This window comes from Lactuca serriola, chromosome 8 (assembly GCF_051521515.1).
Source record: "Lactuca serriola cultivar US96UC23 chromosome 8, Lser_US96UC23_V15, whole genome shotgun sequence".
NCBI lineage: Eukaryota > Viridiplantae > Streptophyta > Magnoliopsida > Asterales > Asteraceae > Lactuca > Lactuca serriola.
In genome coordinates, this window is record NC_136415.1 from 152,095,324 (window position 1) to 152,167,412 (window position 72,089).

Genomic DNA, 72,089 nt, shown 5'->3' on the forward strand with positions numbered 1-72,089 from the left:
AATTTTCTTTTAATATATTAATAAATCACATTTATCCTCTTTCTCCATTATTCATCCAGTCAAGTTGCTTTGGTGAAGGCAACCCAAAAGGATCATGCTACAATCGGGTCAAGTACATACCAAATATAGTTATGGGCTTAGACACCTAATCCAACACTTGTAACATTCATAAAATTTCAAAAAACTTTAAACTTTTTCAAACCAACAAAAATCATAATTGTTTACATTGTAGTTTTAAAAACATGTTCATCATTAGAGTAATTCCCAAAATCACAAAACATAACATGAAGAGGTGCATGTAACATCCATAAAATTTAAACATTTCAAAACAAACCTTTTTTGTAAGAATTGTTTACAAAAACCCATTAATTCCAAAACATTATTTTAAAATATGAACCTTGCTCAACATAGTTTTCAAAACGTTCACATTATTAGATTTTTCCAGAAATCATTAGTAAAAACCATTAGGATGTATACGGTCACGCGTTCACCTTGCTACGATCCACTGAAGTATCTGAAACCATAAACAAAAACTGTAAGCACAAAGTTTAGTGAGTTCCCCCAAAGTACCAACACCCAACATATAACATAATACAAATAACAACATGTATACAGAGCCTTCAACATGTCTAGACTACCTCACCAGGCCTACAGCCTGTCTGGACCGCTCGTGAGCCTTCGGCATGACTGGACTGCCTCACAGGGCCTACAACCTATCTGGACCACTCCCGAGCCTCCGGCATGACTGGACTGCCTCGTAGGGCCTACTGTCTATCCGGACTGCTCGTCGTACCTTCGACCTGACTGGACCGCCTTACAGGCCTCCAGTTTATCCGGACCACCCTGGGTCTGTTGGCCTTCAGCACGAAGCAGGACAACCTCAACCCAAATACACACACACACATGCCGACATATATATATATATATATATATATATATATATATATATATAGCAATTAAACACAAAACCAGTCAACAAACAAACATGCAGATCTTACAGATCACTAAGCATGGCATCATCCTATCTATCAAGATACAAATCTAACATATCATAACAACATAGCAACATCCTACGTACCAGGATACCGATCTAACAGGTCATAACAACACCCAATCATAAGATAAACTAGGATAGCAATCCAATAGGGTCGGCACCCCATAAGTACAGTGAATAAAACTCAACTTGCATTGTCAGCATCAAGACGACACCCCGTCATCAACTGATTCCATGAACAATCTCTGACTGCAGATCCACTATCACATGCACACTAACAGTTACCAAAATCTCAATCTATCAAAATCTAGCCACTGACTCATACTATGAGTCCAATTCAGGGTAAAAGACCTTTTTACCCTTCCTCAAGCATGGCCTAAAGCCAAGGCCCAACTAATGACAAAAGGCCCAACATCAAAATAAACTTCTTATGTCCGATTATGGCCTAATTTTCCAAATTGGGCCTAATTCATTTCATGGCCTTCTTTCAAGAAGATCCAACAAGCCAAAAGCCCAAACCATAAAATCCTACATGGCCCAACACAAACCAATGCAAACCAGCCAAAATCTTGATCCAAAAAGGCTCAAATTACTTCAAGGCCCACACTTGGCCCAATTTTCCAAATTGGGCCCAACTCCTTATTGGGCCTCATCCAAGGTCTGATCCTCTAATTAGCCCAAAACACAATTATCCAAATAATCTATTAGGGCCTAAGTATCAAAGCCCAGAAGATGGCTTAATACCTAAAGCCTAAAACAAAGGAGCCTAAAATCGTCGCGTACGTAGGGGCGTATGCCGGAGGTACGCTCGGCTTACACAAGACCTTGCATTGACCAAGTTACGAGGATGTTGACCAAGTACACGGAGCGTACCCTCGCAGAACTAAAAGTCCAATATATGCTTAATGGCTTAAGCACTTAAGCCTAAATTACAGATCCATGGTCCAAATGCACAATAGAGTCATAAAGTCTCAAACTTTATGACTTTAGACGTCCAAAAGTTCTTAATACAAGTTCTTAATCCATTAAGACCTTTATACCAAATGAATGGGACACTTCTAGCCATTGGAACCTCATTTTTATAATTAAGGACCCCTCCAAGGGTCTGAAAGGACAGCTCAATTCATCCAGAACATGCCATGTTCAAAATGGAGCATTTGGGACAAAAAAGGAAGCATAAAAGAACCCAATAAGAGATCTAGAAAAACAATCATAAAGGTATGAATTTATACCTTTGGATGATAGAAAAGGAAGCCTAAACTCCAAATCCAATTCTTGCTTCACGTTCCCAAGCTTCTTGATGCAACATCTTCCTCTTCAAACATACAAGGATCACCTCTTAGCTCACAACACACACTTATGGAGGTTAGGGTTTTGCCAAAATGACCCAAGGACTTGGAGGCTGGAAAAAAGATGGGATAAATGGTCCATAAGATGTTTAAATACTCCAAAAACCCTAAGAATTAGGGTTTTCACCCAGACACACGTACGCACTACATACATATACGTATGCCCAGCATACTAGTCGCGCCTTAGTATGCTTAGCATACTCACATGTACGCCCAGCATACAACTCTTGCTCCATAAATTACCATTTTGTCACTAGGGCTTCCTAGGGCCACTTTATTCCAATTTAAGGACCAAAAGTGACATAATTAAAACTCAAGGGATGGATTTAAAATTACTTGAAAATTGGGGTGTTACAGTGTACAATCACGTCTTCGCCTTTCTGCGATCCTCTGAGGTACCTAAAACATAATCCAAAACTGTAAGCCTAAAGCTTAGTGAGTTTCCACCAAAGTACCAACACAACACAAGACCAGAATAACACAATAAACAACATGCATACAGAGCCTTCAGTCTGACTAGAAATCCCTACTGGCCTACAGTTTATCAAGTATGCTTACAGAACCTTTAATATGACAGGTACGCGACTTTAGGCCTTCAGCCTATCTAGAACGATCCCTAGGCCTTCGGCCTGACCGGTACAGGCCATTGGCCTTTAGTCTATCCGGGACGCCCTGTGTCTATTGGCCTTCAGTATAAAGCAGGTCTGTCTCAACCCAACCACTCATACACCGTTTCGACACACAAACATACACACACACACACACACACATATATATATATATATATATATATATATATGTATACACACACACACATACTGTCACACCCCAAAACCGGAACAACGGAAATGTTTGGGGGCAGAGGACGTCATGTTTAGTATCATAAGACATGCATTATAGTAATCAAAGTAAATAAACAACCATTTTATTAGAAAGAAGGTGTTTACAAAGTGTGTGTTCACAAAACATGGAATAAATAGGCAAATAACAAAACAAGACTTGAAGCTATACTGCTCCATCTTCTGAATTCCCAGCGCGAGTACATGTCTACTAGTTTCCTGAGAATACAAGTTATTTGAAAGTGTTTATCAGTAATTAAGCTGGTGAGTTCATAAGATTTTAGTGATGTAAGTGAGTTGTATAAAGCTTAATAAGTTGTAGTAAATTGTAAGTTTTATTTTAGAAAAGTTCGCATGTTCCTCCAGAAAATACTATATTTTCTACTTTGATGAAAGATAAGTAAAAATGTCTCTATAATCCTTTCTATGAGTACTAAATGGATACAAGTTATATAAAAATTAGAGTAAACAAACAATCGATTATGTGTATCTGCCCAAAGCCCACAACCAAACAAGGAACAAGAAATGAGGCGGATGACACACATCCCATTGGTTGTTAGATCCTTGTTGTATATAACCATGGTGTATTCCCTTGGTACTCACGGAGTTAATTGTAATAGTTCCTTTATAATTTATGAAAAGATTCTTTAAGAAAACCCTTATTTCTTATAATAAAATAGTAACCACAGTGGTTCCTTTTATAATCACTTAGTTTATAATAGCTATATATAATCTAATATCGAACAAATAGTTAATTGTGTGAATCTTCCCTAAGCCCACAACCAAACAAGGAACAGGGAATGAGGCGGAAGGAACATATCCAACTACCTATTGGATATTAATTATATATAACCTTTGATGTATAAACTAAGGTGTTGTAGAGTTAACTACCTAAGTTCCTTTAAAAATGATGGTTTAATAAAATGGATTAAACTCTTTACTGGTAAGTTTCTAGTTTTGTATATCAAAAGTTCTTCATTTGGAAAGTATGTTTTGCACTAGAAAACTGTGCATTGAGTTAGTATCCTATGACCTGACCCATACCTGGTACCCCCTTATGATGACTTAATGTATACGGAACTTATATATAACTAATATCGAATGGATAATAGGCTGGGTGAATCTGCTCTAAGCCCACAACCAAACAAGGAATAGGAAATGAAGCAAAAATCACACATCCTATTACCTATCATATATTATTAATATATATCTCTTGATGTATACATTAAGGAATTATAAGGTTAGCATTATGGTCCCTTTCTACTGAATGTACTAGACCCGACTGTTCTGTTTGTCATTTGAAATATGTAAGTTTTTCCTTAGTTTATAACTATCTTGACTAGAAAATAGTTTTCATTAACTTTCAAGTGGAACTGTAACTTTATGAAAGTAATGTGAAAATATAAGTAATCAATTGTCTTATGAATTGACATTCTGACGTACTCATTACCTTAAAACATATTTGTTTTATTAAGGTCATAATGTGAAGGCTAGTTCCATACTATACGCTCTCCCTGTCAAAAGATTATGGGAACCAAACGCGACATCAGCAAACCAGTTGCTAGGCCATGTAATCCACATTAAAGTTATATGATCGTGTATACCCAATATGTTATCACCTTTTGTTTAGAACAATGTGTTAGTGATTATTGATATAGTTAGATCCTGTAGTTGTTCCATGCTATAGCATCTTAGTAAGTTTATTCTGTTATAGTATCTTAGTATGTTCTTTCTGTTATCGTGTATTGTATCTTCATCCTTGTTTCTCTTTATTGTTTGTTCTCTTATGTTATCGTGTATTGTATCTACCTCCCTGTTTCTATTTATAGTATGTCCTAGTATTTAGTATGAACTGAACCCCTAAACTATACTCCTTATAGTTTACTAGAGATTTACTTGAATTGTTATTGAAAAGACTCATGTTACTACTAAGTTATGCTTGTACTTTAAAAATGGAGTTTTGTTAAACTAAAAAGTAACATAACTTTAAAAGAATTTTTGATATGTTTTGATCACTTATTAAAGACATAAGCAGCCTTTGAAAGATGTTTTAACAAACAATTACACAATTATCAATTGTGTTCAACTTGTGTCCCCCCCCCCCCCTTTAAAGCATTTAAAACAGTTTAAAAGATTGATTATGGGGTATGAACTCACCTGATGTGGGTGATTCAAGCGAATATGTATGTAAGGATGAGAAGCTCTACGAATGAAGTCACGATACTTAAAAAGTCCTAAATGACATATAATGACATATATTGGCATAAATATAGGGTTTAGAAGCAACCAAATGCAAGGAAACACCTCACGGGACTAGGAAACACTTGGAATGAAGTGTTGAATCACATATGGTTCAACTAAGGGGTGTTTAAGGCTAAGAAAAGGGTGTTTACGGCCAAGAAAAGGTGTTTACGGCCAGGGTGTAAACTCATGGCCGTAAACTCGAGAAAATGGGAATAAGACGGTGTTTGAATGCTAGGGAGACTTGAGGGACCATTGCTACTCTTCACAAGACTGAGCAAAACCTAAGTTTTGGAGGGTGTTGAGGTGTTTACGGCCAGGGTGTAAACCCTATGGTCGTAAACTCTCCAAATGATCTCATATTGGGTCTTAAAGGCAAGGAGTTTCAAAGGTTTAAATGTTCTAAGGTTTGACAAGTGTCTAGAAGTGTTTAAGGCTCAAAACACCACCTTTTTAAGGGTTTACGGCTGTGGTGTAAACCCATGGCCGTAAACTCTCTTTGATGTTGGGTTTTCTGATGATTCAAGGCCATAATATAGTGTTTAACATGCACAACTAGATGATAGATGGAATACTCACACTTTGGAGTGCCTTTGAGGAGTTTTCGGCCACCAAGAACAAGTACGTGTTCTTGGTGAAACTTGAAGATCTAGCAAATGGAATGATTTCATGGATGGAATCATGAAATGATACTAGATAATGAGATGTATCAACAAATCAAGGAAGAATATTTAAAACTTTTGAAGATCTAGAATGAAGATCAAGATGATAGTTGAGAGAGAAATGGAGTTTATATATATATATATATATATATATATATATATATATATATTGTAACGCCTGTGTTTCTGGGCTTGCCATTTTTAGCAATGTAATAGTCTAGGTTAACATTTGTAACCCGTTTTGAAATAATAAGAGTGTATTATTTGAGTATTATGTGTTTTGTGCTTAATTGCTTAATTATGTGGTTTGATTAATTAAGAATAAAAATAAGCATCAAAATTTAAGTGTAAAATAAACTTGATATCTTTGGATAATGTTGTAGTAGTTGAAACGAGGTTTCCGAATATATATAGAACGCCCAAATCTGACTTCATATGAGGAAGTTATGATTTTCTGAAGTTTCGACTTAGCGGTATGCAGCCTGAAATACTCGATTTGAGATCGAGCGGTTTTTAGTCGAAGCAATCTAAACGAGAATCGAAGATCTCGTTGTTGGTATCGAAGCAATAAAAAGTTAGGCGAGAACGGACGTCAAACGAAGAAGTTATGAATTTATAACGAAATTTTCTGTCCCGGCCTATTAAAAATAAATAATAAAAATAAAGTCAAAATTAGCCGACGGAGTCTACACGAAAGTTGTAGAGCGTAGTCTCACCTTCGCGTGGATATGCAGAACGTCAAAAACGGAGTTCGTATGAAGAAGATATGAATTTTCAAAGTTTATTAAATAAATTGTATTTAAATTTAATCTTTAATTCGGATGTTTATCCGAAGGAGTCACCGATTTGATCTGAGTTACACCCCGTGTACCCCGATGCATGCACCGCCTCGCACTTAAGTTCTTCAGATACATAAGCAATGATGTTTCGGAGCAGTACGCCCCGCGTACTCCGAGGCTCCAGCCTCCTATAAATAGGATGCGAGGGCAGCCGACTCATTTGCTATTTTTCTCTCTTCTTTCTCTCGTTTTGCATCGTTTTGCGTGCTAGAAATATCCCGAGTAGCCCCGAAGATCCCGAGAAGTGCGATTCCCGAGCCGAAGCTCTGCCCGCGAGAAGTTCGATTTTTGTAGAGATCTTCCAGATCTGCTGAGGATTACTACTTCTGCAAGCCGCAGTGCTGTCCGATCATCTTCTGATCAAGTGAGTGTGTAGTTACTTTCTTCTAACGCATAATTATGAAGTATTTTATACGAAATACGTGTTATGTGTATAATTTTGTTATTATGTGCGTGAATGTATATTCACTCTCTTTAATCTCATAGATCTGATTTGTTTTCTATGAAATACGTGTTATGTGGGTGTGCCTCATCTGTTATGTGGAATATATATTTTGAATGAAAATGCTATACAGGTTTTAAACTATGCATGAAAATATATATTTTTATCTATTAATATGTCGGGTAGAACATGGGTAGATAGTTGGTGTGTAATAAACAGATGAGAGGCCTCGATGTTGTTGTTGTTGATCTAGTTATTCAGCGGAGTATGGATAACGACCACAGACTCCTTCTAGACAGTCTTGTGGAATGCTAGCAGGTTCATAACCTGTAGGTGTTGTGAACGATGTGTTCACTGGTGTACTTTATCCCCTTCATGGTTGCCTTTAGGATATCTATTGTTGAGGAAACCCCTTAGCAGTGATGTCCGTCCCGATGAAAATCCTAGATTAGGTCCCTTGAGATAGATGTTGTTTTAGGGACGTAAAGTGAGGATAACGGGAACGGGTAATCGGGATAGTGTTGGTTGGTGAAATTAAATATAATTTATTTATTGTGGGTTGAAAACCCTATATGCTCACCAGGCTCCCAAGCCTGACCCACTCAGTTTTATTTGTATTACAGGAAGTGGCGCAAGGGCGTAAGATGGATGAATCATCGAGTTGTTTTGTTTACAAGTCTGTATATGTATATATTTGTTGAATGACTTGTAATGTTATCGTTTATGCTTTATGGTCTGTATCGGAACATGACATCCCGAGTTTTAATTATATAAATGAAAATGCATCTCTTGATGAAATGCTTTGATAAATATTATTTTATCATGTTTTGTTTTGGGAACAAATTTCGCAACTCTTTCAAATCAAAAGGATTTACTCTGAAAATATTATAAAAGCATAAATGAAAATCGGTCTTTTCTGGCCGAGATTTTGGGGATGTCACACACACACACACACGTATATATATATATATATATATATATATATATATATATATATATATATAACTACATTATCTCAATAGTTTAAATGACTTTTACCCGCGAATTACACGTAAATAAAATTAAGTATAATATATGGTTTAATGTTATTTGTAGTTGTTATTATTGTTAATTATTTTTTTTTAATTTATTTTCTTAATGTTTAAATTTCTGTCATTATAATTATTTAAAACATCAAATATTGTTTTTTGATTTTAAATGTAACAATATAATCATTTATATATAGTTATTTTAAACTATTGTTACTGTAAGTTATTTTAAGCTACTTATTTGAAAACTTTTAATGATTATAAAAATATCTTTAGGAAATATTTTAGTTAAATTGAGATTACAGTTTAGTTTTTGCATTTATCACTTTTAACTATTTACAAAATAATCTTTGGTTTTTTTAAGTGGAAATGAAATTTATATTTAAGTTGTCATTGTAATGTTATATTTAAATTAACAATTTAATTATTTTTGTCCAAAATGTTCAAAAGTTGTAGTTTTAAACTGATAATGGTTTACATACCACAACATTTTAAATCTAATAAATTAAGTATAATATATTAAAAGTTAAAGATATACTTTTTAAGTAAAAGTAAATATATTATTTTAAAATTGAAATTTAATTTATTTATGATTACACTTTACGTTTGATATTTATTTAACCTTATTAACCAACTTATAATCATTATTAGAAAGACACTACAATTTATCACTTTTAATTATTTACAAAATATTTTTGGGTTGTTTAAGGTAAACTAAAATTTATATTTAAGTTAACCCTGTAATGTTATATTTAAATTAATAATTTAAGTATTTTATACAAATTGTTCCAAGATTGTATGTTTAAAATGATAATGATTTACATCCAACAATATATTAAAACTAATAAATTAAGTATAATATGTTAGTTAAAAACATAACTTTATAAGTAGAAGTAAATATATTATTTTAATATTGAAATTTAGTTTATATATGATTACACTTTAGGTTTGATATTTATATAACTATATTAACCAATTATAATTATTATTAGATAGAGATTGAAAAATCATGGAAGTTTCAAATGAATGTGGTGAAAGGAAAAATGCATGGGAGTTTCAAATGCATGAGGTTCAAAGAAAAATGCTAGCTTTATAAGATATATAGATATAGACTAGACGAATTCCTATGTGTCACGTAGCATATGTTAAAAATATATTGTTAAAATGCTGAAAACTATATGTTTAAAATGATTATGTTATTAACATTAACTTTAACATAATATTTTGAATATTATTATTCATTGACATCAACCCACCTTCCTCATTAATAAAATTAAACAAAATTATCTATTTAATATTATTTTTAACAATTGTTATGATTGATTAATTTAAATTTTTACTTATGTGATTATTTTCCAAGTTCAATAATGATGTTCATTTAAAATACAATTTATTTGATGTTAACATTATGTAATTTATAAACTGATGTTATTATCATTTAAAATTATTGTTCTTTAGTTTTAATTCATTTAATAATATAAATAACTTAAAAAAGAATTTTAAGAAACACTTAATATTGCTATTAAAATGTGAAATATATACTAAATAATAAACTGATAAGATAGAAAATTTTCATTTCAAAAGAGATTTACATGGATAATATGGCATATCCATGTTTTTTATAATTTGATTTTATTATATATAATTATGGTTCATTAGTTTTAAAACCACTTATTATTGTTAATAAATGAAAGAAAACTTTTAAAAGACACTTATTATTATAATTAAAATGTTATACATATACTAAAATATAAAACGATAAGATAGACAATTTGCATTTTAAAAGAGACTTACATGAATAGAATGGATAATATTGCATATCCATGATTTTTAATTAATTTTTACTTTAAAGCAACACAAACATACAAGCATATATACATTAACTAGGCGAATGTCCACGCGTTGCGCAGAAACATCTATATTGTTGAAATATTTACAAATATATGTTTTCTTAAATATAACAATAATGTTTTTGTTAAATTTAATATAATAATTCGTATACTAAACTGATACAATATATTGATTATTTTGAATTATATGATAATATATACATCTATTATAACTGGATAATCTCAATCGTTTGAATGACTTCTACCCGCAAGTTACATATGAATAAAATTAAATATAATATATGGTTGAATGTTATATATAGTTGTTGTTATTGATAATTAATTTTTTAAAATTTATTTGCTTAATGTTTTAATTTCTATCATTATAATTATTTAAACATCAAACATTGTGTTTTGATTTTAAAGATAACAATATATTCATTTATATAGAATCATTTTTAACTATTATTATTGCAATTTATATTAAGCTACTTATTTGCCAACTTTTAACAATTATAAAATATCTTTGGGTAATATTTTAGTTAAATGGGTAAATGGCACAAAAAACACTCTTTTTACACAAAAATTCGATTTTGACACTGTGTTTTTTTTGTGTCAATTTTGACACTGTGTTATTAATTTTTTACTAAATGTAACCATATGACCTACTAGAGTCGGTTAACCGGTTACCTGCCCCTAATACGTCTTCGTGGCATCGTCCATGTCACCCCTTTTCCCCTAACTTAACATGTCATCCCCCTCATCCCCTCATTTATTATCCTACGCAAAAAAGGAGAAAAAGTTTCTACCCTCATTAACTAGGGTTTCTACCGTCTATAAGTTCGAAGAAAGGTGAAAGCTTACCATGAGGAACCCACGACGTAATATAAGGAAAGCACAACCGTTCGATGAAATGGAAAAGGGACCATATTACGACTCTAATTTTGAAGAAAGTGAATTAGAGTCGGAATCAGAGAGTGAATCAGAAAGGGCATTTGTTGTCGATGCAGAATTGGGTGACTATGATGCAAATGAACACACTGCTTTTCCACAGTTCAGGGTACCTTTTGATGCCTTTCTTTATGATTTCTGCAATGTTCCTGTTTATAATAAGAGGGAAAATGTTGATGATGAAGTCATTAGAGAAGAAGGTCATTCTGATAATGAAATTGAAGATGACGAGGATGAGATTGATCAAAAACCAACCAAATATAGTGTTCATGACCCTTCTGTTCACTGGAAGAAAATGAAACCACATTTTGGTGAAAAGTATGCTAATCAGACTAAGTTAAGGTTCTGCCTGACTAACTATGTAGTTCACAATGGTTATCCAATTAAGGTCACCAAATCTTCTAGTACAAGGCTTCAAGCAAAATGTGGTTTAGACAATAAAGGCAAGAGATGTACCTTCAAGCTGTGGGCATCCTCGATGAACAAAGAGAAATCATTTCAAATTAAGGGACTTAATAATAACCATACTTGTGTTAGGGAGTACAAGCATGCCATATTGGTTAATCCTGACTGGATAGCCAAACAGTTCTTGAAAAAACTGTGTGTTAGACCAAAAATGAAAGCCAGGGAGATGAAAGAAGAAATTTTTATGCATTGTGTCTAAGGGGCAATGCTATAGGGTTAAGAGGAAAGCACAAGAGATTTTAACTGGAAAGTTATCAGAGCATTATGCTCGTATATGGGAATATGGAGGAGAGATCATCATATCAAATCCTGGTAGTACAGCAAAGGTTGGAGTTGATATCAAAGAAGATGGTAGCAGTGTTTTTAAAAGATTCTATGTATGTTTTAAGGCTATAAAGGATGGGTGGATTAGGGGTTGCAGAAGAGTCATTGGACTAGATGGTTGTTTTCTAAAAGGGCAATGTAAAGGGGAGTTACTCACTGCAATAGGTAGGGATGGGAACAACCAGGTATATCCAATAGCCTGGGCTGTGGTTGATGTTGAAAACAAGGACAACTGGGAGTGGTTTATTAAGTTGCTTGTGAAAGACCTTGGCTTAGAGTTAGGTGAAGGGTTGACAGTTATTTCTGATCAACATAAGGTATGCTTACTTATTTTTGTTTGTTTACTCTTTTATATATGGTTAGTCTTTTTTGTATCTTAATTTTTTTTGTATGAATGTAGGGCTTAGTAGAGGCTGTAAAGGAGAATTTACCATTAGTTGAGCATAGGCAGTGTGCCAAACATGTGTATGTCAACTTTAAAAAGGTGTACAATGGGTTTGACTACAAGAGACATTTTTGGGCAGCTTCAATGTCAACCACAAAGTCATCTTTTCTTGAGACAATGGAGGAACTCAAAGAAATGAATGGGGGTGCTTATGACCATCTCATGGTAAGGAACCCAGAGAGTTGGAGCAGAGCATTTTATAAGGAAGGTAGAGCATGTGAAGCAGTAGAAAATGGTATATCAAAGAGCTTCAATTCAGTAATTTTGGAGGCAAGGACTAAGCCACTACTTACTATGTTGGAGGAGCTCATAATGTATGTTATGAAGAGGTTTTATAGGATGTCTACAATACACTTAACATGGAGGGGAGATGTATGCCCTACAATATTGACAAAGTTGGATGACTGGTGTATAGATATGAGGTAACATTATTGACTAAAATTATTCAGTATTCATTAAGATTATTCACTAACATGTATTGCATGAATTACAGGTTGTGGAGTGTTGTAGCTAGTGACACAAATGTATTTGAAGTAAGACTAGGATTTGAGTCTTTTCAGGTGGACTTAGGAGAACAATTTTGCACTTTTAGATTATGGGAAATATCTGGGATTCCATGTATCCATGCATGTGCAGCTATGAACCACACACAACAACAACCTGAAACATTTATCAACTTATGGTTTTCTAAAGAAAAGTTTGCAGAGACTTACAAAGGAAATATCAGGCCTCTAAATGGTAGTAGAATGTGGGCTAGGACACCATATACCAAGCCACTGCCACCACCTGCAAGGAGGATGCCGAGAAGACCTAAAACCAGAAGAAGGAAACATGTCACAGAGAAGGATGGAGAGTACAGGAAGTTAAAGTCTGTTGGAGGTACAAAGATATGCCAGAACTGTTGGGAGGAAGGGCATAACAAAAGAACCTGCAAGAATCCAACTAAGCCCCAACCTCAACAGGAAAAGAAAAGAAAGGGTAGGCCAGTGACTAGGGATGTGGCAATGAAAAAAACAACAGCATTCACAAGTCAAAAGATTCAACACACTCAGGAAATGGATGGGCAAATGGATGGACTGGCAAGGTGTAACAGTCAAAAAAAGGTAAGCTTTATGATTTTCAAAGTCAAATCTTTAGTGTCTACTATTGTTAACACAATTACTGTTTTATTAACAGGGTAAAGCAAAGGCATCTCAATCTGTTAAAGGGATACATGAAGGTAGTAGCAAGTATTTTGAAGATGAAGGGCTGCAAGGTGTTATATTGGTACAGGATTTGAAGGTGGATGCACATGCTGCAGAGTTGCTTGCATCAGGATACTCAAAGGATGAGGTGTATCATCTACTATATGAACAAGATTTAGATGTTGAAGTTTTGGCTGAAGTTCCACCTGTTCTTGAAACTGTGCATGAAGAAGTTCCACATGTTGAAGTTGTGGCTGAAGTTGACATTGTACCAAAAACAGAGGATGAAGGCATTGTTGAGACACCACCATCCCAAAGGTTGATGAGAACAAGGAGGCCTTCAGAGAGAATTACTAAAATTCAGACTGGAATGAAGGTTGTTGGAAAGAAGGTTGTTGGACCAGGTCGAAGTAGGTTTGACCCTGTTTCTTTGGAGTAGATTAGGGTGCAGAAGGTTAGGGGTTGATGGGCTTGGTTTGTGTTATCCTTTTTTGTATTATGTAATGGACCCTTAAGTAATCCCGTTGACTGTAATTATCTTTTGTATATGGTATACCCAAACATTACTACCCCTTTTGTAAATGGGATGGGTAAATATTGCCAAAATGATCAATTATCTTTTGTAAATGTTATCCTTGTTATGGTGTTTTTTGTTACATAAGTAAAGGGTATTGTTGGTATAGTGTTTAAGGTCAAGCATTATTATCTTTTATAATCCCAACTGTTACATAAAGTAAGGGTATTTAGGTCCTTTCTTTTTTGCTTACTGGTTTGTTCAATAAGTAAAGGGTAGTTTGGTCCACTTCTAACATATACCATCATACTTCCATAAGTAAAGGGTATTTAGGTCCACTTCAAACATATACCATCCTTTCTTTTTTGCTTACTGGTTTGTTCAATAAGTAAAGGGTAGTTTGGTCCACTTCCAACATATACCATCCTTTCTTTTTTGCTTACTGGTTTGTTCAATAAGTGAAGGGTAGTTTGGTCCACTTCCAACATATACCACCATAATTCCATAAGTAAAGGGTAGTTTGGTTCACTAGCATCAGACTTCCAATTCACAATCACAAACATATACACTTCACCATATATATCAATATTGGTCAACATTGGAACATACAAACTTAAAGGTAGTACATCAATACATCCAGACACAAAAATGGCCAACATTGGAACTTAATTGGCATTAATTCATACCGAAAGACCTACCACAACCTCTTCCTACTTAACCCTTGTACACCATCCACATCAAAATCCCTACCATGACTACCAAAATAACAAGCAAACCAATCACAACCCTAACAAGATCCGTCAAACTTATTTCATCATGATGAGGGTTCCCTTTTCCCTGTGCAGTGCTTTTTTTCTTCTTTGCCATAACTTCAAACAGAAGTTCCTTATACCATGGACTTACTTCACCGTCATACCATTCAAAGTAGCCACGGTCTTCAACTTCATCGGGCCAGTACCTGCACCCAAAGTATCTTCTTCCAGGATTCTTCTCACTCGTTGATATCTTCAAGGGGGCAATTACTCCACAGTAGCACGTCCTAGAGGGACCATTGTTTGACTTGTTTACCCCACTTGTTGATCCAGCTGATCGAGACGAAGACACCATTGTACAATTCTCGTGAATAACTGAGATGAAAAAGTGAAGATCGATCTAGGGTTCTAAAGGGTTGAAGCCGTTAGGGATCATTTATAAAGGCTCAACTGCCATGTAGGATCTTACGTGTATGCCACATAAGCAAATGGCCCACTCAGCAATATTCAAACCGGGTTACCTGAAGGCAACCAGTGATATGGTTACATTTAGTAAAAAATTAATAACACAGTGTCAAAATTGACACAAAAAAAAACACAGTGTCAAAATCAAATTTCGGTGTAAAAATAGTGTTTTTTGTGACATTTACCCTAGTTAAATTGAGATTACATTTTAGTTTTTACATTTATCACTACAATTTATCACTTTTAACTATTTACAAAATATTCTTTGATTTTGTAAGTGGACCTGAAATTTATATTTAAGTTGACACTGTAATGTTATATTTAAATTAACATTTTAAATAGTTTGCCTAAACTGTTCAAAACTTGTAGCTTTAAACTGGTAATGGTTTACATACAACAACATTTTAAATCTAATAAATTGAGTATAATATGTTAAAAGTTAAAGACATCACTTTATAAGTAGAAGTAAATATATTATTTTAAAATTGAAATTTAGTTTATTTATGATTACACTTTAGGTTTGATATGTATTTAACCTTATTAACCAACTTATAATCATTATTAGAAAGACACTACAATTTATCACTTTTAACTATTTACAAAATATTTATTGAGTTGTTTAAGTTAAACTAAAATTTATATTTAATTTCACCGTACAATGTTATATTTAAATTAACAATTCAAGTATTTTATACAAGTTGTTCCAAAATTGTATCTTTAAAATGATAATAGTTTACATCCAACAATATATTAAAACTAATAAATTAAGTATAATATGTTAAAAGTTAAAAAAACATAACTTTATAAATAGAAGTAAAGATATTATTTTAATTTTGAAATTTAGTTTATATATAATTACACTTTATGTTTGATATTTATTTAACGTTATTAACCAACATATAAATATTATTAGAAAAAAATTGAAAAGTCATAGGAGTTTTAAATGAATGTGGTGAAAGAAAAAATGTTTCCTTTATAAGTATATATAGATATAGATATAGATAAATATAGATATAGACATAGATAGATATAGATAGATTAATTAAATATTATCTATATCACTTTCGATAACATATGATCGATAACATTAATATATCTAATTTACATTAAAGTTTCAACCACAACATACAATGATTGTCTTAAAAGAATACTTAAACCAAGAAAAATATATAAAAAAAATAGTATACAACAAATTTACAAATTAAAAACTTTAACATAATAATATGGCTCGAAAAATGATCCAAAGCCCTCAAACAAACACAAAACCTTTAAACTTATTTTCTTTATAAAATTTGTATGTGATTTGTATTTGTGTGTCTACTAAAAAATAATGTCATTTTTATAGTAGATTATCCATTAATTGTTTATTAAACATATTACATAAGTTATAAAACCTTTATGATATGTGATTAATTACTTTGAAAGTGAAAATGTGTGGGGGTTTCAAATGCATGAGGTGCTTAGAAAGGGAATGCCGATTTGAACACGAAGAACAACAATGATAATCTCAACAACAAAAGAAAGGGGAGGCCGATCCGAGAAGATGGACACAAAAAGAAGAAGTTGAGTTAGCAAAGGCATAGGTCGATATATCCAAAGATGGTGGCACGGGAATGGGTCAAAATCGTAATCAATTTTGGTTACATATCATAGAGCGGATTTTTAAGGAAATGGGTCGAGATCCAAATTATTTTAAAACCCTCGACCAATGTAAGTCAAAATGAATTCTTATGAACAAACTCACATTGGAATGGAAACACAAACATTGAAAAGCAATAGGCTAGCGGAGAAAATGAAGTGAGTTTGTTGAAAAAAACACATGTTACATTCTAAGATAATATGCTAAAGCCTTTCAAGTTTATTCATGTGCGAGAAGTTATCAAAAGAAGCATTAGGTAGAGGGAACGTACAACACATGGAGAAATTGCTAATCTGCCAAAAAGAAGTCGAACATCTTCATATTCAAGCTCACAACAAGTCTCATCGGATGGTCACGTAGGCATTAATCTTAATGATGATAATGACAACATCGAAGAAAAACGCCCACCTCCTCCTCCAATGGGAAGGGACAAAACAAAAGCTTGGGCAAAAGGAAAATGGAAAGCGACATCTTCAAATTCGTCGGTCGGAACCAAGCGGTCAACTAAATTTGAGGAAATTATGACACAAATACCACAATTGAATTCAACTTCGGAGAGACATGGCTGAAACCGTGTGACTCATAGAATATTCGTTGTTAATACAATATGTGAGACACCTCAAACCCGAAGATCAAGAGACAGCTAAAGCGGCGAAACAGTCGATTCGAGAAAAATATAAGCCAAACCGCAAATGAAATTTCAATGTTTGTTTTTTATTTTTAAATGTAATTTTTAATTTCATATTATTCTTTATTTTGTAGGATTTCTAAAATGTAATTTTTAGTTTTGTGCTATTTTTAATTTTAGTATGTTTTTTATAAAAGTTCTTATTTTTTATGAAATAAAAAAAAACCTCAAATTATTTACCATACTTTAATCTGTAGGTGAAATTGTAAAAGTAAAAATTGATGTAGTGTCTACATAACATATTTTTATCATTGGTAAAAAAGTCACCACACTCCTTAACCAAACAAACAAAATGTAAAATGTTTTTTTCTTTGTTTAACCAAACACACAAAATGTAAAATGTTTTTTTTTTGTTTTTTTTTTTCATACTTAACAACAAAACAATATAAAATATATTCTTATTCGTAGTTTCTTTAATCCATATGAAACCGGGCCGTTGTAATGGGCTGCTTGAGGAGGGGACTTGACCGGTTAAATGAAAAGTACGTGCAAACCCTAAAATTTCCTTCAAATACCTGCAGTCGCCTCTTCGACATTTTCATCATCAACCTGCTCATTATCATAGGTAAACCTCTAATTGTATCTTACCAGGTCTGTAATTGAATACTGTAGATCAAAATTTTACGATTTGTTCGAAAGCAAGTCAGCTTCTTGGTTGGATTTTGGTTTTAACGATCCAGTCAGATAAATTTACTCAAACTTGCGATATTTAATCTCAACCAGTATCACTCGCCTGATTCTGATTACTGATTTTTCAGGCCCTTATATTACTGGTATATTCTTTATCATTCTTATTATGGCAAAATACATTGATTTATAAAAGCAAACGCACTCTGTCCCTAAACTCCTGTAGGAAATGTTTTGAGGCAATTTCTTCGTTTGCGATAGTTAAATGTTTTCCAGTTTATATTGTCTGTATGATCTCCATGGTCAATCTGGACCACAACTGGATTACAGAAATTAACCATGAGTTTTATAAACAGACTTGGTTTCTGATACTAGTTTCAAAATGCTGTTTTATTTGTTCTTCAATGCTTTTGTTTTCAATGGCTGTTTACCGAAATATGTTTTGTCGGAGGTGATAACCGGAGAGTTATGAATCTCACTGGCACTTTCAAACTCAAGAAAAACAACTAGTTTAGATTTTCTGTTATTTAAATTTAAATGTAATAAATCTATTTAATTTAGGGTAAAGTTCAAGTTTAACCGTTGAAAAATTATTTAACTTGTTGTGATAAGATTATGTATCGATGCAATGTTGTCATGTTGACTAGACGTCAGCCTTGTTATGTAGTCGTAAGACCCCAAACTAAAAACCATCCGTAAATTAGTTTATTTAAAATTGATATCTTTTTGGGTCTTTTTCTCATAAACTGGCTCTTTGAATTTTAAAATTCCAATTTGTAACTGATAATAGCTTTTTCCACCAGTTACTTTTATGTCAGGCTTTTTGTGAATTGTATTTAGAATTTTCTATCATCTATGAAGTATTGTCAATGGAGACATACACAATAGCTATAGCAGTTTAGAAGTCGTGAGTAGATAGATGATTATCATCTTGAACTTTTAGATGTTGGAACTGGTAGCAAGAATTTTAAACACTATTATATTGAAACCAAACACACTGGATCCGTTTTGAATCTAAAACAAGAATTTTCAACAAATACAACAAGGTTATATTTTGGCTTTTGTTCCAATCTATAAAAATGAAGGGTCATAACATCTACTCACCATGACAATAGCTTATAGTTTGTGACAAGTTGTAGGTATGATTCATGGTGAACGAAAGTGAGAGTGTAAAAAAATAAGAAAAGTCGGTTATTAATAGAAGGTCGATAACTGTACCAATGTTTCAGTGAAAAACTTGTATGCGGTTGGCCATTTTTTTATCCGGATCATATGACCTTGCAAAGGTTCCAAACGACTTTGCAATGTTTTGGGACAAGGATGCTCTACAAGGGGGTGATTAGTTGTCCAAATGACTTTTTAATGGGTAAACTTTGAGTATGCTCCAAAACTACTAAAAGAATGATACGGAAAAACACCTTAAAAATAAGTATATCAAAAGTTAAACTTATAGTTAATTATTTATAATCATCTTTTTTTTTTAAAATAAAAAGCAATGTAATTTCAATCAATAAAAATGCTTTAAAAACATAGTCATTTTTTTTAAAAAAAGCAATGTAATTTCAATCAATAAAAATATTTTAAAAACATGTAGGGTATTTAAATTATAAAATGAGATGTTTTTTTAATTTTTTTAAGTAATGAACAATTATTTGAAGTTGATTTCGAAGTATATTTGCTAAAGAACATCAACTACTAAGCATATTTTACATTGTTACGTCGTAGCATTTAACATTTTATCTCATAAATTTAATGTTTTAAAAAGCTCGTTATGGCTCCGTCATGGAGCATCATGTCTCTAAGACTTACACATGCCGCCAAGTTTTATCAAAACGCCGCTTTAACTTGTACCGGAAGCAGAACCAAACCAGCATCGGTAGAACCGATTGTTTTAATTTCTCGAGGACCGGTTCCAACATTGAAGACACGAAAAGAACCGATAGAACAGGCGGTCCGGTTCGGTTCCTATTTTCCACCAAGTTCGGTTCTCGGTCCGGTTTCGGTTCTGGTCGGGTCGGTTCTGATGCTCATCCCTAATTGAGATCATAAGTCAATATTTGAGGATAGCACAATACTTTACAGGAGACAATGTTGCCAAGTCCATCTATAGGGATAACTAGAAGAAAATCTTAAAACATGTTAGTGCACACGTAAACTGCTAAGGTCATTGTTTGAAAGCTTATTACGAAGAGAAACCAATGCATAAGCATAATCAGAATCCATACCATATATGTCTTTATCCCGTAAGATGTGGTTTTGCAATACTCAAGGTTGGGTCCTTGAGGCAATAATATATGTGGTAGCGTTTACTGCCGGGTATAACTCCAACCCACAAAACCTAATGGGTAGAAAAGCAATTCACCACAGTAAGTCGCCAAAATAAAGGCCACCACAAACCACAATGTCCCCAATGGCCCCGTGCAACCCATCGTTAAAGAGCACCACCGACTCCTCCATGTGAACGGGTTGATATGTCCTTAGCCCAAAGAAAAGTTTAGCAATACCCATATAAGACCGAAGCAGAAGGAGCTCACTATGGGGTCAGACAATTGTGGAAGAAGGCACATCAAATTCATAATATTTTCGACTCTCTTTATGACTAAGCTGTTAATTAAGCTAGCATCTCTACTAACATCTACCCTAATAAGTTTCACCCCCAATGACCGACTCACGATGTCAACTAGGAATAGCCCCTCACGCAGCTTCCTACCATCACCTGAGGGCCAAAAGAGCTCAATTTTCTTGATATTCAACCGAAGACCCAATTTTGGGCCAATCTCCTTGATGATGTCCAACTCTTTGGCCACCTCATCCGAATCTCCAATAAGTTTGCCATCATTAAGGCACCATGCATGGAGAAGGAGTTTACAATTGTCTCTAATATTTTGTAAGAGTGTGTGCAACACAAGGGCAAAGAGAAGTGATCCCAATGGGACTCCTTGCTGAACCCCTGTAGTGGACCAAATATGTGTGTCTCGTAGATATAACCTTGTTGGTTGACTATATAAGATTTCTACCCACAAGGATATAGAAAGGCACCTCAATCTGACCTCATGAAGTACTGTGCATATGTTGACAAGGTTAAAGGCATTGGAGAAGTCCATGGTAAGACTGGAAAGAGACCCGTCATTATGACGCTCTTCAACACCCTGTTGGAGCTATGTAATACAACCTTAGCGCCACCCGACACCCCGACCTGGAAATCATTGGGATAGTTGGTCATTTCTTTACCAACACCTTTCATAGCCAACTTTAAAACCATCGTATCCATATAGTGATGGGTTTTATGCAAAACAAACAAAACTTAAACTACCAAGTCTGCATGCAACCCTAATAAAGATCTATGTTTTCTCTGTTGAATCTATAACTATGAACATCAAAACAAGAACCCTAGGAACTCTAGTGTATTTTCGAAAATCACATATAAATTAGGGTTTACATACCTTTTAGTTATTGTAGTAAATAACTAATCAAAAACCTTTTTGAAAAACTCTTGGAAGCAAGAACCACAAATGTCGTGTCTCTGATGGTTCACACCCAAAATAGCAAGAGGAAAACTATAGAGATGAGAAGAGAGCTAATATTTCGTCCAAGGATCTTAGAGGGAAGGCATTGATGAAATATGGGGCTAGGGTGGCCTTTATATAGCTGAGGTAGCTTGGTGCTAAAGTTAAGGTTTAAGGAGGCAACCTTAATCCCTTTGCTTGGTGACCAAACAACCCATTCCCTTTATCCAAGGGGATTGGACAAAATTCCTTGGGCTTGCCCAAGTGATTTTCGTCCACCTCATCCAATGAGGTCCATGGGCTCCTTTTCTCAATTTTCAATAAATAAGCATACAGACCCTGCACTTTTAATTAATCCAATTAATCTTAAAATTAATTCCAATTAATTTATGATTAATGATTAATTAAATAATACTATTTCTAATTAATATATTATTCTCATAATATATTAACCAAGGTTGTAAAAATCGTTCGACGGTAGCTCGGCGGTCGACTGACGATAAACGATTAATCGGACTAGGCGGAGATTAATCGGGAACCCTTAATTATTAATAAAATTATTTAAAAAATTAATATTCCCTAAAAAACTAAGTATTTGACATTTTAAAATTTTAAAAATTCGAAAATTTTATTATAATATTTTAAAATTTGAAAGCTTAAAATTTTGAAAATTTAAAATTTTGGTGTAATATTTGAAAATTAAACTTTTTTGAATTTTTTTTTTAAAAATTTCCGCCTATGACCGCCGAGACCGTCAAGGGCCGCCAAGGCCGACTTTGACTGATTTTGACCGATTTCCGCCAAGCACTCTAATCGTAATCGGTTCAAGGCTGTCAAACGATTAATCGCCGATTAATCGGCCGCCAAGGCTGATTTCTGCAACAATGATATTAACAAACTAGTTATATTGATTTCCAATTAATTTATTAACGATGTAATAAATTAATGAATCAGTCTCTTTCTAAAAGTTATCATATTCAATTGCTAGGTTTGAGGGCGATCCAAAAGGACCATGCTACTATTAATTCAAGTATATACCAATTATAGTTATGAGCTTAGACACCAATCTAATAGTCTCCCATTTAGATAAGTCTATAACTACTATTGCTAGTAAAACTTGCAAACTGATTAACAAATTGTAGCTTCCAAAAGCTGTTGTTGAACTTTGACACAGTTAGTTATGTGTCCTAAAATAAGTGATCAAATATTCCTCCGTTCTATAAGCTATCGCACGAACATGAGACAATGATTATAGTCAATCTCATTGTCTAAGATTTTGTTTCCCGATTTTTGATTTGCGATAATGACATAAGATTTCTAATAGAACACATCAATTTAGTCTTGGCTAGGCCTAACACTTATAAGTCAACACCAAATCACCGAGGGGCCCAAATATATCGCTTTTCCCGTTAGGAAAAAATGAACGAATAAACTTTGACTTATATGCTTGCACTATTTACTCATCAAATCATGCATAACAAATTTATAACATCAAGTTACTGATACATTTATGTATTATGAATCTACAACCGACTTGTAAACAACAACTCATATATCTCCATTTCAATAATATAAGATATTATCGTCTCAAAATTACTCGTGATAAAATCCATGAAGTAATTCTATGAGTGTGGGTATATCCAATACTTAAAATCCCCATTACTAAGTACCCATGAACATTATAGCAAAACTATTTCTATGTCTAATCCTCATAGACAATCTACAATTCAATTCATGACAATCTTAATTCGCTACTTACTTCCAAAAGTACGAGCAAATGTGGAATTTCGAATAATCAAATTATTCAGGAAGTAAAACTTGCAAAGTGAAACACAATAATAACCTAATTAACTATGGTCTCAAAAGTATTGAATACAAATAAAACTCTTGTTATTTAATCACCATATTAATTAAGAATTGATTTATTATATAATGTTTTGAGTAATCGACTAATCACTTGAATTAAACATCAACCATGCCATGTTATGGACATGTATACTATGTTTCTCTATGGTGATTTCTTTGTGAACAGATCAACTAGACACTATTCTAATGATGCTCATTTCACAATTCCAAATTCTTATCACTACAAAAATGTGCTAGAATTCCAACTTTACATGCATTATCATTCTGTAATGTTGAGGCGTCAAAGTTAGAGACACTTAGCTGATGACATTACAAAATGTTCCACTGGAACTCTATACTAAAAAAAATTCCATGGAATGAAGTCTCAAATTCAAGATACACTCCTTGAACACCTTCCTTGCATTAAAGTTTCTAACTCAAATGTAGATTTTAATCATCAACTCGTTTTATGATCATTAATTTTGTAACGCCCGTAGATCAGGGCTATTCAATTTAGAGACGACAAGCATCAAAAAAGACTTTTTGATAGAAGATTATTTTGAATGAATAAGAATTCTGGATATTTAAAGAATACCGAAATTCGAGTTATAACGAAGAAGTTATGACATGTCAAAGTTTCGCGACAAAACCGGCACGACACAACGCGGCGTAAATAGTGAATTTACCATAGATCGATATTTGGCCTTAGCGATCTAAACGAAAGTCGTAGAATACGTTAAACTGAGAGCATGCATAAAATGAACGTCCAAATCTGACTTTGTATGAGGAAGTTATGATTTTTCTAAGTTTCAGCTTAGCAGTATGCAGCCCGAAGTTCGAATATGAGATCGAGTGGTTTCTAGTCAAAACAATCTAAACGAGAATCAAAGATCTCATTAATAATAGTTTAACAGTAAAAAGATAGACGAAAACGAACATCAGATGAAGAAGTTATGATTTAGTAGCAGACTTTTCCTGTCCCGGCCTACTAAAAAAAATATAATAAAAATAAAATCAAAAATAGCCGACGGGGTCTAAACGAGAGTTGTAGAGCATAATCTCACCTACGCGTGGATATAAAGAACGTCGAAAACGAAGCTCGTATGCGAAAGATATGAATTTCTGAAGTTCGGGGCACGAACCCCAACCCTGTGTCAGCATTCACGACGTGAACAGTTGGTTCACGACGTGAATTAGTGATGTGACCATTCTGAGCGTGGCAGAACCAAGTTGCGGCTACGCACCTGATGACATCCAAGGTCACGACGTGAAATGATGGTTCACGACGTGAAAACTGAATTTTCAACCCTATAAATTGAAACCGAAGGCAGCCGGTTTTGGTTGCTAATTTCTCAACCTTTCTCATACTATACTCATCTTTAAGCCTTCTTTTAACCCCCCGAAGCTCCAATACCATCCCCATTACCCGAAGCGAGTCCCGACGCTCCAAAGATTCCGAGAAACAGAGTTGTCGAGCCGAAGCTCTGCCCGCGAGAAGCCCGGTGTGTGAAGATATCCGGGTTTCACCAGAGAATTACTACTCGAAGAGTCGTAGTGCTGTCCGAGCATCGTCTAATCAAGTGAGTGTGTAGTTACTTTCTTCTAACACATAAATATGAAGTATTTGCTATGAAATACTTGCTATGTGTTTATATATTGTTGTTTATTTGAGATGAGTATGGAATGGATGTTTTATATAGTTTTTAAATGAGTTAAACTGTATATGTATTTTAAATTAACAAATATGTTGGGTAGAACATGGGTAGATGCTGTCGATAAACGAGAGAAAAACTTTGGTAACAATAGATTAAGGCATAGTTAATTGTCCCTAGTCTGAGAGTATGGATTGGGCATAGTTTTAGATCCGGAAGTATGGATCAGATCAAGAGGTTAGTTTTAGATTCGTGAGTATGGATCAGATCAAGAGGTTGGTTTTAGATCCGGGAGTATGGATCAAATCAACAGGTTAGTTTTAGATCCATGAGTAGGGATCAGGTAAAGTGGAAAATTTTAGATACGAGAGTTTAGATCACGTCGTTGTGAAGATCGATAGGGTGGGATAAGGGTTGTTCTTATATGGTGAAATTGTAAAAGTAATGATGATAGGTCCCGATGTTTAAGATGATCTAGTCATCCGAGACAACGACTATAGGATATACTAAATAGTCCATTGGAACGTTAATAGGTTCGTAGCCTGTAGGTGTTTTTGTACTCTGTGTTCATTAGGTAATTGGGCTCACCAGGTATTTTTGTACTCTGTGTTTATTAGGTGATTGGGTTCACTAGGTATTTTTGTACTCTGTGTTCATTAGGTGATTGGGTTCACCAGGTGTTTTTGTACACTGTGTTCATTAGGTGATTGGGTTCACCAGGTGCTTTTGGACTCTGTGTTCATTAGGAGATCGTATTCATAGAGAAAAATTGGACTCTATGTTCATTAGGTATTTTTGAACTCAATGTGTTCATTAAGTATTTTTGAACTCAATGTGTTCATTAGGTATTTTTGAACTCTATATGTTCACTTGGTATTTTTGAACTCAATGTGTTCATTAGGTATTTTTGAACTTGAGGTGTTCACTTGGTGTTGTTGAACTGAGTGTGTTCACTAGGTATTTTAGAACTAAGTGTTCACCGAATGTTTTGAATTATGTGTTCACCAGATGTATGAACTACGGGCAACAATAAACTTCGTGCCAATTCCTTAGGATGATCATTAGGAATAAATGAACGAGGAATAGTTGATTCTTAGGGTAGATCCTTAAGAGTAAAGAAGATAATGGGGATGGGTAACTGGGTTGATTGTTTGATGAATGATTATAATAATTATATTATTGTGGGTTGAAAACTCTATATGCTCACCAGGTTTCCTAACCTAACTACTCAGTTTATTTATATCACATGTGTTGATATGAAGTCACATTACACTGAGAGATTAAGGGGATATAAATCACTAGTGATAATGAATATAAGTTCTATTTATGCTTATGTTTATGTATTGACCAGGACATCCCAACTGTTTTAAAATGAATAAATTGCATTTCTTTGGAAATGCTTTGATAAAGAAATTATCATGTTTTCTAGGAGCAAATTCCAAAACACTTTTAATCAGAGGATTACTCTGATTTTATAAAACAAAGCATAAACAAATCTGTCTTTTTTGGCCGTGCAATTGGGGATGTCACAAAATTTAACCAATAATCATCCTAATCTAAAACATGTCACTATGGTCCTTCCAAATAATACCATACTTCCAATTGTCTACAAGCAACCGATCTTTTGGTATAACCTCAGAATGTTCTTAACAGTTGTTCAACAACTTTAGTCACACAAAGTTCTAGTCCTTTTCCCTCTCAATTCCCAAGGCATCTAGGAAAATAAGAACAAATGAATATTATAGCATATGCAATCGATCCTATATCCGAAGTATATGAGACTTGATTCACAATGTCTTACATAAAGACCCGAGTCTTGCTATAATATTTCTATATATCAAATTTCCTATGTTGAATCATTTCAACATGATATTATATATGTTTATGACTAAGTTATATTAAACTATGAAATCTAAACATTTGGATTCGAAACGAAGAATGAATGCACTCTCCTTTAATTCTATTATAGAGAAACAATTCACAAACTATGCAATCTAAACATTTAGATTCGAAACGAAGTATGAATGCACTCTCCTTTAAGTCTATTATAGAGAAACAATTCACAAACTTTGCTATTTGCAAATTGAAAACTTTGTTCCTTACGAATAATATTTCCAACTTGCAATACTATCAAAACAATTATGCTCCCACTAGCATAACAATTATGCTCCCACTAGCTTTGAAATGTTCCTAGAAATCAACTGGACTTCTAGAAATCAATACTCTTGACTTTCTTACTAAAGTTCAAATTTCTGATATGCGATGCTTTGACAAGTCTTCAACTAGACTTCTTAAGCTTATACACCTTCATTATATAGCATATGTGTGTGTATTCAAACCCTTTCATAACTTATAACTATATGTCTTGAAAGTTCAAACAATTCCTTGCCATCTCTCACAATTCAAACTATGAAAAGGGATGTAATCATACCGTGGATTTGAGAATGCATTTAACACAACCACTAACCATAATAATACTTGTCAGATCTATAAAATCTGCTAGCAAAAGTGTTTCCTCATAATCATTCTCATGAATTAGAGCGAAACCTTTTGCCACCTAGATTTTATAGTGTATATGTTCCCATCCATGTGAATCTATCATTTCCAACCTACAATCATAAAATAAGGTTTAGGACAAAACCAAACTCAAATTTAGTTTTCCTTTCATGGACTGAACTTTGCTTATTCTTAATTTCTTGTCATCTAGTAGCACAAGGGCCTACGAGTGCTTCCATGTTAAGCAGCTCCCTATATCGATCAATATACTTTCACTGACCAACGTGCTCTGCCTTTTTTGCAGTCAAATGAGAACCATATAACTCATAAGCATTGCCGACTCAACTTGGAAGGTGGAAAGAAACAAAAATATGTCAATTTAACACGACATGTTATCAACCTCAGTTCGTGTGCTAGTGATAACTAAATGATTTATTCTCGACTGACTCCTAAAACTCTCAACATCAATAAGACTCCTACTGTCTTCTTGACATTTAAGTTTTCATCTCATGGAACATTTTTTGACCAACTAAAACAAATATTCAAAAAATTAGTGCGGATCCCCGAAAAGAATCACTTCATGAATTGGTCTTAGTTTATCCTTTGTTTTAACCAAAAACATCACAACTTCCATTTCCAAATGTGCTAGAGTAAGAAAAAAATATTACTCCACATTTCATGTGGTGTTATAAACCTACTTAGTATAAAATAAGTTTCAAGATACGATGTGTAGTAACTAGAGTATGACTCTAAAACTTGATTGGAAATGAAGTATGTCTCATCTCTTGATCGAACCATTTCAAAAATATCTGATTCCTCTTCTTAGTCAAACAATTGCACTAAGATGTTCTTTGAGGATCAATTGTGATATAGTTCCACAATCATTAAGATGATCACAAAACATGATACTAAAGTACTCCCATTTCCTTTCGAAGTGGAGAACCTTTTATATTTCTGCGTAATAGATTCTTCTTATTCGTTCTGCTACTATTTGAAGCTTTTCAAAGCATCAAAATTATGCTTAATCTTATAAACACAACCACACTTACTGAAATATTAGTAAATTATGATGAATAGACTTATCGTCCTTTGTGATGGATCTGAATAGTCCATATCAACATGAACTAGATCCATTAGTCCTTCACTTTGACTCACATAAACATGTGATAAATGAATTAGTCATAATATTCCAACGATCAAGATTCTCATACATCACATAATTCAAATTGCATGACTCTAAGTTTCTATTCAATTGAAACTTCGGTGATGAGAATTCCTTATCACTTAGTTAATTATGACATTTCCATAAGCGATATAACAAGAATCAAATCCACAATTAATATTGCTAATAATAGAAATGCAACCAACATTTTCATAAATGTCATTATAAGGAAATATAAAGTGAACCAACTAGATAAACAAAAAGTTCACTTTTATTGATAATAAATGAAAAACTTGGAACTTGTCCTTACAATCCATAAAATGAAAAACTAGGTTTCTAGACATTTCCTTAGCAATCTATTAATTTATCATAACTCCTAAGCAGTAGCTTCCAAATTCTGATCATCGAACCATTTAATTGAAGTCCATCTCTCACAATCAAAATTAGCTCATTCTTCTTAAGCTTCCTTCTTAGATCTTGCAATACCATCAAAATGTGATCATTACATCATGTGTTAAGAGTCTATAAATAGGAACTTGTTAAGATAATGGAGTTAGATAATGGATGTACCTGAACTAGAGTCAAATGACTTGACTTTATCATCTCTAATATCTTTAAGTTAGTCAGGGATGCTTTACAACCAATGTCCCTTCAATTGGCAATAGAAACATATGGAATTTTTAGGGTTAGCACATGGAACTATCTCAGAACTAGCCTTTCTCTTTACCATACGATTAAACAGTTTAACCTTCGCCGATCCCTTTCCATTGGAAAGAGAAATCTTTTTTGGACCAGCACTGTTGCTATCGTCAATGTCCATGGAAACTTTGGAATCAGATCCTTCAAACACTTCTGTTTTACTTATGCTCTTAAGCATTTCTGCTTCAGCAACTATCAACATATGTGTCAGATCAATTAGTGTCACTTTGAGGTCGCTCATATAAAAGTTCTCAATGAATTGACCATATGACTTAGGAAGAGAAAGTAGAACCAAATCAATGGTCTGCTCCCTTAGGAAAACGACTCTCAATCTATCCAATTTATCAATGTACGATATCATTTTTAGAAAATGCATACACACAAAATTTCCATCTTGATGCTTACATGCCAATAGGGCTTGAGTAGTCTCATATCTTTCAACTAAAAAAACTTGGTATAAGAATTCTGTATATTGTGTATTGATGTATTACTATACATAGAGGAGCTCTATATATTGAGTCATATTCAATCTAATTATAGTAAACTAGTTGTCTAATAACACTAATTGATAATTATAATCAGTGGAATATTTAGCACACCAATCACTGTCTAATATTACCCTTCAAGCTAAGCCCAGGGTGTGACCTGTAGCTTGGATCTAAGAAGTAGAAATCATTGAGTGGAAAGAGGCTTTGTGAACACATCAGCAATTTGATCATCCATCTTGATCAATTGTACCGAGAGATTTCTTTGAGAGACTTTTTCTCTGTTAAAGTGAAAATCAATTTCCATGTGTTTTATGCGAGCATGAAATGCTGGATTAGCTGAAAGGTAGGTGTCCCACAAATTATCACACCAAAAAATAGGAACTGATGTCATAGAAACATGAATTTCCTTTAGAAGTGCCTCAAGCCAAGTTAACTCTGTAACTGTGTCTGCTAAAGCTTTGTATTCAGGCTCTGTAGATGACCAAGAGACGATACGTTGTTTATGAGCACACCACGAAATGAGATTAGATCTGAGGTATATGAAAAATCCCCCCTGTGGATCGATGGTCATCGAGAGAGCCAACCCAGTCTGCATCGGAAAAGGATGTGAGAGATCGACTGAAAGCATCAGTGTATGCATGGATGACATGGGCCAATTTTTGTTGAATCAGCAAGCTGAAATGAGAGGTTCTTTGAAGATACCAAAGAATTTGTTTGACCGCTGACCAATGCTTTTCTGTGGGGGAGTGCATAAACTGACAGACTTTGTTAACTGTAAAGGTAATGTCTGGTCTAGAAAGAGTTAGGTATTGTAGTGCTCCAACTGGTTGTCTGTACTGAACCGAATTCTCAAGCAAAGGGCTATCAGCAAGAGCCAAGTTTGAGTTTGTCGTCATGGGAGAGTCGATCGGTTTGGAGTTTGAGAGACCTGCCTTGTGAATAATTTCAGAGATGTATTTCTTCTGGGAAAGAAGCAAATCACTACCTTTGGGAACTACCTCGATCCCAAAAAAATATGAAAGTCGACCCATGTCTTGGATCACAAAAGTAGTGCCTAGTCGCTGAATGATGTGGTCAATGAGTTAAGGATTGTTTCCGGTCAAGATGATGTCATCCACATAAACGAGCATATATAGAAGATTACCATTATAGGAGTAAATAAACAATGAGGGATCTGTTTTAGACCCCTGAAATCCAAGCTGTAACAAGACTCTGGAAAGGCGATTAAACTTGGAGCATGTTTGATTCCGTATAAGGACTTGTGAAGCAGACACAGATGATTCGGCTTATGCGGATCAATAAAACCTTGTGGTTGTCGTAGATAAATGGTTTCTTGGAGATCACCATGCAAGAAGGCGTTCTGAACATCTAGTTGACGAAGAGACCATTGCCTTGTAACAGCAAGTGACAGAACTACACGAACAATTGTGGATTTTCCCACCGGGTTAAACGTCTCAGGATAATCAATTCCTGACTGCTGGTTGAAACCTTTTGCTACCAAATGTTCTTTTTAACGCTTTATATTTCCGTTTTGATCACGTTTCGACCTATACACTCATTTACAGTCAACAACATTAGCATTAGGAGCAGGTGGTACTAGGGTCTATGCTCCGTGTATCATCAAGGCAGTGAATTCCTCATTCACGGCAGCATGCCATTGAGGATTTCGATTGGAAATAGCAAAGGTGGAGGGTTCGGTAAGGGAAGAGTCTGTGAAGGTATGAAAGGCAGATGCATTGTATGGAGTTTTCTGCTTAGGGTTTTGATGAAGGTTCAGAGGTTGTGTACGCGGTTGGCTTTCAGTTGTGGAGGTATTTGTAGCAGGTTTATTAGTAGTAGTAGTGGGTTGGGTGGTTTTTCAACGACTATAGGTATGTTGTAGAGGTGGTTGTGAAGGGTTATTAGGAGGCGATGAGGTGTTGGTGGTGGGAATGTTAGTGTTATGTGTTGGAAAAGAAGGTGAGGAGGGTGTTTGGTTTGGGTCGGTTGTATTTTGGGTTCTAGACGGGGTAGGTATTTTAGTTGGGGTTGAGTTAAATGGGCTAGGTGATGGATAGGATGAGAAATATGGATCAGGGGAGGGTGTAGGAGGTGTAGGTGATGATGTTTGGAGAAAAGGAAAATATGCTTCATTAAACTGTACGTGTTGGGTAACATAAATGCGATATGTAGTAGGATCTAGGCATTGATACCCATGTTGAGATAAGCTATACCCTAAAAAGATACAAGGTACAGAGCGGAAATCCATTTTGTGTGGATTGTATGGATGAAGGTGAGGGAAACATTGACACATGAAGACACGTAAGAAAAACAAATCGGGTTTGCGATTAAGAAGATGTTCAAAAGGAGAGATATTTGATGAAGTGTGAGAGGGCATGCGGTTTATCAAATACGTAGCGGTCTTAAAGGCAAAGTTCCAAAAATACATTGGAACACCAGATTGAGCCAAAAGGGTGAGACCGGTTTCCACCAAATAGCGGTGTTGTCGCTCAACAAATCCATTTTGTTCACTTGTACAAGGACAAGAGAGATGGTGTATGATTCCAAGAGTTGTGAAAAAGGAGGATAAGTTTCGAAATTCCCCTCCCCAATCTATTTGAACCGATTTGAGTTTAGATTGAAATTGTATTTCAACCATTGTATGAAACTGTTTAAATGTGCCAAGGACATCAAAATTTTGTTTTATGGGAAATAGCCACATATATCTAGTATAATGATCAACACAAAGTAAAAAATAACGATGACCATAAAAGGAATTAATAGGAGCGGATCCCTAAAGATCACAAAATACTAAATCCAAGACATGTGAACCTTTATGATTTGAAAAAGATAAATTCATTTTTAAGGATTTTCCCATAGGGCATGAATTACAAAAAGAAATGGCAGAATTGTTTGTAACAGGAAGATGGTTTTTTGAAATCATAGAGCGTAAAAGCTGCGGGTGGGGATGTCCAAGTCTTTGATGCCAAGTTGTTGGAGAAGCTCGAACAGTGGAAAAGGCAACATTGGAAACGGGATGAATCTTTGGTAGAGAGAAAGAGTAGAGACCATCTTTACTAGGACCCATGAGGAGGATAGTTCTGGTAACCCTATCCTTCACACAAAAAAAGGTAGAGTGAAACTCAAAGAACACATTGTTGTCTTGACAAAAACGTTGTACAGAAAGAAGGTTTCGTTTGATTTGAGGGACATGTGGAATTTTGTTTATTGAAAAGGTTTTATTTGGTGAGTTAAAAGATGTAGAAGCAATATGAAGAATAGGAAAATCTTTTCCATTACCAACATGAAGTGTATCCTCACCATAATAAGGCTCAAAGTTGTCAAAACTGTTGAGATTAGGCGCCACGTGACTGTTTTCACCGGTGTCCGACAATCATGACGATGATGCGTGTGATTGATAATCAGTAAAGTTTGCTTGTGGAGCCTGTCTTGGTGGATAGATTGTTGCCGGGTCACGATTGGGACACTATGATTGAACATGTCCAATGTCATACCTGTTACAAGAACCATAGACTGTATTCTGATTAGAAGCCAAAGCAAATCTATTATTGTTGCCTGCAGTAGAGCCTGAGTTGCAGTTGTTTTGATTGTTGGTGTTATACGACCGGTTGTTGTTGTAGTACCCACGACCACGTCGACTAGATGGGCCACGGTTGGCGGGTGCACGAGTAGTATAAAACACCTGATTTGGTTGTTGTGCAGGTTGATTTGGCTGTTGTGCAAGTTGTACATTAAACCCCAATTGTGTCATGAATTTTTGAAGAGATTGTACTGTTTCATGAGTAAGTGAGGAAGAAGCAGAATCGTATAATTGCTTGTAGTGGTGAAAACTTGAGCAGCCGGAACTAGGGGCAACAAAAGTCGACACGACACGACAAAAATACACGAAACGAAACGAAATTGAGATGAAATTGAAATTCGAATTCGTGTTCATGTCGTGTTCGTGTTGTTTAAAAAAAACGACGTCATGTCGTGTTGTGTTCGTGTTTAAAATTAGAAACGATAACAACACGACTAAAACATGATATATACACGACTATAACACGATGTTCAAACGAAATGAAACACGACTATAAAACGATACTAAAACGATAATAGCACGATAATTCCATTTTACATTTTATTAAATAATAGGTATTTAATAAAAAATACTAATAGGTATTTAAATTTATGCATTAAAATAATTAAACAATTAAGGATTCAAGACCTAGGCTAGGCCTTTCCATTGTCTTCTTTGAAAACCCAAAAGACTCTTAGAAATTCTAATCGGCGTTTTCCATTTCCCCATTCTCAATACTCAGTAGAACTAGAACCATAAACCACCGATGGCGGTGTTATTTGAAAACCATATGCAATCAATTCTATTAAAGGAATCTCCACTTCATTATTTGTTTTTAAACTACAATCTCTCGACCACAAGTCGACAATCGGCGATCACAAAACCAAAATGGTCTAGTTATTTCCTGTTCTCGCTTCTCAAACTTGTTTCGTTTCTGTTTCAACCGTTCAGACAATCGCAATCGACTCATATACTTGCTTTATTGCTTCTCAAATCTCAACCACAATCGACGCAAGAAAGGTAATTTTATTGAAAATTTTCAAAGAATTTTGCAATTGGTTACTTAAACTTGATTGTTGGATTGATAATTCTTGATAATTTGTCACTTGCTTTATTATTATTATTATTATTATTATTATTATTATTATTATTATTATTATTATTATTTTGTAGTTTCTTATACAAAAAGAAAATAAAAATATTTTTGTGATATGGTCAAGTAAAACTTGATTGTTGGATTGATAATTCTTGATTGATTATAAGGAGAAACTATGTACATCTTATCTCTTGATTACATCTTATATTACTCCATATTTGTTTCTGAGATACTTGATTTTACTTATACATCTAGTCTTCTTGATTACTCTGAATTTTGCTATTATTTTAATAAACTTGTTTCGTTTCATGTTACAGGTTCTTGTATAATAGTATCTAAAGTTATAATCATGTTCATATAAACTGTACACTCCATATTTTGCTTCTGATTGTTGTCTTAGTTTCATATTACAACTTTCTTTTAAATATTTGTTTCCAATTTTTATTTTAAATAGTTTGATAAGAAAATCGACATGAAGAGGGCAAAGCTTGATAAAACACATTATATGAAAAAGGCAAAGCTTGATAAAACAGATACACATTCTGCACCTGTAGCTCCTCAGGTATTTCATTATTTTTTAAACTTTTCCCCATCTAAATTATATAATTTCTGAAAAAGACCCTTCTTTTTTATTTCAGAATGTTGAACTTGAAGAAGAAGCTGATGACATTGATGTTGTGGAGGTAGATGTTAAAGTAGAGGATGAAGAAGATCATGTAAAAATGGAAAGGGAAAGGTGGTTTGAGGTATGGAAGTATTATACCAGACTACCAATTGGTGCAGATGGTAGGGAAATGGTTGAATGTGATAAGTGCAAAAAAGATACATTTGCGAAACAAAAAATGGGACAGGTAGCTTGAGAAATCACATTACAAAGTGTCCAAGAAGGGATGAAAGTGATAGCACAATTCATTTTTGCAAAATCAGGTGGTTTCATTTCAATAAATTCCACATTTTTTAAACCCGAAAGATTCCGTGAACTTATTAGTGAAGCTATTGTCAAGCACGACCTTCCCTTTAGGTTTGTAGAGTATGATGGAATTAGAGAAATCTTTAGTTACTTAAATGAAAAAGTTACCACAATTACTAGAAACATTGCTAAAGAAGATGTGCTAAATTTGTTTAAAATAGAAAAAGGAAAACTCAAGAAATTGTTTGAGTTACTTCCTGGTCGGATTTCATTAACTGCTTATTTGTGGTCTTCTATTAACACAAATGGTTTCTTGTGTGTTACTTCTCACTTTATTGATGAGGAGTGTAAGTTGCAAAAAAGAATTTTGAACTTTCAATATATGCCACCTCCACATAATGGCGTATGTTTGACCGAAACAATATCTACTTTATTGACCAATTGGGGGATTGATAAAAAGTTGTTTACAATCATGTTATATAATACTGAACTTGAAGACCCTTCTTTTTTATTTCAGAATGTTGAACTTGAAGAAGAAGCTGATGACATTGATGTTGTGGAGGTAGATGTTAAAGTAGAGGATGAAGAAGATCATGTTAAAATGGAAAGGGAAAGGTGGTTTGAGGTATGGAAGAATTATACCAGACTACCAATTGGTGCAGATGGTAGGGAAAAGGTTGAATGTGATAAGTGCAAAAAAGATACATTTGCGAAACAAAAAATGGGACAGGTAGCTTGAGAAATCACATTACAAAGTGTCCAAGAAGGGACGAAAGTGACATAGCACAATTCATTTTTGCAAAATCAGGTGGTTTCATTTCAATAAATTCCACATTTTTTAAACCCGAAAGATTCCGTGAACTTATTAGTGAAGCTATTGTCAAGCACGACCTTCCCTTTAGGTTTGTAGAGTATGATGGAATTAGAGAAATCTTTAGTTACTTAAATGAAAAAGTTACCACAGTTACTAAAAACATTGCTAAAGAAGATGTGCTGAATTTGTTTAAAAGAGAAAAAGGAAAACTCAAGAAATTGTTTGAGTTACTTCCTGGTCGGATTTCATTAACTGCTTATTTGTGGTTTCTATTAACACAAATGGTTTCTTGTGTGTTACTTCTCACTTTATTGATGAGGAGTGTAAGTTGCACAAAAGAATTTCGAACTTTCAATATATGCACCTCCACATAATGGCGTATGTTTGACCGAAACAATATCTACTTTATTGACCAATTGGGGGATTGATAAAAAGTTGTTTACAATCACGTTAGATAATGCTGCAAGTAATGATACTTTTTTCAATCTCCTAAAAGGTCAATTATGTAATGAAGGTGCACTTCATATTAACGGAGATTATTTTCATGTTTGATGTTGTGCTCACATGTTGAATTTAGTTGTGCAAGATGGCTTGAAGGCTATTAATGAAAGGATTGTCAAAATTAGCGAATCTATCAAGTAGGTGAAGGGATCTTCAGTAAGGAAAAGAAACTTTCTGAATTGTGTGAAATAGGTTAATTTGAATCCAAAAAAAAGGTTTGCGACAAGATGTTCCAACTAGATGGAATGCTACTTTTCTTATGATTGAAAGTACCCTTTTTTTATCGTCGTGCTTTTTTTTTCCGTTTAGCACTAAGTGATTCTAATTACTTAGATTGTCCAAGTAATGAAGAATGGGGAAAATTAGAAAATATTTTCAAAATTGTGGAAGTATTTTATGAAGTCACATGCATTTTTTCTGGAAATAAGTATTGCACAGCAAACTTATATTTTCCTTTAGTTTCCACGATTGAAAGAAATTTAAAAGACGAAATAGAAAGTTCGGATACGTTTATAAAGATAATGGCTTGCAAAATGTATGAGAGGTTCTCTAAATATTGGTCCGAGTATAGTCCGATTTTGGCAGTTTTGGATCCACGTTATAAAATGCAATATGTTGAGTTTACTTACAAAAAACTTTATGGAAGCAGTTTTGGTGAGCATAGTGATAGTATTCAGGAGAAGTTACATGATCTATTTGGTGAATACGTTATTGAATCACCCATGTCTTATAGATCATCAACCATTTCAACAAGTGATTCAAGTAAAACTGTTTACAAAAAGAAAGATGACACAACACTTAGTAAAAGCACGAGAGAAATGCTACAAGTAAGAAGTTGTTTTTAGTAATTAATTGTTTTTTATAATTAGTTTATTGCATAAGTTTTTGGGAAATCTTCAGAAAAGTCTCAATATTTACAAAAAAGTTACACTTTAGTCCCAAGATTTTTTTTGAACGAAAAAGTCCTGAAAACCGGCAAAAATTTGCAATTTGACCATTTTTGACCGATTGAAACCGGTAACAAATTAATTTGAGACTATTTCGTAAACTAACCCAAAATATTGAGACTTTTCTATAAACAAAAAAATTAGGATTTTTCTATAAACCAAATTATTAGGATTTTTCTTCAAACAAAACTCTTATTATTATTATTATTATTATTATTATTATTATTATTATTATTGTTAAAAATATAAATAAGAATACTATTTTTTGAACTTGTTATTATTAATATTGTTACTAATATATATATATATATATATATATATATATATATATATATAAATGATTTTAAATGAAAAAAATAATACTATTGACATTGTTTAAAGGTGGAGGTGGAGGAGATGATAATGATTTTAGCATTGAAATCATGAATGTTTGCTTGTATATTTTTACTTTGTATATGGTCATTTCACATTTGTTATTATTGTTTTCAATTCAGAATAATAATACTTAACAATTTAAAAGAAGTTGAATATTTGTAAAATTGTTTATAAATAGTTTAAGGTAGAAGGATTTCTCACTTTATATATAAAAATGTTTAAGGTAGAAAGATTACTTTCCAAATCCAACAGATACACTACAAACATCTACATAGGTAGCAAATATCAAAATTCAAAACTATTAATTACAATATCTTGTTTAATAAAAAGTAATAGGAAAAATTCAAAAGTATTAATCAAAATTAAAAAGTATTAATCCAAAAAACATGTTCTATTACTTTTTATTAAACATGATATTGTAATTAATATTTTTTGAATTTTGATATGGGTTACCTATGTAGATGTTTGTAGTGGATTTGTTGGATTCGGAAAAGTAATTCTTCTATTTTAAACATTTTTATATACAAAGTGAGAAACCCTTCTACCTTAAACTATTTATAAACAATGTTACAAATATGCAACTTCTTTTAAATTGATAAGTATTAATATTCTGAACTGAAAACAATAATAACAAATGTGAAAAGATCATATACAAAGTAAAAATATATGAGCAGACATTCACGATTTCAATGCTAAAAGCATCATCATCTCCTTTATATCCACCCTTAAACAATGTCATTAATATTATTTTTTCATTTAAATGCATTTATATATATATATATATATATATATATATATATATATATATATATTAGTAACAATATTAATAATAACAAGTTCAAAAAATAGTATTCTTAATAATAATAATAATAATAATAATAATAATAATAATAATAATAAGGGTTTTGTTTCTAGAAAAGTCCTAATATTTTGTTTACAGAAAAAGTCATAATATTTTTTGTTTACAAAAAAGTCTCAATATTTTGGGTTAGTTTACGAAATAGTCCTAATTAATCTGTTAATGGTTTCAACCGGTCAAAAATGGTCAAATTGCAAAATTTTGCTGGTTTTCAAGACTTTTTCATTAAAAAAAATATTGGGACTAAAGTGTAACTTTTCCATAAATATTGAGACTTTTCTGAAAATTTCCCTAAGTTTTTTTTTTTTTTTTTTTTTTTTTTTTTTTTTTTTTTTTTAATTATACTAATTAATTTTCTGTTTTTATAGGAGTTCGTAGTGTTTGAAACTAAGGAGTTTGCTTTGTCTCAAAAATTACAATTAGAGATGTACCTAGATGAGCCAAGAAGTGACATAACTGAAGATATAAACGTACTTTCTTTTTGGAAAGCTCATCAATATCGTTATTCGGAACTTGATTCCATGGATCGAGATATTTTGAGCATCCCCATCTCCACGGTTGCATCTGAATCAGCCTTTAGTAATGGTGGTCGTGTTCTTGATCAATATCGAAGTTCGTTGAAACATGAAAATGTTGAAGCTCTAATTTGTGCAAAAGGCTGGTTGTTTGGGATTAAAGGTAATTTGTATTCTTCTTGAAACATTTGTATAAAGTATTTAATATTTTTTAATATGTTTTTAATATTGCTTGTAGGTGATGAAGAGTTATGTTTACAAAATCTTACCGAAGATGTTATGAAGTTGGATAACAATGCCAATGGTACACATGAAGAAATGGAGTCACAAGATTGAAGACATTTAGCAAAATTTTATGACGTTTTATCTTATTTTATGTCACTAAATGCGTATTTATTATGTTTAATTTAACTTTTTTGCAAGAACTATGAATGAAATTATGGAATTTTTTTGGTAAATTATTTCGTGTTATCGGTTTTTTCATGTTTTTTATTTTTTCGTGTTCGTGTTAACGAAAACAAACACGACATCGTTTCATGTCGTGTTCGCGTTGAGGGAAAATAATTCGTGTCATGTCGTGTTAGATAAAAACACGGAATGACTGCCTGATTTGCCACCCCTAGCCGGAATAGTGGAATCGATCTTTTTTATCATGTATTCGTGATCAGCAAGTAATCCAGAAAGTTCCAAAAAGGCAACATGAGGTTGTCATGCAATCAAGGTGGACTTCAGGGAATTGTATTCTTCTCTAAGACCTGAAATAACCAACATAACAATGTATTTTTCCTTCATAGGCTCACCAATGTTTGCTAAAGCATGGGAATACTCTTGTGCTCGAGCAAGATAGGTAGCAGATGTTTCTTTAGGTTTCATCTCAATCTTTAGTAGTTGAGTTTTGAGGGTATATTCTCATGAGGAAGTGTGTGGTGCATAAGCACGTTCCAAGGAAAGCCATAATTCACGAGAAGTATCACCTTGTACATGGTTGAATTAGGCTTCAGAGATCGTTGAAAGCAACAACATGCGAACATGAGCATAAGTGGAGATCCATGTAGAATAATCAAGATTTGGTTGAGGGGATGGTGTAGCTGTAATGGTTTGGTTTTAGATGGACAAGAAATAAATCGATCGATATAGCCAAAAAGACCATTTGTGATGAGGAAGGGTTAGATCATTGTTTTCCAATATCCATAATTGGTAGGGCTTAAGGTAAATCTAAACTTGTGAAAGTTGTGAATAGTTTTATCCATAGTGGTGAAGGATGCAATGCCCATTGTTGACCGATTTGCAAGAATAGGGAAAAAAAGAAGAAGAGAGGTGGCAGCTGCCTTAGGGTTGGATGATTGGATTTGATACCAAAACAAGCTTGGTATAAGAATTCTGTATATTGTGTATTGATGTCTTACTGTACATAGATGTAACGTCCCGTTCCTGCTACACATTTAATTATTTAAGTATTTGTTTTGTAAGAGCTACTCGACGAGTTGGTAGCCTTAACTTATCGAGTAGATGCCGGTTTGGACGCAGGATTTAAGTGGTCTACTCGACGAGTCGAAATCCCTAACTCGACGAGTAGGTCTATCAAGAGGAAACCCTAATCTTTAGGGTTTGCACCCTATTTAAGCATCATATCAGGCCTCCACCCTAGCCTCCATCACCTCCACATCATACTCTGGAAATCCTAATCAGCCCTTGAGTGTTCTTAAGCTTTTTCTTGCCATTTATGTGATTTGAAGCTAGGAGAAGGAAGGAAACCCTTGGTGATTCAAGAAGAGGCAGTAGATCCAGAGTTTGTGTTGCATTTCAGACCCTTTGGAGGTATAAATCTTATACCTTGGCTTCTTTTCACTTAGATCTCCTTCTAGGCTTGCATGTTGTCACTTTTGGACCATTTTCAAGGTCATTTCCGAGATTTGAACTCTTGGTGGTGTAAGGATTTCAGATCTAGGCACTCTTGAGCTCTAGAAGCTCAAAGTTGCCACCTTAAATTAGCAATGGCCCTATTCCATGATGTAGACCTCCATTTTTGCTTAGGATTGGTGTTTTAGCCTCATAACACCATGCATACACATAAAGTTAGCAACTTTACATGTAATGCTAGCCTAAGGAGTCCATATCTGTGACTTGGAAGCGTTGAAACTGATTAAAGTCAACTATATGGATTTGTCATTTGGGGGACTCGATGAGTTGTTCATACAACTCGGCGAGTCGATTCGTGTTTCCCCAAACCTTCTCTGATTTTGAGTGAACCCATTGCGTTTAGGAAGTGATTCAGCTAGACGGACGTGATTAAGACTATAAAACTGAAGAGCTCGATGAGTCTGTGAAGGGACTCGACGAGTTGGCTTGTGTTACCCCATTTCTATACAAGATAAAACTCGACGAGTCTGCTAAGGGACTCGACGAGTTGACTTAGTTTATCATGAGACAGGACAACATAGAACTCGACGAGTCAAAAAGTTGACTCGACGAGTCGGTCAACGGAGAATGTTGACCTTGATCAGAAGCGTTGACTTTGACCAAGGTAATATGGTCATTTTACCATGAGAAGGATTATCAGATTCTAACTAAGTATTATTATGATTTTGATAGCCGGGAGTCGAGGAGCAGCAATCAAATATTCCTCACCATGAGATTTTTCCGACAGCTTTACGAGGTGAGTTCTCTCCTGTAGGAATGGGTCTAAGGCACCAAGGCCGGCCCGTTTAGATAGTATTAGTTCCAGAAAACGGTCCGATGCCAGCGGGGCCCGAAGTTGGCTTATATGTTTTCCGGATTTCGATCCGATGCCGGGGCGGTCCCGAGGAATGCATGTATGCTTGTATGCTTGTATGCTTGATATCTCTGTGATTCTTGCATGTGTTCGTTATGTGTTATGTGTTACGGACATAGGTCCGATGCCGGGTTAAGCTCGAGGAATGTCTAGTTGATATGTTATGTTAGTATGTTCCAGAATTCGGTCCGATGCCGGGGCGGTTCCCGAGGAATGCTAGTATGTTTTCGGATCTTGGTCCGATGCCGGGCGAGGCCCGAGGAATATTTACATGTTAGTATTATGTGCTTATGTTATATGTTTGTTGATATGTTCATATGTATGCCGAGATATGCTCGATGTCGGGCGAGGCTTGATGCCGAGCGGGGCCAATGTCGAATATGGTTCAATGTCGGGTGGGGCCCGATGCCGGAAAAGCCGATGCCGACCTTGACTCGATGTAGCAGGGGCGGGGCCCAAGATATGTTATTTGATATGTGTATGGTATGTGGTAGTTAAGGAGACTCACTAAGCTTCGTGCTTACAGTTTTTAGTTTTGGTTTCAAGTACTTCCATTAGCAAGGGGAAGGGCTCAGGATGATTGCATGACACACACCACAGTTTTAGCCTGGGATGTTTAGACTTTGATATTTTTACATGATTTTGATACAGTATTTGACATGATGTTTTGAGATACACGATTTATGATTTCCTATTTATGTTGATGGTTGAATTATGGTTTTCTTAATAATTTAAAAATGAATTTTTTGGACCGTATTTTTGGGATGTTTCAAGTTGGTATTAAAGCCTTGGTTGGAGGGATTCAGGCACACTTTCGGGTATGTCTGAACTCAAACTAAAGAATTGGTATAGAAATTTTCAAAAGGAAAATCATTTTTGTAAAAGGTTTTGAGAAAAGAAAAGAGTTTTAGAAAAAGATTTTTTTTTTTGAAAAAGAGAAAAGGGTGTGGTGCATGCAATCAGCCGAGCTCAAGTTAGTACTCCCAAAATTTCCCATACAAGTTTATGTTATGATATGATTATCAACTTTATGAGAACTGCATGCTAGATTAGGACTAAGGATCTAGGAAGGATGCCTTATGTGCCTGTTATATGTGTATCAGCTTTATGAGAAACTACAGGCTAGTACAGATTAGTCAGTATGATGGCCTGACTAGTATATGCTTGATTGTGTTTACTCAATGCTCGAATGCTGCTTGATTTGTGCTTTTAGGAGTTCTAGTTGTCTTTTACTAACTAGTAAAAGAATATGTTAAGTTACATATTGCAAGGACTAAATAATTTTAGAAGGTTAGGTCTAGCTCTATTTCACAGCTCTTGTTTGAGTCCAACCGTTGTAGGGTAGGATCTCTCTTCGAAGAAATATCTAGTCTTAGTGATATGTAATGGTATTCACGAGTTAGTTAGGGGAAGATAGAAGGGACTTCTTACGCAACTAATGGCGGTGAGTGGAATGGTGATTACCCTAGGGCAAGCCTAGGACGAGAGTAGCGCGTGAAGCGTTAGTAGTAAAAGGGACTTGGTGAAGTCAAGGCAGTTCTTGAGGAAAGTACGGATAGATGTAGAAGGTAGTATGAGCCCGTACTATTGAAAGCAGAGGATCCGTACTCGAGTCATGGAAGGCTGAGATGAATCCAAGGAACTTGTAGTGTATGTGATCCCTCGAGAATTGATTAGTATTCTGATGTTTGTTATGATGTGTTTTTCAGAATGGTGGTTTTATGCCCTAGACCAGCAGTTGGCAGTTCAGGTGCCGGCGAGGGATCAGGCTCAGGCTTTGGAGCTGAGTAGCTAGATGAGCAGACTAGGGAGCTCATCTCCTCAGAGATCACGTGTAGCATACTAGACCAGACTCCTATGATCTTTGGTACGGTCAAGGAGGGTATCATGGAGATTCTCGATGAGAGGTTGAATGCATTCTGCACTGAGATGGTGGCCATGCGAGGGGCTTGTACGGTGACTTTCAGGGAGTTTAGAGCTTGTGGAGCTCTAGATTATCATGGGGCTAAGGATCCCAATGCTTACAATAGATGGTTGGTTGATGTCACCAAAACTTTCCATATGAGCAGATGTCCCGAGGGGGACAAAGTCCGACTTGCTTGCTGTCTGTTAAAGGACAGAGCACAGGATTGGTGGGAAGAGTTCGGAGATGCCAACGGTGATGACGCAGCTTTAGATGTGATGACCTAGAGTGACTTTTCCGCCAAGTTCAGGATCGAGTTTGCACTTGTGATTGAGGTGCAACAGCTAGTGAGAGAGTTTTAGGATTTATAGCAGACCACTGAGATGGTGACTGAGATCACCACCAAGTTTAGGGAGAGGGCCCTTCTTGTTCCGTAGTACGTGGCGGACGAGGATATGAAGAAGGCCTGATATCATGAGATGTTGAGGAGCAACCTATGGCAGTTTGTGAGTCGTTCCAGCTACAAGACGCTGGAAGACATAATTGAGAGAGCTCAGGAAAGGGATCTAGATTTGGAGATGGAAAGGAAGAGGAAAATCGAGGGGGTGCAGGCAGTAAGTGTGGGCTAGAAGCCCAAGGTGTCAGATCACAGACCAAGGAGCCAGCAGGGCCGCAACTGATGTGGAAAATGCGGCAAGATGCATGAGGGGCTATACAAGGCAGGGAGTTCGGTCCGCTTCAAGTGCGGCCGAACTGTTCATATGAGCAGGGATTGTAGTGCTGGTACTACTACGACAGGATCATATCTGATTTGCTTTCAGTGCAATCAAAGGGGACAAAAGCGGTCCCAATGCCCGAGTTTAGCTGCAACAGGAGAGGTGGCGGCACCTGCTCCTGCCACATTGAGGATTACAGATGGCCGTTAGGGCCGGGCTGAGGCACCCACAATGAGGAGTAGGGATTTTTAGCTAACTGCAGAGGAGGCACGTGCGACTTCCGATGTTGTGACTAGTATGTATTCTATCCTTATCTCTTTATTTATCTTGATTGTCTCTCATGTTTTATGTGTTTTATTATAGGATCGTTCCTAGTTAACGATATATCAGCTTTGGTACTGTTTGATTCAAATGCCACCTGACCTTTTGTGTCGCTCGCACTTAGAAAGCAATTCGTAGGAGCTCCAGGGGAGTTGGATTGCCCACTTGATGTAGAGATAGCAGATGACAGGACCTTCAGGGTTTCTAGGGTTCATAGAGGATTTACATTGTAGTTATTCGATCAACAGTTTTCAGTTGACCTGGTTCCTATTCCCCTACGTGGGAATAAGGTTATAGTGGGTATGGATTAGTTGATCCCTAATGGGGCAGTGATTGACTGTGAGAAATAGTTAGTGAGGGTTCACACTACTAGTGGGGGAGGGTTAGTGATCCAAGGCGAGAGGCCACAACGTGGATTGATTTTATGTTCAGCAGCGAGAGCGAAGCGCTACCTTTAGCAGGGGTGTGCAGGATACATCGTCTATCTAATGGATACCCGGGAGAAGGGTAAGGCGACAGTTGATGATGTATCGGTAGTGCGAGAGTACCCAGACGTATTCCTGAAGGATTTACTAGGGATAGCTCTGGAGAGACAGGTTGAGTTTAGGATTGACCTGGTCCATGGTGCGGCCCCAATAGCAAAGGCACCATATCGGTTGGCACCTCCCGAGATACAGGAGTTTTCTACGCAGCTGCAAGAGCTTCTTGACAAGGATTTTATTAGGCCGAGTAGTTCACCATGGGGAGCCCTGATCCATTTTGTGAAGAAGAAGGACGGGTCACATCGCAAGTGCATAGACTACCGTGAGCTGAATAAGGTAACGGTGAAGAATTGTTACCCACTTCCGAGGATAGATGACTTGTTTGACTAGCTTCAGGGAGCATCTTGGTTCACCAAGATTGATTTACGGTCAGGGTATCACCAGATGAGAGTTAGGGATGATGATGTGCACAAGAAAACTTTTAGGACTCGCTATGGGCATTATGAGTTTGTGGTGATGCTGTTGGGCTCACCAATGCTCCAGCCGCATTCATAGACCTCATGAACCGCGTATAAAGACTGATGCTGGATCGGTCTGTAATAGTCTTCATTGATGACATCTTGGTTTACTCCAAGACTTAGGAGCAGCATGAGGAGCACCTGAGGGAGGTGCTGGAGACACTGAGGAGGGAGATACTTTTTGCGAAGTTCTCCAAGTGTGAGTTCTGGTTGCGTGAGGTGCAGTTCCTTGGGCATCTTGTCAACCAGAAGGGTATTCTAGTCAATCCGGCCAAGATAGAGGGCGTGATGCAGTGGGAGATTCTGAGGTCTCCAACTGAAATTCAAAGTTTCTTGGGTATGGCAGGGTATTACAGGAGATTTATTCAGGGCTTCCCCAAGATTGCAGTTCCATTGACCCGACTAACCAAGAAGTAAGTGGTTTTTCGCTAGGGACCTAAGCATCAGGCAACCTTTGAGATGCTCAGGCAGTGGTTGTGCGAGGCACTGATTCTCACTTTACCAGAGGGTGTAGATGAATTCATAGTTTACTGTGATGCTTCGATCACAAGCATTGGAGCAGTGTTGATGCAGTGAGGTCAAGCGATAGCTTATGCTTCAAGACAGCTGAAGCCTCACGAGGCTAACTATTTGACACATGATTTAGAGTTGGGGTCTATGGTGTTCGCCCTCAAGATTTGGCAGCATTACCTCTACGGTGTCCGTTATACCATTTACATAGATCACAAGAGTTTGAGGTACCTCATGGATCAACCGAATTTGAACATGAGGCAACGCCGGTGGTTAAATGTGGTGAAGGATTACAATTGCGAGATCCTTTACCATCCATGCAAAGCCAATGTTGTGACCGACGCCTTGAACCGCAAAGTGGTAATGACCCCGATCCGAGACATCTGTCTAAGGATGATAGTGATTACTCCATTGCTGGAGCAGATCCGAGAGGCGCAAGTCGAGGACCTGAAGGAGGAGCGCCCGTAAATGCGAGCGAATCATAGGCCAGGTGGCCTCCTTCGATTATGAAAGCCGTGGCTTCTTGACCCTGCATGGCAGGGTCTGGGTGCCGTACTCGGGTGGAGTATGGCAAATATTGAAGGATAAGGCCCACAAGTCTAGGTTATTCATCTATCCCGGGGTGACGAAGATGTACAGAGATCTTCAACCCGATTACTTGTGGCCCTGCATGAAGCGGGATGTAGCTTGGTACATGGAGAGATGCCTGACCTGCAGGAATGTCAAGGGAGAGCACCAGAGGTCTCACAGCAAGATGCAGCCATTAGACATCCCCATGTGGAAGTGGGAGGACATTACTATGGATTTTATCATCAAGCTTCCCAGTACCGCACGTGGGGGCCGATTCGACATGGGTCATCATGGATTGGTTGACCAAGAATGCTCACATTATCCCGATCCAGGAGAGCATATCAGTCGAGAAGCTGGCTGAGATTTATGTGTGAGAGGTAGTGGCACATCATGGAGTGCCTATCTCAATGGTGTCAGACCGAGATGTCCGTGTTACTTCCAGATTTGGAAGCGGTTTCACGACGAGACGGATACTCATATCCATTTCAGCACCGCTTTCCATCCACAAATGGATAGACAGAGTGAGAGGACAATTCAAACTCTCCAAGACATTCTTCGTGCATGTGTTTTGGATTTTAGTGGTAGTTGGGATACTTATCTTCCGTTAGCAGAATTTTCATATAAGAATAGTTACCATACCAGTATAGACCGGCCTCCCTTCGAGATGCTCTACGATAGGAAGTGTAGGACCCCAATATGTTGGGGTGAGGTTGGTCAGAGGGCCATGGGGAGTACGAAGGTAGTACTCAAGACCATAGAGCAGATCCAGCAGGTCCGAAGCAGGCTTCAGATTGCTCAGAGTCGGCAGAAGAGCTACATCGACAAGCGGCGTTCAGACTTGGAGTTTTGGGAGGGCGACATGGTCCTCCTAAATGTGTCACCCGGGAAGGGTCTCACATAGTTCTAGAAATGGGGAAATCTGGGCCCCAGATATATCGGCCCCTTTAGAGTCATAGCCCGGGTGGGCAAGGTAGCGTACAGACTGGATCTTCCCGCCAAGCTCATCCAGATCCACAACACTTTCCATGTTTCCTAGCTACGGAAGTGCTTAGTATATGACACAGTGGTTGTACCTTTAGAGGATATCCAGGTTGATGACAACCTGAATTACATTGAGAGACCGGTGGCGATTCTAGATCGCAAGATGAAGGAGCTGAGGAACAAGAGGGTCGAGCTCGTGAAGGTGCAGTGGCAGCACCGCAATGACTAGGAGTGGAATTGGGAGCCCGAGGAGGAGATGAGGGAGCACTACCCAAAGTTGTTTTCAGACACAGCAGACTTCGAGGACGAAGTCTAAGACAAGTGGGGGGAGAATTCTAACATTCCGTTCCTGGTACGCATTTAATTATTTAAGTATTTATTTTTTAAGAGCTACTCGACGAGTTGGCGGCCCTAAATCATCGAGTAGATTCCAGTTTGGACGTGGGATTTAAGTGGTCTACTCGACGAGTCGAAAGCCCTGACTCGACGAGTGGTTCGTCATGAGGAAACCTAATCTTTAGGGTGTGCACCCTATTTAAGCATCATATCAGGCCACCACCCCAGCCTCCATCACCTCCATATCCTACTCTCAAAACCCTAATCATCCCTTGAGTATTCTTAAGCTTTTTCTTGCCATTTGTGTGATTTGAAGCTAGGAGAAGGAAGGAAACCCTTGGTGATTCAAGAAGAGGCAGTAGATCTAGAGTTTGTGTTGCATTTCAAACCCTTTGGAGGTATAATGCTTATATCGTGGCTTCTTTTCACTTAGATCTCCTTCTAGGCTTGCATGTTGTCACTTTTGGACCATTTCCAAGGTCATTTCCAAGATTTGAACTCTTGTTGGTGTAATGACTTCAGATTTGGGCACTCTTGAGCTCTAGAAGCTCAAAGTTGCCACCTTTATTCAGCAATGGCCATATTCCATGATGTAGACCTCCATTTTTGCTTAGGATTGGTGTTTTAGCCTCATAACACAATGCATGCACAGAAAGTTAGCAACTTTACGTGTAATTCTAGCCTAAGGAGTCCAGATCTGTGAGCTGAAAGCGTTGAAATTGATTAAAGTCGATTGTATGGATTTGTCATTTGGGGGACTCGATGAGTTGTTCATACAACTCGGCGAGTCGATTCGTGTTTCCCCAAACCTTCTCTGATTTTGAGTGAACCCATTGCGTTTAGGAAGTGATTCAGCTAGACGGACGTGATTAAGACTATAAAACTGAAGAACTCGACGAGTCTGTGAAGGGACTCGACGAGTTGGCTCGTATTACCCCATTTCTTAACAAGATAAAACTCGACGAGTCTGCTAAGGGACTCGACGAGTTGAATTAGTTTATCATGAGACATGACAACATAGAACTCGACGAGTCGGTCAACGGAGAATGTTGACCTTGATCAGAAGCATTGACTTTGACCAAGGTAATATGGTCATTTTACCGTGAGAAGGGTTATCAGATTCTAACTAAGTACTATTATGATTTTGATAGCCGGGAGTCGAGGAGCAGCAATCAAATATTCCTCACCATGAGATTTTGCCGACAACTTTACGAGGTGAGTTCTCTCCTGTAGGAACGAGTCTAAGGCACCAAGGTTGGCCCGTTTAGATACTAGCAGTTCTGGACCATGGTCTGATGCCGGGTGGGGCCCGAAGTAGGCTTATATGTTTTCTGGATTTCGATCCGATGTCGGGCAGTCCTGAGGAATGCTTGTATGCTTGATGTCTTTGTGATTCTTGCATGTGTTTGTTATGTGTTATGTGTTCCGGACTTAGGTCCGTTGCTGGGGTAAGCCCGAGGAAAGTCTAGTTGATATGTTATGTTAGTGTGTTCCAGACTTCGGTCCAATACTGGGGAGGTTCCTGAGGAATGCTAGTATGTTTCCGGATCTCGGTCCGATGTCGGGCAGGGCTCGAGGAATGTTTACATGTTAGTATTATGTACTTATGTTATATGTTTGTTGATATGTTCATATGTATGCCAAGATTTGGTCGATGATGGGTGGGGCTCGATGCCGAATAGGGTTCGATGTCGGGCGGGGTTTGACGCCGGGTGGGGCCCGATGCTGGAAAATCCGATGCCGAGCTTGACTCGATGTAGCAGGGGTGGGGCGTAAGATATGTTATGTGATATATGTATGGTATGTGGTAGTTGGGGAGACTCATTAAGCTTCGTGCTTACAATTTTCAGATTTGGGCTCATGTACTTTCGTTAGCAAGGGGAAGGGCTCGGGATGATCTCATGACATACACCACGGTTTTAGCCTGGGATGTTTAGATTCTGATATTTTTACATGATTTTGATACAGTATTTGACATGTTGTTTTGAGATACACGATTCTTGATTTCCTATTTATGTTGAGGGTTGAATTATGGTTTTCTTAATAATTTTAAAACAAAATTTTTGGACCATATTTTTGGGATGTTTCAATAGAGGAGCTCTATCTATAGAGTCATATTAAATCTAATTATAGTAAACTAGCTGTCTAATAACACAAATTGATAATTACAATCAGTGACATATTTAGCACACCAATCACTGTCTAGTACAACTCGAGGAATACATGACGTGGGGAGAGTCACTGGAGGAGGAGGAAGAGTTGGAGAAGCATGATATCTATTTCCACCATTGCTTGAAGAAAGGAACATACTTTGACCTTGATTATAATATAGAAGATCACTTTCAGAAGGAAGAGGAAACCATTTCCAAAAGAATCAGGAAGACCGTTATTGTCTTGACTTGACATCTATAAAGGGAGAAAATAAATTTCAAGCTAATTGATTTTAATCCTTAATTATTAACCCATAAATTTAATTTAAGGCTCAGATCCATATTTTCGATTCGAAGTTTGAAGAGGGATGCCGTAATCAAATTCGAATCTATTTTAGGTATGTAATGCTTTTACAAATTTCAATCTTATGAACTTCCTAGATCATTTAAGATTCATTGTATCTAATAAATGACATGTTTAATCTCAGATTATGCTCTCATTTTTGTGACTGGGATGCTGAGGATCACAAATGAGATGTGAATAACCATGCAATATAGCTTGGCACTCTTGATGTCATTTATCATTTCGTTTTAATGTGCCAGTGTAACACTCGGTTTCAGATTTTCTTCGTTGCCTGGGGTTGCAGCCCAGTCATTAGTTTTCAAGAGGCTTTGGGCTTCGGGGAAGGAAGGTTTGGCCCATTTCTGGTGTAGTTGTCATGGTGTAAGTAATCCAAGTATTTGATTGTGTCTTCGGAAGCCAAGGGTATAATTGTAATTTAATATCTCGGTCTTTTGTGGATTTAGGTTTTGTTTGGGGGTTTTAAGGCTTGGGTGTGTTGTTATGAGTGTAGGGCTTCTCGCCACCTTTTCATGGATATAAGGTCTGTTGGAAACGGACCTAGGATGAAGGAGTTAAGGTATTTTGAACTTATTGGCAGTTTTTGTCCCTAATGAAAAATAATTGGCAAGGCAATCCCCTGCATGCGAGGATGCATGCGTGTGTTTGGCTGGTTATGCCTAGCCTAATGATGGATAAGTGAAACACGAGACTTAGAGTTGTACGTCCAGTGTATAAAAACTACACCCATCGTAGTGTGCTGAGTTCTAAAACCCTAATTTTTTTAGGGTTGGCCCATCGTAGTGTGTGAGCCTCCCTTTCATCATGCATTGTATTAAACCCTAAATCTGGAGCTATAACTTCATTGAAGGGTGTGGTGAGCCTTGTATGTGCATTTTTGGTGGATTCTAGTGTATTTCAAGAGTAGTGGCTTGGTACAAGGTAGTGGTTCGAGGAAAAGCTTGTGGATCTGGACTCTTTGCTGCATTTTCAGCTCATTGAAGGTAAAAAGTTCTTAGCTTGATCATTAGAAGTTGGGATCTAAGATTATGTGGGTTATGGTTCCATTTTGACCTCATGAGCAAGATCTAGTGGTTGGAGACTACTCCAAAAGCTTTGAGTTGCCACTCTTAGTAGATTTGAGGTTGTAAGTTTATGAATATGCTTGCTTGATGCTTAGATAAGGTCCATACATGTTCTTGATTGGGTTTTAATGGATTAAAATGGTTATTGGGTCCCTTTGGGTCATGCAAATGCATAAAGGTGCCGACTTTATGCATTAAGAGCTTTAGTTGGAGGTTCCCTGAAGTTTAGATGCAAAGTGCTTAATCGGTTAAGTCTTAAATTGAGTTTGGAGGATCTGCAGTTATGCCCCGTGTAACTAGAGGAAAGCCCAACGTACCTCCTCTTTGGTCGCGATCCAGGTTCCTCGAGTACGCGCAACGTAGGCTGAGCGTATGCCCCATGTTCATGGTTTTGTGGGCCTTTGGGCTTGTTTCATGTTTGGGCCTCGGTTTTGGGTTGGGTTTTTGTATTGGGTTTTTGGTCAAAGAATTTAAGAGTTTTGGGACTTTTGGACATGTCTAGTTGGGCCAAGATTTTGTATTGGGCCTTGGCGGGCCCAATGGTTTTGGACTTTAGTGGACTCAATAGGCTTGGACCTTTAGGCCATCATTATTGGACCAGGAATCGTTGGGATTTTGGGTAAGGCCCATATGAGGTTGGGCCCAATTTGGAAATTTAGGCCATTAGTGGGCTTTTGTGGATATTATGGTTTTAGGCTTGATTAGTTTTAGGGGTTGGGCCTTGGTTGTGAGTCCTATTGGACCGGGGGTAAAATGGTCAATTTACCCCAAGTTTAGATTATAGATCATGGTTTAGAACTCAATTGCTAATTGGGTGATATTTTGGTATTGATAGCTTGGGAAGTTGTAACGACCCAATTTTCAAAAGAAAATTTTCATTTTTAATTAGTCAAAAACAACTTCCAATATGCCATAACATCTTAAGTACATTTGTTTTCAAATTCATATGATCAACAATATTATTCTAAACATCAAAGTGTCCCATAAAAACGCCTGAGAGAAAGTGCATGTCGCGTCATCAAGCCTTGCCCTTTCCCTTAGGCTCAGATGTACCTGAAACAAATCCACAAACTATAAGCTAATGCTTAGTGAGTTCCCCAGAGCATACCCCACACAATCCACATAATGACATGATCATATTAGCTATAAAAGCTACATACACCACATAAGCCATGCATACAAACATATAAGGAAGCCATGGAAACCCTCCAGGGTCTTACACCTAGTGCCACTGGAACTCCTACATGGTCTTAAGTAACTGCCATGGGAACCCCTACATGGTCTTCCTATCGTGGGAACCCCCACATGGTCTTCATGCCATGGGAACCCCCACACGGTCTTTACTACCAAGAAATAACATACAAAGCACACATGCAAATATACTAGAATGCCATGGAAACCCTCCAAGGTCTTACACATAAGTGCCTCGGGAACCCCTCTGAGGTCTTTCATGCGAGTATCACAAATAACTAGCATACCACATATCCTATAACCAACTAATCATAATTCATAACATCAATGGGCCGGCCTTGGTGCCTTCGACCCATTGGTATGGTGAGGAGACTCACCTCTCGTGAATGCTGACCTAACAAGATAAGCTCAGATAAGTACCACACACAAATCCAACTCAAATGCCTATAATCATCATGTGATGAACTTGTCACAATCCCGAATACCATAAACACCCTCAAAGTCAACCCTGGTCAAAGTCCAAGTCAAGTCCCAACACAAAATCCTTTACAGCGCCTACTCGTCTAGTCGGGCCTTCCGACTCGTCGAGTAGGTTCCAAATCCTGCGTCCTCATAAATGATCTCTACTCGACGAGTTGGAGCTCCCCAACTTGTCAAGTCCCAAAACAATACCATAAAACTTCGAAAATTAAATGATACATGGAACAAGTGTTATAGAAGTCGTCAGGGTAGTAGCTAAGGATTGATTTCAGTGAGCTTCCGCATTCGAGGTGAGTATCCCTTCGTAGAGTCCATGGGTCAAAGGCACCAAGGCCTGCCCACTAGTATTGATATATCTTAATGATTGTCTTTGTGATAATTATTAAGGTGGTATGTATTGTTTGATGATTATGTGAGATATGCATGATTTTATATGGTTGTGGTAGGGGGTGGGATAGACCCCGTAATGGTTGGAATAAGACCGAAGGGTAGGTTGGGTACCCAGATATGCCTGACAAGGGTAGGTCGGGCACCCATATATGCCTGACAAGGGTAGGTCGAGCACCCAGATATGCTCGGCAGGGTAGGTCAGGCACCCATATATATTTGCCAATATGTTTGCATTATATGTGGTATTTGGAGAACTTACTAAGCTTCGTGCTTACAGTTTGTGGTTTTGGTTTCAGATACTTCCTGTTCGGAAGTGAAGGGTCCAACTTGATCGTAGTGCGTACACCCGTGTTTTCCGTAATATGTGGTTTTGGGATTCAACCCTGATAATTGTGTTAATTAGAAATGTTTTTAAATGTTTGGATCAAGTTACATCTATGTTTTGATTATAATAAAAATGAAGTTTTTATCCTTGATTTTTGGATGTTACAGCCGGTTAGCTGTACGTGCTTCATTAAGCAACAATAATTTTCAAGATACCCATTACCACTCTTTATTAGTCCCTCATTAGTGTGCCGGTTAACCACACACGCTCCACTAACGACCTATAAAGTGTAATGTGCAATTTCATGGGTTAGCATACAAATTCACATTTTTCCTAAAGTAACTAAGATTGATATTTTAATAAAAGAGTTTAGTTACTTATAATAGCATTATACTTATTAATGGGAATTAATTTGTCCTATCAAACCTGTTCGGATAACGACTTGATGTGTATCGATAATGCTACACCTAATTTTACCTACTATCTAACTAGCTATTTGACTAAGGAGTCCAGATCTGTGAGCTGAAAGCGTTGAAATTGATTAAAGTCGATTGTATGGATTTGTCATTTGGGGGACTCGATGAGTTGTTCATACAACTCGGCGAGTCGATTCGTGTTTCCCCAAACCTTCTCTGATTTTGAGTGAACCCATTGCGTTTAGGAAGTGATTCAGCTAGACGGACGTGATTAAGACTATAAAACTGAAGAACTCGACGAGTCTGTGAAGGGACTCGACGAGTTGGCTCGTATTACCCCATTTCTTAACAAGATAAAACTCGACGAGTCTGCTAAGGGACTCGACGAGTTGAATTAGTTTATCATGAGACATGACAACATAGAACTCGACGAGTCGGTCAACGGAGAATGTTGACCTTGATCAGAAGCATTGACTTTGACCAAGGTAATATGGTCATTTTACCGTGAGAAGGGTTATCAGATTCTAACTAAGTACTATTATGATTTTGATAGCCGGGAGTCGAGGAGCAGCAATCAAATATTCCTCACCATGAGATTTTGCCGACAACTTTACGAGGTGAGTTCTCTCCTGTAGGAACGAGTCTAAGGCACCAAGGTTGGCCCGTTTAGATACTAGCAGTTCTGGACCATGGTCTGATGCCGGGTGGGGCCCGAAGTAGGCTTATATGTTTTCTGGATTTCGATCCGATGTCGGGCAGTCCTGAGGAATGCTTGTATGCTTGATGTCTTTGTGATTCTTGCATGTGTTTGTTATGTGTTATGTGTTCCGGACTTAGGTCCGTTGCTGGGGTAAGCCCGAGGAAAGTCTAGTTGATATGTTATGTTAGTGTGTTCCAGACTTCGGTCCAATACTGGGGAGGTTCCTGAGGAATGCTAGTATGTTTCCGGATCTCGGTCCGATGTCGGGCAGGGCTCGAGGAATGTTTACATGTTAGTATTATGTACTTATGTTATATGTTTGTTGATATGTTCATATGTATGCCAAGATTTGGTCGATGATGGGTGGGGCTCGATGCCGAATAGGGTTCGATGTCGGGCGGGGTTTGATGCCGGGTGGGGCCCGATGCTGGAAAATCCGATGCCGAGCTTGACTCGATGTAGCAGGGGTGGGGCGTAAGATATGTTATGTGATATATGTATGGTATGTGGTAGTTGGGGAGACTCATTAAGCTTCGTGCTTACAATTTTCAGATTTGGGCTCATGTACTTTCGTTAGCAAGGGGAAGGGCTCGGGATGATCTCATGACATACACCACGGTTTTAGCCTGGGATGTTTAGATTCTGATATTTTTACATGATTTTGATACAGTATTTGACATGTTGTTTTGAGATACACGATTCTTGATTTCCTATTTATGTTGAGGGTTGAATTATGGTTTTCTTAATAATTTTAAAACAAAATTTTTGGACCATATTTTTGGGATGTTTCAATAGAGGAGCTCTATCTATAGAGTCATATTAAATCTAATTATAGTAAACTAGCTGTCTAATAACACAAATTGATAATTACAATCAGTGACATATTTAGCACACCAATCACTGTCTAGTACAACTCGAGGAATACATGACGTGGGGAGAGTCACTGGAGGAGGAGGAAGAGTTGGAGAAGCATGATATCTATTTCCACCATTGCTTGAAGAAAGGAACATACTTTGACCTTGATTATAATATAGAAGATCACTTTCAGAAGGAAGAGGAAACCATTTCCAAAAGAATCAGGAAGACCGTTATTGTCTTGACTTGACATCTATAAAGGGAGAAAATAAATTTCAAGCTAATTGATTTTAATCCTTAATTATTAACCCATAAATTTAATTTAAGGCTCAGATCCATATTTTCGATTCGAAGTTTGAAGAGGGATGCCGTAATCAAATTCGAATCTATTTTAGGTATGTAATGCTTTTACAAATTTCAATCTTATGAACTTCCTAGATCATTTAAGATTCATTGTATCTAATAAATGACATGTTTAATCTCAGATTATGCTCTCATTTTTGTGACTGGGATGCTGAGGATCACAAATGAGATGTGAATAACCATGCAATATAGCTTGGCACTCTTGATGTCATTTATCATTTCGTTTTAATGTGCCAGTGTAACACTCGGTTTCAGATTTTCTTCGTTGCCTGGGGTTGCAGCCCAGTCATTAGTTTTCAAGAGGCTTTGGGCTTCGGGGAAGGAAGGTTTGGCCCATTTCTGGTGTAGTTGTCATGGTGTAAGTAATCCAAGTATTTGATTGTGTCTTCGGAAGCCAAGGGTATAATTGTAATTTAATATCTCGGTCTTTTGTGGATTTAGGTTTTGTTTGGGGGTTTTAAGGCTTGGGTGTGTTGTTATGAGTGTAGGGCTTCTCGCCACCTTTTCATGGATATAAGGTCTGTTGGAAACGGACCTAGGATGAAGGAGTTAAGGTATTTTGAACTTATTGGCAGTTTTTGTCCCTAATGAAAAATAATTGGCAAGGCAATCCCCTGCATGCGAGGATGCATGCGTGTGTTTGGCTGGTTATGCCTAGCCTAATGATGGATAAGTGAAACACGAGACTTAGAGTTGTACGTCCAGTGTATAAAAACTACACCCATCGTAGTGTGCTGAGTTCTAAAACCCTAATTTTTTTAGGGTTGGCCCATCGTAGTGTGTGAGCCTCCCTTTCATCATGCATTGTATTAAACCCTAAATCTGGAGCTATAACTTCATTGAAGGGTGTGGTGAGCCTTGTATGTGCATTTTTGGTGGATTCTAGTGTATTTCAAGAGTAGTGGCTTGGTACAAGGTAGTGGTTCGAGGAAAAGCTTGTGGATCTGGACTCTTTGCTGCATTTTCAGCTCATTGAAGGTAAAAAGTTCTTAGCTTGATCATTAGAAGTTGGGATCTAAGATTATGTGGGTTATGGTTCCATTTTGACCTCATGAGCAAGATCTAGTGGTTGGAGACTACTCCAAAAGCTTTGAGTTGCCACTCTTAGTAGATTTGAGGTTGTAAGTTTATGAATATGCTTGCTTGATGCTTAGATAAGGTCCATACATGTTCTTGATTGGGTTTTAATGGATTAAAATGGTTATTGGGTCCCTTTGGGTCATGCAAATGCATAAAGGTGCCGACTTTATGCATTAAGAGCTTTAGTTGGAGGTTCCCTGAAGTTTAGATGCAAAGTGCTTAATCGGTTAAGTCTTAAATTGAGTTTGGAGGATCTGCAGTTATGCCCCGTGTAACTAGAGGAAAGCCCAACGTACCTCCTCTTTGGTCGCGATCCAGGTTCCTCGAGTACGCGCAACGTAGGCTGAGCGTATGCCCCATGTTCATGGTTTTGTGGGCCTTTGGGCTTGTTTCATGTTTGGGCCTCGGTTTTGGGTTGGGTTTTTGTATTGGGTTTTTGGTCAAAGAATTTAAGAGTTTTGGGACTTTTGGACATGTCTAGTTGGGCCAAGATTTTGTATTGGGCCTTGGCGGGCCCAATGGTTTTGGACTTTAGTGGACTCAATAGGCTTGGACCTTTAGGCCATCATTATTGGACCAGGAATCGTTGGGATTTTGGGTAAGGCCCATATGAGGTTGGGCCCAATTTGGAAATTTAGGCCATTAGTGGGCTTTTGTGGATATTATGGTTTTAGGCTTGATTAGTTTTAGGGGTTGGGCCTTGGTTGTGAGTCCTATTGGACCGGGGGTAAAATGGTCAATTTACCCCAAGTTTAGATTATAGATCATGGTTTAGAACTCAATTGCTAATTGGGTGATATTTTGGTATTGATAGCTTGGGAAGTTGTAACGACCCAATTTTCAAAAGAAAATTTTCATTTTTAATTAGTCAAAAACAACTTCCAATATGCCATAACATCTTAAGTACATTTGTTTTCAAATTCATATGATCAACAATATTATTCTAAACATCAAAGTGTCCCATAAAAACGCCTGAGAGAAAGTGCATGTCGCGTCATCAAGCCTTGCCCTTTCCCTTAGGCTCAGATGTACTTGAAACAAATCCACAAACTATAAGCTAATGCTTAGTGAGTTCCCCAGAGCATACCCCACACAATCCACATAATGACATGATCATATTAGCTATAAAAGCTACATACACCACATAAGCCATGCATACAAACATATAAGGAAGCCATGGAAACCCTCCAGGGTCTTACACCTAGTGCCACTGGAACTCCTACATGGTCTTAAGTAACTGCCATGGGAACCCCTACATGGTCTTCCTATCGTGGGAACCCCCACATGGTCTTCATGCCGTGGGAACCCCCACACGGTCTTTACTACCAAGAAATAACATACAAAGCACACATGCAAATATACTAGAATGCCATGGAAACCCTCCAAGGTCTTACACATAAGTGCCTCGGGAACCCCTCTGAGGTCTTTCATGCGAGTATCACAAATAACTAGCATACCACATATCCTATAACCAACTAATCATAATTCATAACATCAATGGGCCGGCCTTGGTGCCTTCGACCCATTGGTATGGTGAGGAGACTCACCTCTCGTGAATGCTGACCTAACAAGATAAGCTCAGATAAGTACCACACACAAATCCAACTCAAATGCCTATAATCATCATGTGATGAACTTGTCACAATCCCGAATACCATAAACACCCTCAAAGTCAACCCTGGTCAAAGTCCAAGTCAAGTCCCAACACAAAATCCTTTACAGCGCCTACTCGTCTAGTCGGGCCTTCCGACTCGTCGAGTAGGTTCCAAATCCTGCGTCCTCATAAATGATCTCTACTCGACGAGTTGGAGCTCCCCAACTTGTCAAGTCCCAAAACAATACCATAAAACTTCGAAAATTAAATGATACATGGAACAAGTGTTATAGAAGTCGTCAGGGTAGTAGCTAAGGATTGATTTCAGTGAGCTTCCGCATTCGAGGTGAGTATCCCTTCGTAGAGTCCATGGGTCAAAGGCACCAAGGCCTGCCCACTAGTATTGATATATCTTAATGATTGTCTTTGTGATAATTATTAAGGTGGTATGTATTGTTTGATGATTATGTGAGATATGCATGATTTTATATGGTTGTGGTAGGGGGTGGGATAGACCCCGTAATGGTTGGAATAAGACCGAAGGGTAGGTTGGGTACCCAGATATGCCTGACAAGGGTAGGTCGGGCACCCATATATGCCTGACAAGGGTAGGTCGAGCACCCAGATATGCTCGGCAGGGTAGGTCAGGCACCCATATATATTTGCCAATATGTTTGCATTATATGTGGTATTTGGAGAACTTACTAAGCTTCGTGCTTACAGTTTGTGGTTTTGGTTTCAGATACTTCCTGTTCGGAAGTGAAGGGTCCAACTTGATCGTAGTGCGTACACCCGTGTTTTCCGTAATATGTGGTTTTGGGATTCAACCCTGATAATTGTGTTAATTAGAAATGTTTTTAAATGTTTGGATCAAGTTACATCTATGTTTTGATTATAATAAAAATGAAGTTTTTATCCTTGATTTTTGGATGTTACAGCCGGTTAGCTGTACGTGCTTCATTAAGCAACAATAATTTTCAAGATACCCATTACCACTCTTTATTAGTCCCTCATTAGTGTGCCGGTTAACCACACACGCTCCACTAACGACCTATAAAGTGTAATGTGCAATTTCATGGGTTAGCATACAAATTCACATTTTTCCTAAAGTAACTAAGATTGATATTTTAATAAAAGAGTTTAGTTACTTATAATAGCATTATACTTATTAATGGGAATTAATTTGTCCTATCAAACCTGTTCGGATAACGACTTGATGTGTATCGATAATGCTACACCTAATTTTACCTACTATCTAACTAGCTATTTGACTAAAGGCAGTGTACCTTTTCGCAAATAGTATAGCACAAACAGTCGGGTATCGACCTCAGGGAACGAATTTAGTTGACTAATTTACCTACTAAAAATTAACCTAAAACAAGCAAAAGTAATTTGGTTTTTATCCGAATTTACAAGTTCAGACAAACTGACTATCCTAATTATCAAATTTAATCAATGACTAAAAACACCCCTGTTTAGTTTGAATCCACTTATCCTTGATGGTTAGCTACTAATTATGGATAATTCACGTTTGTTACCAATTATTATATTATCGGTAATTTAAGTCAAAATTTACTAATATTTAACTAATTCATGTAGAACTATGCATGGTCACACATAATTTTACACATAATCAATTATGAAGTATGAATGGAGCTATGTAAGATTGATTAAACAAACAAAATTATAATCACAATATATGTTCTTCACCACAGCCAAATTTAATAACTTTAATTACTAATCTAAGATTGGTTCGATCCTAGCTCTAGTAATCTAATGGCCGCTAAATTACTAGGTTTCAAGTTCATGCAATTTATTGTTCACTAAGATACACGAAACATGAATTTCAATAAATTTAAGTATCAAATATTAGCATGCTAGGTATTAACAATCAAACACAAGAACTTAACCAACTAGCAAAATCCACAACTAAATAACTAAACCATGAGTTGAAGTTTCATCTAGCTAAACAGAAGTAGCTAGATTCAGCTACTCATGGCTGAAATCAATCACACAAACTTAATAAATAAAAACATAGTCAATTGTACCAAATTAAAAGATAAAGTTGTGATCTTCAACTCTTTCTTCATCCTTGGATGTTAATGCTTGATTTCTCTGCCTTTTTCTCATCTAGAATCGTATTCTAACCTTCTTAGACTCCAGCCAATCTCTCAAAATTGTAAGCACCAAGGATTATATAGATTTTAAGAATTACCCTGCTCACGTCATGAGACAAGGCTTCTCACGTCGTGAGCGCATTAGATATCTGTATCGAACAAGGATTCTGGCCTCCGGGTGCTTATCTTCTAGAAACTTAACACTCATGTCGTGATATATGAATTCTCACATCGTGAGGTCATCTTTTGGTTGAAAATTTCATATTTTAAGCTACAATCCTCAATAGTTCTGATCCTTGTCGCATTTGGTCCTTAGTCCTCAAGATTGTTAATTTTGGCTGCACATTACAATTAAATCTTATAAGTACTATATATCTAAGCAAATAACCAAAATATTAATCAAAATGTATTTAAATATTGCCTAAAAATATGTATAAATATGGCAATATTAAATACCCCACACATATCTTTCGCTTGCCCTCAAGCAAAACAAATTTATTGTTAAGTTAAACCAACATCACATTAAGCAATCCATTTTGAACTTAGCCATTATACCAAGACCACAATGCATATATTTGTGTCTAAATTTCCTAATAGCTTCCTAGCCACAATTATACTGTAACATATGTTTGCTCAATCAAACATTTGAGTTCACATTGGATCATCCCATATAACACTAGCAACTTACGTTTTTAAATATTACAAAATTTAATTTTTTGATTATTATTTCAAATCTATTAGAAATTTTTTTAAATTTGCTAGAAATTTTAATTTTCCTAATTATTTGATCCCCTACCCCACACTTATTTTATACAATGCCCTCATTGTATGTATAAAATAAACTAAAAACAAGAAAATGGAGAACAATGAACAGAGTCCCCTGGGTAATAGCGTCGAGATCAATTTCTTTACGCGTGTGGAAAATTTCAAACATCTTGAATATTGACATCTTCAAATATAGCGGTAGGAACTTGGATCTTCAACAATTGAGATAATGTGAATGCGCCGAAAAATGTGAATCCGAGACTTGAATCTTCATGTAGTGTAGAGAAATATTCAAAACATAATTCATCAATGTAAGAAAGCATACACCACATTTTATGGTTGAGTGAAAAAGTCATAACGAGCTTCATGATATCCCCGGTCATGATAACAGCGACCCATGACATAAAGATGGAATAAAAGGCTCCCAAATTGTAGAAATACGAGTCTCACGATGTGGGGTATAAAACCCATGACATGGTATTGTATAAAAACAATTCCGAAGTAAAGTTGATGACGAGATCACGATGTGAGAAATGAAGCCTCACATCGTGAGAACTGAGTCTCACAGAATATAGTTTGGTAAGACTTCTTACAACAAGTGCATGCAACCATTGTCTTACTAGATTAAGACCCTTTTAAAACTCTAAAATTTCGCACCAAACCAAAACAAAAAAAAAACACACTACAAATAAGAAAGACTAAAAATGACAAAAACTCAAAAGGACAAATATCAATCATCTTCCTCCTCTTCGTGCGTTCCGCTCACTCTAGCTCCATATACTGTGTTTGTCCATATCTCCTCCCAAGTTGGATTATAAGGATATTGAGGTGACATTGTGGGAGGTCGTTCAACATTCAAGTGTGTAAACAAAACATCGATAGCATGGTTGTGGTAGTTAACACCCCCTTGGAGATTATCCAACTAAACACCGACCCGACTTTGAAATGGGTCGCGCACCTCCTCGTGAAAACTAAATTGTAAAGAATGATGATTTCTAGGATGGTTTTAAAAGTTTAAAATTTTCATGAATTAATGGATGTTACAAACACCTTCTACATCAATCCAAGCCACCTTCTCCTTCACATAAAGAAAACATTTGTCCATGGATTCAATACAGAAAATCATGAATTAATACCTCAATGACTTTGGAATTTTTCACGATCTTGAATGGAATCTAAAGAAATTAAAACCCAAAAACCTCCAAGATATTTCATCTTTACTCCTGAAAATCCTTCATTATTGCAAGTGACACAAAGATTAGGTAAGGATCAGAAATCCTTAACACACCCAACCAAAGCTGAAGATAGCTCCTTCATCATCTTTCCATCTGTCTCCAAAAAAATTGTCACCACATCATCCCCAGAAGATGACTTATTATGCACCTGGTCACCAATAAGAACATCTGTATACCTCTTAGTATTATATGTTCAGTGATCCACACTCCCTGCTACAGGTGGTTTGCCATGATAATTCGTGTTCCCATCAATCTTATTAGTAGCCGTATTGGTTATGTAAAAACGTGCCAAGTTTGTGCCAAGTTTGCATATAATCTAATATTTCCAATCCAGCTAGTATACTTGTTTGCAATAAATAATTCCACATCTGTAACCTTAATGAAACAAAAAAACACAAAAGGTTTCCCAAGTTTCCATAGTCGAGCTTTTTACATAAAGATAGTGGTTAGAAAAAAGTATTTACAACATTGATGCACTTTTGTATTTATTTACCACAACATGGTCGTTTACATAAATATAGCTTTTAATTAATTCTTTTACGTTTTATTTTTCTGAAATTCGGCAAAAACCATTTGTCCCGAGATGTTGTTGCAAAGTTCGTCCATAACCAAGCATCCACCATTCCAATCATGATAGATATCATTTCCCTATTAATTACATTTACTAACTAGTGCCAAAAGCTTTTTTTTGCCTAATTGCTCAAAGTTACTGTCGACACCACTTTCAAATGAATTTCGGGTTCTTCACTCCCATTTCCATCTTCATTTTTATGGCGTAAGTATTAGGCTACACTTATTTGTATTACATTTGTATGTCATTTTTTTATTCTTTGAGGGGTTTATATGTAATTATCTCCACTATATAATGAACATAACCCCCATATCTTTTGACATGGAGATTCATTTACACATGGTATCAAGAGCCGACCACTCCCTTCCTCTCCCTCATTAACCTTTCGATCCCTCCTCTCTTATTCTCTTCTTTTTGGTTTTCTTCTTCCCCTCTCACCAGAATCATCACCACCGCTGCCTCATCATGTCAACATCCAACTCCAATGATATCATCCTTCCCATGAACACCATCCTTCACCTCATCACAATCCGCCTCTCCTCCACTAATTACCTTCTATGGGTGAATCAAATGACCCCACTCCTCTCCTATCAACATCTTTTTGGCCATGTTGACGACTCTTCTAATTCCCCGCCATCCTCTATTACAGTTGATAACAAGACCATCATGAACTCGGAGTTTGCGGAGTGGCAAGCCGCGGACCAACGCGCCCTCATTTTGCTTCAAGCATCTTTCACCGAAGAGGCATTTTCTAAGGTGGTGGGTCTCTCCACCGCCCGTGCAGTTTGGACGGATCTCGAGTCTTCCTATGAAAACTCTTCTATGGAGCGGGTTTAGAATCTTCGTGATCAACTCCGTCTCCTTTCTAAAGGTATCGCTTCTGTTTCAGATTATGATCGTCATTTTAAGGCTATTTGTGATTAACTAGCGGCCATTGGTCACACGGTTGATGATCGGACAAGTGCCATTGGTTTTTATGTTGTCTTGGTGGCAAATTTGAATCATTTTCTATGGTGATCAGTACGTCCCGTCATGCTCACCTTTTCCGTGATTGGCTTACCCAAGCCGAGGGGCATGGAATGTTTCTTACCTCGCTTCATGGTTTGTCGCCGCTTCCCGTTGTTTTTACCGTCGAGACTCCTCTTGGATGCACCTCGTTAGTTGTTGGGCGAGGTCGTGTGGCTCCTCATGTTGGCGGCGCTCGTGGTGGTCATGGTCGTGGTGTCGTTCCCCTCATTGTATTCAGTCGTAAACGTCTAGTACACTTGGAACACACACATACACGTCTGAATAACAAGAAATCTGAGACATTCTAACACACTATTTATATGACCACCAGCTACAAACATGTTCACAGCCGTGAACAGGTTCATGATCGTGAACCCTACTCAGTCGTAAACACAACCACAAACACCTATTACATGACCCAAAACCCTATCAGACCTAACCAAACCAACAAATTATGACCTAACAGTCTCCCCCTTGGTTTGAGCTAGCCTAGATTCAATTTTTCTCAACTACTAACACATCAGACCTTCCCATAGCTCCCAGCCACATCTTCTTTTCAATGATCTCCACTATCATCCCCGTAAATTCTTTGGCAGCAACTTCCAGAATTTCATCAGTGACGTGAATTTGATGTTGAGCCAACGTATGGATGTCCCTTTCTCCAAATTGAAGCAAATCCTTCTTTTCAACCATCCAAAACACACCATCTCAGAATTTGATGACAACAAATGCTGTGGCGTCATCATAAACCCAGTATTTCATGTTTTGCAAAGATCTATCATGAAAGTTCTGGACAATCATAATCTGTTTCATATGATTTGTTGAATGCCACATCACAGTCTTGAATGGCAAGTTGGTGGTTGGATCCAACACATCCTTGAAGTTCTTGACAAATGATTCTGCAGTCTTCATCCCGTCAAATTGTCGATTCACTTGATTTTCCAAAAATTGCTTGAATTTAGTTGCTTAGGGATCATTGGATGGATTTGAAAATGGAGCATTAGCAAGTTCAGACAGATTCATCCTTGTTAAAGATCTAAAATCATGTTTGTCCTTGTAGTACTCCATATTTCCGCTTTTACGCTTCACAATCCACAGATTTAGTTTGTCGTGAAAGCCCCACATCGAAATCCATGTCCTATCACCATACTTAGACCCGAACCTCTTCTTGCTGAGCTCAGTCACAGTGAGTTGAGGTTGGTCTCCACGAAGATTCTGATCGGAATTCTTCTTGAAGAGTTATTTTCCTTTTTTTCTCTGAAGTGACCTGTTTCCTAGCCCTTTTGATTGTAATTCATGGCTGGGCTTGCTCCGGTTCCTTTTCAAAACGTTTGACGATTGTAATGGTTATGAAAGTAGTAGAATCGACAATGGGATCTTGTTGAGATGTCTGGGCTAGGTTAATGGTAGTGGTCTTAGCTCCGCCTGGTTCTCCAATAGATGATATGAATTTGTCACTAAATTATTTAGCAAGTTTGTTTTAAAAGTCAAAGTAACAGGTAGTCAAAGCTCGAAGATGAGTCTCCAAGTCAGAAATTTGTTTTGACTTTAGAGTATTATCTGCTTCAAGCCTAGTAACTCGGGTGTCGAGTTTCTCAATCAAAACATCTTTTTCATTGAGTCTCTGATTCAACACACCAATTTCTTCCTTGAACTTTGACACAGATGGGTCTGCTCCTCCTGAACTTTCTTCCCCTATTGATATAACTTTACCTTGTGGAGAAGGGTATGAATTATGTTGAGCAAGAAACCTGGCAAGTCTTTCAGATGCAACATCATGCGCAGGTCGGGGAGGAGAACCCCCAAGAGCAGAGGAACTCCCGGCTTCGAATGAAGATCTGACACCACTTGGTCCTTCATGGGTTGGTACTTCTTGAGTTGTTTGATTTGGTATAGTACCAGAAGTAGGTTTTTGGACTGGTTAAGCTTGTTATCTTACTAGCATTCCTGGCCTGGGATGGGTTAATATTATAAAAGCCCTAAAATTTTAACGCATAATTGGAAAAAGCCCTAAAACTTTATTTTTCAATAATAGCCCTAAAATATTATAAAAGCCCTAAAATATTATAAAAGCCCTAAAAATTTATTTTTCAATAATTTTTTTAACCATTTTACCTTTTGTTTTCTATTTTTTAGTGTATATATAGAGTATATTAGAGTTTTTTTAGGTTTTTTCATATTATATTTTACTTTTTTCACCGTTTTATTTTTTTTATTTTTTTTTTCTATTTTTTGTTATTTATAGTTTTTCTAATATTTTTTCTAAGGTTTTTTCATATTACATTTTTTGTTTTCTATATTTTTTTTTCCTATTATAGTTATTTATGGTTTTTCTAATGTGTTTATTTACTTTGATTCAAGTAAACGAACTTGAATTCAATATAAATTACTATAACAAGTTTTTTTTTTTATAAAGATCGACTATTATTTTTTTTTGTTTTTTTTTTTGTCTGTTATCAAATTGAAAAATATTATCTTGAATTTAATTTATTGATATCACATATAGAAATATGATTTAATTTGCAAGTTATATAACACATTGAAACACTAATTCTTAGTAAACAAACTATTTTTTTTTTAATTTTCATTTTTTTCGTAACATAAATATAATAGCACTAAAGAAAAAAAAGAAAAAAAAATAAAATAAGTTGGACCGAAATTACAAATATAAACATAACTACTTTATTTACTTGAATAAAAATAAAAAACAATTACAAAAACTATAAATTATCAAAGTTGTAATATACTCTAATATATTAATACATTTTATATTTTTTTGAAAAATGTCAATAAAAATATAAAAATACAAAAAAACAAAAAAAAAAAAAAAAACAAATAATTGGAAAACAAATAAGAAAAAAAATAAAAAGATGAAAAAAATAAAATATAATACAAAAAGAAATATGAAAAAACCTTAAAAAAACTCTAATATACTCTATATATACACTAAAATATAGAAAACAAAAGGTAAAAAGGTTTAAAAAAATTGTTGAAAAATAAAGTAAAAAAATGAAAATAAGTAATATATATATATATATATATATATATATATATATATATATATATATATATATATATATATATATATATATATATATAAGAAAATAAAAAATGTACATATATTTATAAAAAAAATCGAAAATAAATAAAGTATACAAAAAACAAAAAATAAAGTTAAAAAACCATGTGGTGTAATTTTTTTCAAACCTCAGGGACTAAATTTAAACTTTTTAGGACTGATTTTGCAAAAAAGTTAACCAACTTAACCATGAAACTTGTTAAGTGGGCTAGAGTGATAATTCTGCGAGAAAGTTGTGGCCACAACAATAAAAAAAAATATCAGGGCTTTCAGTCTCAGTTGAATCACTAACTTCTGCGAATTGGCCCAATTTCACTGAAGGATCTTTTCCTTGGAACATGAATTTTCATTTTCTGTTTTGTTTCATGAGTCCAAAGGTGCTGGAACCAAGCGAATTCAAACCAAGAGTTTCTCCCCTTTTCTTAAGTTCTGGGTATTTGCTGTTGAAGATCATCTGTAAGAACCACGAAAACATGAGAAATTTATCTTTTTTTTCCCTCTACATTGTCGACCATTTTGTTTAAGATGAATCTCGAAAAGTTGAAGTCGAGACCCGTAGCTAGAGCAGCAACTGCACCCGTGTTTAATTACGAGACCTCGTCATCCTCGACTCTCTTTCCAGAGATACAACTCACAAACACATGGACCAGGAACCTCCAGTAGGGTGGCAGCAGTTTCTTGATTGTTGGAGGAAGCACACCCTTATAGCCCATACGTTCGATGATTTCCTTGGTCTGGTTTATGGAGATCTCGGTTGGATATCCATCCTGGTCATTGATATGTAGTACATCACGGATGACTTGCTCAGATACAACGATCTTCCTTCCGTTAACGGTTGCTTCTAAAGAGATTTCATCATCATTTTCTTTTCGTACCACAACTGAGTTCCAGAACTGCTTCACAAGATCTTGAAAGATTATTGGACAGGATGTGAAAGCATAAGCCAGACAAATTTTCTTCAGTCCATGAACCATGGACTTGAAGTCGTTGTATGCAGCTGGTGGATCTAACAGGAAAACGACAACATTGTGATTGTCTAAAAATTTCAATTCGGCCATTTTCAACTGCACAAACCAAGCCAAGTAAGAAAACAAATGATATAAATCATTTAAAGATTAAGTTTTCTCATTATTCAATTAATTAGGCTTTAAATTTTAACGAAATTAATGAGTTCATGGTGAAAAGAGGGTTCACGGCCATAAACAGGTTCACGGCCGTAAACGGGTTCACGGTCATGAACGCTTCAAAGGCCATGAACGCCTCAACAGTGCCGGAAATGATTTTTGCATCAATTGACCCTCGAAATGCAATCGATTCTGTTTTAGCATGAATGTGTTCGTTTTTGAAGTACCTACACAAATCAGTGAGCAATTTTGATAGAAAACACGTAATGAAGATGAATTGAGAAAAGCTGTAGAGAGAGAGAGAGAGAGAGAGAGAGAGAGAGAGAGAGAGAGAGAAAGAAAGAAAGAAAGAAAGGATGAAGGGTTCACAGTTGTGATCAGAAAATGAGGTTGATGAAGGTTAAAGGCCGAGAACTCAGACCTTTATACCTGAACCCAATTCACGGCTCAAAGCCCATGAACCACAAACCCAAGAAGCATCAAATCTAAGCCAAATACTTCAATTTTTTAAAAAATAAAACATTTTGAAGACTTAAATATTAAAATAAAAATAAAATAAAATCTAAAAAATTAAACTAAACTAATTTTGACCAAAAATTTTTAATAATATTTTTTTCAATTTTTTCGAAAAAATAAAATAAAATAAAATAAAAGTAACATAACACCAATTCCTTTTTCACCATTGCAGATATTCCTTTTATGATTTTGGGATCAAAGTTTTAGGACAGTCTTAGTCCGTTTTTCAGTAGCTCCACCTTTGTTACTAGATCTGGGAAATCGCTGGTATTGTTGTCCACTGAAGAACGAAAAATTGTGACAAGTTTGGACATACAGCAAGTGACAATACATTTGACCCTATGATCCTAAATGATATTCCTAGAAGGCCATTTAGCTGACGACAACCACGGGTACTGTTGTCCACCTAAATTTAGCAGCGAGATCTACAGACAACCTATTGAATGTTCAATTTTAGATGACCTAGAATGTGTTTCCTGCTTCTTGACATACTCCAGTAATCAAGAACTTCCAGAGTACTCCTTACTTTAGATAAGCAGACAATTATTAGGAGGGAGGTCAGATTTAGAATGTATATGTTATACACCCGGGTCAGATTTTCTTATCGTATAGAGGGAGTGAACATATGACTAGCTGGATTGAGGGATTGAGAAATCAAATGGTGCATATGCTGTGTACCAGGTCGGATCTTCCGATCACACAGAGGGAACAACATATGGTAACAGATAGAAAGAATTTGCACAGAAAGGAAGATGCATTGAAATAGAGTTGTATATGTTGTTGTCCAAGTTGGATCTTTCGATCACGCAGAGGAGGGAACATATGACTGATAGAAAGAAAGCAAAAAAATAAATTTATGTAGATCTACTTAATCAGAATTCCCTTGTCACCCTATCAGTACCGAAATCAAGGACATGCGTCCATACATCGAGGAGACGTTACGCCACAGTTCTAGTGACAAATTATCTTAGTGTAGCCTGTAGATTCCCATGTATATCTCACTGCTCAATCTACCCGAGCGTCGTATTGCCAGACCAAACGGATGTATCTAAGTCAGTGTTTGTCATGTCCTTATAAAAGTCAATCTATGTCTAATTAGGTCCATTAAGATCTTTCATGCCTACCAGCGCATTGAACACAGAGTGTAGATAGTTCAGGATTGGTACCTTACACAGATTAACATTGCATGTTATCACTGAATTGATATCACTTCCCATCACATCATCTGCAAGCAAACTTCATCAAAAACATATTTTTGGATTTTCTGATTTTCTAACTTTTTTTGTTTTGTTTTTGTTTATTTCTCCCCCTAAATTTGTGCATAGGGGAGAATGGAAACTAAATGCACAAATTTAAACTACCTAAAACAAAAATTAGTCTTCAAAACTATTCATTTAAAGAAAACCAACCAATACATCGAATCGATTTTTGTTAAACGGCTTTATGAATATATCCACCACATTATTAGCAGTGGGAACCTGTTCTAACCGAATGAGCCAACGCTCATAACAATATTTGATACAATGAACTTTGATGTCGATGTGCTTGGTTTTGGAATGCCGGACATGATTTTTAGCAATCTAGATTGCAGCTTCGTTATCACAAAATATTGGGGTTTCAAGAAAATTCAAACCGTAATCCATTAATTGATGTTGAATCCAAATGACTTGAGAGCATTAGGCAGAAGCAGCAATGTATTCCGCCTCCGCTGTTGAGGTTGAGACTGACTATTGTTTCTTGCACTGCCATGACACCAGACGGTCACCTAAGAATTGATATCCCTCGGACGTTGATTTCCTGTCAAGTTCACAACCTCCATAATTGGTATCAGCGATTGCATATAAATCAACATCAGAATTTTTAGGATACTAAATATCCAATTTTGGGTTGCCTT

General features: G+C 36.3%; 3 protein-coding genes across 4 annotated transcripts; all 3 read left to right on the forward strand.

Annotated features, from left to right (window-relative positions):
- The first annotated feature begins 11,088 nt into the window (after nt 1–11,088).
- Nucleotides 11,089–13,043, forward strand: LOC145067509 (uncharacterized). The gene is made up of 3 exons (XM_079014635.1): nt 11,089–11,774; nt 11,854–12,280; nt 12,364–13,043. Exons 1-3 carry the CDS (start codon nt 11,089–11,091, stop codon nt 12,832–12,834), a joined length of 1,584 nt encoding a protein of 527 aa, XP_078870761.1. The 3' UTR covers nt 12,835–13,043.
- A 22,197-nt stretch (nt 13,044–35,240) lies between these two features.
- Nucleotides 35,241–36,642, forward strand: LOC145070332 (zinc finger BED domain-containing protein RICESLEEPER 2-like). Of its 2 annotated transcripts, none has more exons than XM_079017270.1 (2): nt 35,241–35,342; nt 35,419–36,642. In XM_079017270.1, the coding sequence occupies exon 2, from the start codon at nt 35,671–35,673 to the stop codon at nt 36,427–36,429; it is 759 nt and encodes a 252-aa protein (XP_078873396.1). In that variant the 5' UTR covers nt 35,241–35,342; nt 35,419–35,670; the 3' UTR covers nt 36,430–36,642. Both variants share the same exon structure in this region, with proteins under 2 accessions (XP_078873396.1, XP_078873397.1).
- An 884-nt stretch (nt 36,643–37,526) lies between these two features.
- LOC145067510 (zinc finger BED domain-containing protein RICESLEEPER 2-like) lies at nt 37,527–40,037 on the forward strand. The gene is made up of 3 exons (XM_079014636.1): nt 37,527–37,832; nt 39,555–39,864; nt 39,940–40,037. The coding sequence occupies exons 1-3, from the start codon at nt 37,527–37,529 to the stop codon at nt 40,035–40,037; spliced, it is 714 nt and encodes a 237-aa protein (XP_078870762.1).
- Nucleotides 40,038–72,089: the final 32,052 nt, after the last annotated feature.

Coding starts and splice junctions, on each gene's coding strand:
- LOC145067509 (XM_079014635.1), top strand. CDS start 11,089: ATGAGGAACCCACGACGTAATATAAGGAAAGCACAACCGTTCGATGAA. Junction 11,775..11,853: donor AAACAGTTCTTGAAAAAACT/GTGTGTTAGACC, acceptor GCAATGCTATAG/GGTTAAGAGGAAAGCACAAG. Junction 12,281..12,363: donor TTATTTCTGATCAACATAAG/GTATGCTTACTT, acceptor GTATGAATGTAG/GGCTTAGTAGAGGCTGTAAA.
- LOC145070332 (XM_079017270.1), top strand. CDS start 35,671: ATGAAAGTGATAGCACAATTCATTTTTGCAAAATCAGGTGGTTTCATT.
- LOC145067510 (XM_079014636.1), top strand. CDS start 37,527: ATGGCTTGCAAAATGTATGAGAGGTTCTCTAAATATTGGTCCGAGTAT. Junction 37,833..39,554: donor GCACGAGAGAAATGCTACAA/GTAAGAAGTTGT, acceptor CTGTTTTTATAG/GAGTTCGTAGTGTTTGAAAC. Junction 39,865..39,939: donor CTGGTTGTTTGGGATTAAAG/GTAATTTGTATT, acceptor TATTGCTTGTAG/GTGATGAAGAGTTATGTTTA.